The 72,089-nt window shown below is 37.1% G+C and overlaps 1 protein-coding gene across 1 annotated transcript; it reads left to right on the plus strand.

Moving 5' to 3' along the window:
* The first annotated feature begins 8,085 nt into the window (after nt 1-8,085).
* MFSD14B (major facilitator superfamily domain containing 14B) lies at nt 8,086-38,947 on the plus strand. Its single transcript, XM_066988120.1, has 12 exons — nt 8,086-8,601; nt 20,033-20,128; nt 23,468-23,530; nt 25,948-26,075; nt 26,851-26,965; nt 28,697-28,915; nt 30,207-30,320; nt 30,875-30,946; nt 32,979-33,091; nt 34,958-35,055; nt 36,891-37,048; nt 37,340-38,947. The coding sequence occupies exons 1-12, from the start codon at nt 8,464-8,466 to the stop codon at nt 37,541-37,543; spliced, it is 1,518 nt and encodes a 505-aa protein (XP_066844221.1). The 5' UTR covers nt 8,086-8,463; the 3' UTR covers nt 37,544-38,947.
* The last annotated feature ends 33,142 nt before the right edge of the window (nt 38,948-72,089 follow it).

Here is a 72,089-nt window from a genome sequence, read left to right on the forward strand (position 1 = left end):
TATCAGTGTATAACTCAGGGAGCTGCACAGAGACACAGGTGGGCAGAAGGCACCAGGGCTGGGTGCTACAGCTGCACAGACCAGCAGAGAAGCCATCTATTTTATGTTGGCCCAACTGTTATTTTCTCTGTTAGCAGGATTTGTACTTCACAGTGATGGTGAAATAGCAGAATATAAAAATAATGTAATTTAAAAATGCTTTTTAAACGGTCTGAATCTTGGTCTCAGCAACATTTCACCATTTCTGTGGTGATAACAGTCTATCTACATCCTGAACATCTGTCAAATTATTGTGAAACATGCAAAAATCCAAAGCAAGAAACAAATCTATGAATACTTTGCCAGCTAGAAAAGATTAATAATATCTCCCTTGTTGACATGTAGAAATCACTGAAATATGCTGGCTGAACGTCCCAGGAGAGAAAGACAGAGAGAGAAATTGAATTTAATATTTTTATTTACAAGAAATTAATAATGCCACTTTTTTTTAGTTAAAGAGGTATTTAAGATATCACAAGTGACTAGGATAAGAAATAACACATAAATTGTTACTGAAGAAGCAGTCCATGAAGAATAGAAATATACAGCAGCATGCGATGCATGGAATGATTCTACAATGACTAAGTAAATATTTCTGTACTCAGATAAGAGAAATAATACCCATTAGTACTGGAAAACTGAAAAAAAGGCTCTAAACAACATCAATGAACACAGCATTATAACAAATTTAATTCAAATAATAATAAAACAAATCTAATCCAGCTATATCTACAAAGATGTTATAAATGGAACAGATCCAAACATTAATGTTATGTTATTTGCTACTGCAAAGTCACATCCATCACTTTCCATGAAATGGAAAGACAAATAATCACATGGATTGCTGAAATTATTTATATTTTTTTGTCCTTAATTTGGTTGCACAACTTAACATGCCTACATAGCAGAAGAAATGGATTTGAATCTGCATAGGCTGAGTACAGAAATGATCTCAAACTGGTCACTTCTTGCTAAGGTCTCTGGCAGGTGTTGGATAAAATGGGGATGTCTTGCAACCACCACTACGTTAAAGAAGGGGAGTCCCGGGAAGTTAGATGCCTACCCCTAGTAAGGATTTGCCTCTCTATGTTTTCAGTGAATGCCTGAATTGCATTTACACACCTTTGTTCAGAACATGAGAAGGTTTGAATTGTCATTTGGCTGTGTAACTTTCCCTCCTGACAGTACATAAAACCTCCTTGTAGAAATCACTTGGAATCGCTTCTATGGGAATAGATTCCTAATATTTAAGTTCTCAGCCTAAATTCTTTTGGATTTCTAGCACATGCATTTTTGAAAGCTCACAGCCTGATCCAGTGAATATATATGAACATACATTTCATTTCTGCTCTGAGGTGTCCCCTTAATTTCAGTTTGGCTGTAAGCATCCTCTGGTGGAATATGGACCTCTGTGTACTCATACAACAAAGGATTTAGGCATAAGCCTAGTTAAAGTGAATACAGTTGGACTATCCAGAGACCTCATCTAAGCATGTGCATAAATTCTTTATTCAAGGAATAAAACTTCAGATAGTAAATTTTTGATCAGTCATTAGCTTTTTATTTGTACTATAGTCAATAGAATAATTTTAAACCAATAAAACCTATACACTCAAAATGGCTAGGCTAAAAAGAATGGTGAAAATTCCTACTGAGAAAGGTATTCCTGGATATTTTTATTACTAAAATGTACTGATCTTCACTTATCCTAAGCATCTCCCAGGTACTCTATTTATTTTAAGAAAAACGGATATAAAAACAGATAAAAAAAACTCTAGAATTTTCAAGGCTAGTAAAGCTATTCTGTTACAACCAATAAAGTAAAATAATATGCACTTACTGGATTCTTAAACCATAAGGGCCCCAAACCACTCTGCAAACTGTTTATATACTCAAGACTATTATAGGTGCATGCATATACATTATTTCACTATGTATGTACTGCTGAGTACTGTTAAAAGTATGAACATTTTTGGAAACAAAACCAAAATCACAGTCTGATCAAGCCGTGATGTTACACACCTTAGTTGTGCAATAAAAAAAAAAAAAAACTATAAGTGTTCAAAATCTCAACTTATTAAAGTATTTGAGGGCCAGATGATTTTTAACTAATGTTTAAACAGAGAAGAAATAAAACTATTAAGTATAAGCAAAAGCTGAATTTATTATTTGCAGGTCAAACAAGTGTAGCAACACAAAAATCTCATCAAAGCTGGATTATATATACATTGCATACATTATATACATATATACATTATATACATATAAGTATATACATATATACATAATATAATAGATAAGTACATATATGTATATGTAAATATGTAGATACAATATATATACATATATATAATTATATACATATATACATTATATACATATAGTTATACATTATATATACATTGCATATATTATATACAATCAGAAATGCAATTGGAAGACACCTGACAAGTAATAGGTAAATTAATATAACATATATGGCGTTCAGATGGTCTCCAACAACCTCTTTTTAGTCCCATGTCCACTTGCTAATGTTTCAACTACATGGAAGAAAAATATTGTAAAAAGTTTAGCAAGAATATTTGGAAATGCATTAATGAACTGAATAATTTTATCAAAAGAATTTAGGACAAAACAAACACCAACTGATTGTTATGACTATTATTGTTTCAGGTACTAAAGGACAGGATTTCTGACAGCTTCCAAGCCACAAAAATCTTCTGTTGAGGGAAAAACAAAAAACAAACAAAAAAACAGCTTAAATATCAGGAATCAGCGAGTTGGAAGTGAGGTCAAAAATAACCCCTATGTTATTATTCTCTTTTCCTTTATCCCAAATTCTACTCACTTGCTGTATCTGTTGTTTTCATTCATAGTGTAGTGACCAGCTACTGGTTCTATTGTCAAAGATTCCATTCTTAGAATCTGAATTATTCTCATACTGCAGGTGGGGAAGGGAGATGTTAAAGGATGTTTCAAAAACTAGGTTTTGATACATTTTAGGTAATTTTTAAAAAGTTGATTAATTTTCTAGTACCTCTTACTGGAACTCACTACATTTGGTATTATCACTAGATTGCTTTTAATTTCCCTGTGTTCCCTTTCTTGTCCATACAATTTTATTTTTTTTTTTCCCCAGTGATTTTAAAAGCTAAATGTCATGTGGTATCATTTGTATTAAAAATCAAATACAAATGGTTTAGCAGTACATTCAATTAACTTCATTAGAGTACGGAAGACCCTTGAGACTTCTATTATCAGTCTTAATGGGTAGGCATTACTATATAGGCATTCAGTTATAGGCATCATTATAATAATTAAATTGATGTAGGAATGAAACTCTGCAAGTATAAAAACATCAAATACAGTACCATAACATTAGTATGGAATTTAAAATAATCACAAACTAGGCAATGTCAAAAATTAACTTTGCTTAATGACCTCAGTTTGTCTTCTCTGAATTTGTGGATATGCATTCTTCCTTTCAGTATTACTACGTTTGACTCAATCTGTTCTGAGAACCATCTTTTAAAACTATAAAAAAACAAGGACCTAAGAATGCAGTTATTATTCACATTCAATATTATTTTTCTGTATTTGCCTTCAGAAGCCTTTGCAATCAGCTATAGGGCACCCCTGTCTACGCAGTCCTCCCTTATAAAAATGAATAAATAAATAAACCTCTCTTCCAAACTATTTCTAGATTATGACACCACCTACGCCACTAATTACAAATGAAGTTGATTTGTGCCAGATATTATTTTCTGTAAATTCTATGTGGGTAGCGTATAAAACAGTATTACAGCAATGCTACACGTGGAAAAGAAAAATCATGCTAAGCAAAAATGTAACCGACATTCAGCCACTGAAATCTATGAATGGGGACAACAGTGTCCCAAACACACCAATAATTTACTCAAATAAACCCATAATAGCTGGTGCAGAAAGGGTATGAAATAAGTAAGAATGCTCAAAAAATTCTAAAGAGGACTTATTCTAACTGCACAGAATTATGTAAGTTAAAATAACATGTAAAAAAAAAATGTCCTCAGGACAAAATGCTTTTCATTTGAAACTATATCCCCATCTAGTGGGATTCCTTTTTAACAGCTGTTAGGGTTTTATCTCTTTCTTAGTCTGATTTTGAGAACAGTGTAAAGACCAACAAATAAAAGCTGTTGATTTCCAGGTTTTGCCTACAGCACATTTCTGCTTAAAGTATTCTATCTTTGCTACCCTTATGATTACTTTATCAGTAAGAAAGGGCTGATGAATGCAGGCATACTATCTACTGCTTTATCTGAATAAGGTTTGAAAAAGTTTAGAGTAACACTAAAAAATATAAGCATCCAATTTATGAGGAGTGGCTTTAAGTAGAAAAGTACAATGCAGACATAGTGCTGGTCAATGGTCCCTAGAGTTCTCAGACTGCATGGATTTCCCTCCAAGCTGTCTGTGGTCATAAGACATTAATAAATTATAAGGAGATCCAAGAGTGCAAAATAAAGTAATCTTACTGTAGTGAATGTTGGGGATTAGATTATAATGAATTTGAGTAGTCCAGTAATGAATTTTGGCTCTGTATACAACTGAACTGCACTTTAAGCACATTCCACTGGCTTGGTTCCTCTTTCCTTTAATAACATGAAGAAACTGAAAACGAAAGTTGGCTTGCCAATTCAAGACACTTCTCACTAGGAACTGCGATGTATGGAGCAAGCAGAGGCTGGAGGGTGCTGCAGGTCTGTAATACACAGTAAAACAGCTCATGATGAATGCAGAAACTATGCTAAGAGTCTACTCTGCAGAAAAACCTGGCCCAATTCTTGCACACACCACTGTTTCACTGATGAGTTTTTACGTTGTTTTTGTTGACGACTCACTGAGCATTTACATCAGCATCATGCCAAGACAGCTGTGCAGAGCGCTCTCTTAGTTTACAGAAAATATATTCTCAAGCTTAGCCTCACTGGGCCCAGCCACGAATGTCAGTTTCTGAGTAACGCTCAAATGATTGTAAAATCTCTTATATTTATTTGATCAGTGGCAATGGTTACCAGCATTGTCATACAAATTATCATCAATTATCTCCAGTATGCACCCAGTGACACAAATAGGGCAATCATACCTCTGCCAGACCTGCTACTGAATACTTGCAAATTTATTTAGATGGTGCTACTGTGGCTTCTGTTTCAAAGACTGAGTGTGTAACACTGCGAAGATTCATACCTTAAAATACAAGAACAAATTTGCAAAGCTACACTAAATTTCCTCCTATCCTGGTTCTGAGACATTAGTTTATGTTTACAGAATGAAAGAGTAGAAAAAGTGAGCAAAAGACGACTGATATTTCCTCTAACAGATTTGCCTACCTTCTTGCAGTCAGCAGCTTAGGAAATTTCTAATGCTTAAAAGCCCTTAATGGAGGTGTCTTCAACACAATATTGTAATTGTCTTTTAGACCACCTACACTTTTGAACCAAAATATTATTTAGAAATGTGTTCCACAATCTAATGACAATTTAGAATCATAGAATATTAGAATGGTTTGGGTTGGAAGGGAGCTGAAAGTTCCAACCATCCCTGCCATGGGCTGGGACACCTCCCACTAGAGCAGGTTGCTCAAAGCCCCACCCAGCCTGGCCTTCAACACTTTTGGGAATGGGGCATTTTACCTGGAAAATACTTGCTTCTGTTTGTTTTAAACTTGTTACCTGATCATTCCACTTAGTCGCTCATCTGCCTTTGTTATACAAAAATATCTAGTAATACTAACAGTTACTTTCTACATACCAGTCAGGATTTTATAATTGCTATCCTATTAATCTCTTCCCTCAATTATCTCCCAAATACTGAAGCCTTTCCATGACTCTGATCATCCTTATTGCCACAGTGTACCTAGAAAAAAAAAATTTTAAAAATTTCTTTTTGAGATTGGGACGAGAACAGCATAAAGATGTAATGGATTCATGATATGTTGGTGTAATATTCTCCACTTTTTCTCATATAGTTATTTCCTAATATCAAAACCTTTTTTTTTTTTTTTTGGGGGACCCATTCTGAGCTTTCAGAAAACTATCTACAAGGTTTCTAGTGCCTTTCCTAAGAAGAAATAGCTAATTCAGAGATTTATAAACCCAATAACTAATTAGAATTCTTTTCCCCTAGATAACTGAACTCCATTCATCAGGTTACTTTCAGTTGACATTTTACCATTCACTCAAGCTTATGATATTCTTTTACAACTCTTTACGGTTTTGATCATGCTGAATTGGATTCTGTAATAAACTTTATATCTTTGTTATTGTTTCTTCCACATAATTTAAAAATATTGCTTAAGAATATTCTAAACATCATACAGCACATAGTCAATGGGGACTATACTAATTATCTCTCTTAATAAACAATTTATTCCTTCTTTTTGTATCCAATTACTTGTTTAACCAATTCTTAATAAATATATATAGCTCAAGATGTGAACAAAGCCCTTTCAACATCAAATTCTGTATTGGACCAGAATGAAATTGGACCATCATGGCAAAATCACAAATAGATGCCTTTATTGAGTCATAAAAGTTGATGGAAGATGTTCTTCTGATTTGTATCTGAACTGGATTAAGCCACCTAAATGAAATGTATTTTAAAAACTTTCAAAATACAAATGTAATGGTAACTTCAAGCAATACTTTTCACATGAATCTGATTAGGTAGACAGAAACCTATGATCAATTTACAAAAGCTGATATACTAAGCTTATAAATTCATAGCTTTGAATTCAAAAAATTCTGAGTATTTTGGAGTCTGTTAATTAAAAAAAAAAAAAAATCTGTAAGGGATGAAGCCCCTTAGTTTTCATGCCAAATACAAAAATTGTCAGGTTTTCAAAGCAGCAAAAAAACCTCACAACTTATGTATATTTTGTAGTGGTGACCACTCTTGAAGAAATGAAAGGTTTTATAAGAGCTTCTCAGCTAACAACATAAGAAAGTGGAAAGAAAGCATGAAAACCTACACAGGGAAAAGTCATTTTGAAGAATATGTGTTGACTTACTAATTGCTATACAATAAAAAGAAATAATTTTGCATAGGTACTTTGTTCAGGGTATCCAGTGTTATTAAAATGCTGATATTTAAACAAAACAAAGCTTCAAGAAAGGTCACATAAAAACTGAGGAATGTTTTCAAGTCAACACATGCTACTGTGTTGAAAGAGAATGCTTGTTGAATTGTGCAACACACTGAAGGCAAATTTTGAAATGTGCTATATTTAGCAAATACGTTGCTTTATAAAAACTGAGAAAAGAGAGATATATAACAAACACAAATGTCCTTTTAAATCAACATTTACTATTCCAGCAAACAGAACAGTTGTAGTCTTGGAAAAAAAATCCTTCGTATTCAGCTGTGAACACCTGAAGTACTTCGGAAAATAATGACTTGGCTACAGCAGTATATGGAGGTGCAAGGAATGCAGGATGAAAGTCTCCCAGTCTTTTTGAACTCCCAGGACAACACTTCATCCTGGACTGACAATTCACTTCCTGCGCTGATTTTTGATGGCCTACTTCTAGTAACAAACTTTACTTCCAGTACTACATTATCTCAAAATCTCCATTTGTGCATACATTGTGAGCTATGAGGTAAGATGAGTCAAAATAATTCTTGATCAGCTGGCCACATGATACCTAAATGAGAGGAAGCTCAATTCCTCATGAAAAAGTGGTGTGCCGATGACACTGCTTGGAGTCCAACACAGCGCAAGAATCATAGAATTATTAAGGTTGGAAAAGACCTTCAAGATCACCTGGTCCAACCATCACTCTACTACAATGTCACCCACTAAACCATGTCCCTAAGCACCACGTCCAACCTTTCTTTGAACACCCCCAGGGACGGTGACTCCACCACCTCCCTGGGCAATCCATTCCAGTGCCTGACTGCTCTTTCTGAGAAGAAATGTCTCCAAATTTCCAACATAAACCTACCCTGGCGCAACTTGAGGCCATCCCCTCTAGTCCTATCACTGGTTATCTCTGAGGAGAGACCGACCCCCAGCTCCCCACACCTTCCTTTCAGGCAGTTGTAGAGAGCAATAAGGTCTCCCCTGAGCCTCCTCTTCTCCAGACTAAACAAGGAAGCAGCCTGGACGCCACCCGCTTTCGGAACAGGCTGCCCAGCGAGGTGGTCGAGCCATCACTCCGAGCCTCCCCGCCTCCGTTACCGGTCCCACCACCCTTGCAGCCCCGCCCGGGCGGTTGGGCCGGCCAGCCCCGGGACCCGGCGTCACGCGAGGCCCGCGGCAGCGCCCCGCCCAGGCGGCGCGGAGGAGGCGGCCGGGGGGGCGCCCTCCACCCCCCCCCCCCATCCGCCGTCCTGTCCCGGCCCGGCCCGGCCCGGCCCCTCCCGGAGGATGGTGCGAGCGAGATGAGCCCCGAGCCGCCGCCAGCCCCGGCCGGAGAGGACGGGGAGCCGGAGGAGGAGGCAGTGGCGGCGGTGAGGGAAGGCGGCGTCTGCGCCATGCTGCTGACGCGGGCCGGCCTGAAGGCGGGCGGCTGCGGCGCGGTGAGTGCGGGGCCGCGGCGGCCGAGGGGAGGCCGGCGGGGGGCGGTGGCAGCGGGCGGCCCCCTGCCCCCCCGGGGGCTCGGCCCCGGCCGCTCTGCGGGGCTGGGGGCGCGGCGCGGCGGGGTCGGGCGTCAGGCAGGGCCTCCCGGAGGTCCCTGCCCGTCCTGCGGCTCCTGCACCCAGCGGGCAGGTGGTGGTGCGGGTACGGAAAGTTGGCGTGTCGGAGAGCTGTGGTTTGGAGCTGGAGGAGGTGCTGGTGTCAGGAGCGTGCTGGCCGGCCGAAACCGGAGTTCTGCGGTTTTAGCAACTTCGGGCTCTTCTTGCACTGTCTCCTCCCATTGCGTTGAGGTGCCCTCGCGCAAAAACGTCTTTCAGGCGGCTTGATCCTCACCGCACATGCAAGCCTTAACGTGCCTTAAAAGCAGATTGCAGGTGACACCTCCAGAGCATTCTGCAACAAGTGGGGAGAGGTGACTCTTTTTCAGGCAGGGTGCTCCAAGGCCAGCAGATCTAACCCCTTCTCTGCTGTTGACTGTGTGCCTGTAGCAGAGGATGGGAGTAGGGGAGCCTGGGGGGATGCAGACAGTAAGAAAACAGGTGGACGTGGTGTTGTTTTTGAAATACAAAACTAGGCAAAGACCTGTGATAGATCTGTTTTGATAAGTTGGAATCACTGAAATTTCATTTGCAGCCTGGCTTGCTTGTTATTAGTGTTTTGAGACTAAATCCATGTTCATTTGTTCCTGAGTAGTGTATTTAATATTTGTTTACTCATAAAATATTATCTGAAAGCATTGTTGATGCCTAGAGTTTATATACAATATTAAGTTCATGTTGGGGAGCCAGTGTCTGCTACATGTGTCACATGTCCTGCCCTCCTCTCCCCCACAAATAAGAATCTCTAGCAACGGAGAGAGGGTAGCTTTCTGTTTTATGTTAATGCGAAGTGCATGCATTTGATAAAATCACAGAAACATAGAATGGCTCAGGTTGGAAGGGACCTTAAAGATCATCTAGCTCCAAACCCTCTGCCATGGGCAGGGATGCCACCCACTAGACCAGGTTGCCCAAAGCCCCATCCAGCCTGGCCTGAAACGCTTCCGGGGATGGGGCATCCACAGCTTCTCTGGGCAGCCTGTGCCAGTGCCTCACCACCCTCTGAGTGAAGAATTTCCTACTAATATCTAATCCAAATCTATCCTTTTTTAGTTTAAGACCATTCCCCCTTGTCCTGTTATTATCTACCTGAGTAAAGAGTCCTTCATCTTTTTTTTCATAAGACCTCTTTAAGTACTGAAAGGTTGCAATGAGGCATCCCCAGAGACTTCTCTTCTCCAGGCTGAACATGCCCAGCTCTCTCAGCCTTTCTGGATAGACCTCTCATCATCTTTGTAGCCCTCATCTGGACTCTTTCTAACAGTTCCACGTCTTTCTTTTGCTGGGGGCCCCAGACCTGGATGCCGTAATCCAAGTGGGACCTCACAAGTGCAGAGCAGAGGGGAACAATCACCTCCCTCGACCTGCTGGTCACACCTCTTTTCATGCAGTAATATTTGTAATATCTTTAGCTGTAATTTGTAATATCTTTAGCTGACCATTAATGTTATAGTATTGATGTGGTACCTTGGCTGGAGATTTTTTTTAATTCCTGAAGTCACCTGTTTTATATCAATATATTCTTTGTCTCTTACTCATCAAGGTTATCTGATGAAGATGTGGAAGTACTTTTAATGTTTAATTAAACCCAGTGAGGATGTTAAACAAAATATTCCTATTAAATGGAGTTCACTAGTCACGTAAATAAGTTGTTTTATGTAAGTTAATTCCAAAGTGACTGTTTCACATTTCTTGTAACAGATCACTTCTGTATTTGAGTTTTTGGTGTCACTTTTGGAAATAGTTACATTTTCCAAATGACAGTTTGGTGTCATTCAAGAAGTGCAACTGGTGTCTTGCATGATATATTTGCTGTTCTGGTTTTCTATTCAGGAGTCTAGATGTGTATATGATTCAATAACCCAGCCTAAAGCTGCAATGGGAGCAAAATGCTTGCAGAGGGCTATTAGATTCTTAGTTAAAAAATGTAGTCTTTGAGTACTGCTTTCGGTTTAGGTTTTATCAGCATGGATGATGTAGTGAAAGGAAACAAAGGATTATGTCAGTAAATAGAAGAAAAAAAAATGAATTTACTTAACTTTGAACAGAAGATAAAGGTATGGAAGGTAGAGATAGAAAAATGAAAAAAAAAAAAAAAAAAAAGCTTTGTTTTCTTACTCCAAATCTGAACGGGAGTAAAACAAATGGGAAGTAGATCTGTAGCTGACAAAGGTGCTACCCTGTATTCCATATTAAGGGATTGAATGTTTGTTAAAGCTAGAGGATTAAAATACCTCTGAGTACCAAAATATACTTTTTTTTTTTTTTCAGTTTGCAAATTTAGCTTCTTAATTCTTAACTTATAAAATGATCATAGGTTTTGATAGCTTGACTTCCCCTTGCCCCGTAGTACCTTTAAGGGAATTTGTGTTCCTGCAATGCATCTCCTACCAGACAGGAAGAAGTGGGGCTCTAGCTTTATCTTCTGTACTTCTGAATAGCAGTAACACAATTATACTTGTATCAGTGTAGAGTCTGCTTTGCAGTTTCTGACAAATAGTCTGTTTCCTTTTGTTACTGTGCTTCCTGCACCTCCCAGTGATTCTCATGTGGCTGTCATATTGCTAGAATATGAATTCTGCCGACACGTTAGTGAAAGGGCTTATTCAGACTTGTATATGAGGGTCCAAGTCATGGTTTTAGATGTAACTGCAGAGATATCTTTGATACCAGTTGGAGTGCAGCTCTGGCATTTGAAAGTGAAAGCTTGTCTTTCGGCTTGCTGATAAGTAATTACAGAAATGAAACTTTGAGTTGCTGCTTTGGTCTGTGAAGGATGTTTTTATTTTAATTTCCATTCTGATTCTTTTGTCCTACCAATTTGATGCAACAGACTTGAAAAATATGAGCAAGTCCATTGGGTGGCACAAGGCCCAAGCTCTACCCCTCCAGGCAGAATAACAAGATTCTGTTTTTTTTCTGTTATCTGTAGCCAACTTCTCACTGTTGAAAGCACTGGCTTTCTTCAGATGAAGAACTAAAATCTAAATACTGAGCAAATGACTTATTTCGAATCGAGTTACTGGCTTTAAATAATAAGAACAATAGTATGTTTGAGTAAATTCCATTGGAATTAAATCATTTTCCGCTGGCTGCACTACCTCGATTTTAGTGGGATTCAGAAGTTGAAGTAAATGATGCTGAGAACATTTTGTTACTGGTTAAGCTATCTTGTTCTATCTGCATTGTGGACAGTGATATTCTCCATCTCATACATTTCTGTATGAATAGTATGAGAATTAGTATTTCATTTTTATATAACCTGTTGTCATTAAAATAATGTCCCACTAAGGAAGCGTTTTAGCAAAATACAGTACGATGCTGTCTAAATAAAGTGATATTACGGAAGGAGTTTCAGGATGGGATGTCTCAGATATATGGGCTGGTATATACCCAAAGAGTTACAGGTTTTTAGCCTTAGTGATAGCATTTTTCTTTCTACTATTTTGTAAAAAGTGCAGTGTAATGAAACCGATGCAGCATGAAATGTTCTGAGACTTCACCAAAACAGCTCCCAGTCCACTAAGCTGGTTTCTTAAATTTCTTGCTTGTAGTAGACCTAATACTCAAATTGGCAGTTTGGATATCTAGTCCTTTATGGAACACTTCTTATCCCACAGAAGAAATTGTTTAAAAATGAATAATTAAAGTTACACTGCGTTGCTTTCTCAAGCAAGGTTATTAATGCTAAATTTTCACATCAAATTAAAGTAACAGTGATTCTGAACCATTATCAGGCATGACTAGCTGCTGTCTTAACAAAAACAAATCATTCTTGCTTATATTCCTGCTCAGAGGTCACTTTGCTGTTCTGAGTTTGCCATTATTAAGGCTCTAGGCTCTGGCAATTTGGAAGGTTTTGTGTCTGGAGGAAAGTTTGCTAGCCTGTAAGAATAAGCATGCTTACCAAACTCTGGTTTAGAGTTTCTATTACTCTAGAATAGAAACAGAATGATGGTAATTGTATACATGAGACTTGGTATTTTATTATTGAGGATCCAGACTTAACCAATGGGTAGTGAGCTTGGGTAACTGTCTATTCAATAGGGAAGCATGTGAATTAACTAACTGACAATATGTGCTTTTAAGAGAAATTTCTGTGTCTTACATCTTTCTTCACTTTAGGAAGAAAATTTCTCAACGATAGAAAAATCAGCTTGTGGTTTGGTATTTTGTAAAATCCTATCTATGTATTAATTCTATGAGAAATATTAAATTATGACAATGCATTGCTGTCTAAAGCCTAGCTTTTAAAACGGGGCAGGGCATATGACAGTCCTTCTCTTGGATGCTCTTTCTGCTTTCAATGTCGTAAGGCTCAAACGCTGAACCAGAAATGGTGTTTTCATGCTTTACGCTCCTCAGAAGACTCCTGTTTCATTAGTTTTTCCCGACTAAACTTAAACAAAAATGTTTTCCCAGCAGGGAAAATAGTGTGGTAAGGGATTTTACACTCTGACAGTAAATTGTGTGAAGTTCCACACAATTTAAACCCGATGTCTTGGGTCCTGCTTTACATAATTTCTTGTATTTTTTAAGGTATCAATTGTCACTGAAGGCAGTGATGATTGTTTTCTCTTCACACCCTTTGTGTCACTCTCAGTTTAATAAATTCCAGCTGTACCTTTCATCAGATGTTTCAGCTGCAATTTGGCAAAACATACTGCAGTATTCTCTTTGCCTACTGTGGGCCTCTTCCACCTGTGCACTGTTCAACAATATCTATTGCATAAAGCTTCTGAACAAAACAAGCAGTCATGGGATAAGGAGAATGATCTTCACATAGATATAATAAAAATGGTTAAAACACCAGAAGCAGAGGGTTAGTTAGTAAGAACAATCAGGCATGCACATCACATGCTTATGTAGTAGTATGATGATAATCTTTTTCCTAACAGTGTGTCTTTGAATACATTTTTTTAAACCACGGCTGAACACTAAATTGGTGCCTTTCATGGAACTGTCGTATCCAGGATCACATTCCTAAGTAGTCATTCTGGATGTGGAATTACATTTTTTTTCATGTTTGTGGTAGATAAATTAATCTGCCATTTAATTTGTTTTCCTGACTACATCAATTTCTACTCTTCACAATTGACATCTAGCTTTTTTAACCTGAATTGCATTGTGTTATCAGTAAACTTTGTCACTTTGCTTTCACCCTTTTTACAGCTCACTTATGAATATGTTGAACTACATAGGTCATGGGACAGTGCTGGGACTCTACTGGTAACTTCTTTTTACTGTGGAAACTGTTTTTCTTTTTCTATTTAATTTTAAAATTTTTACCTTCTTAACATTCTTACTAAGAATTTGCTTGACATTCTTTTTATTTTGAGAGCTTTTGGTGAGGGCCTTTCAGTGTTTACTTAAACTTTCAGAAGGCTTGTTAATATAAATGTCCTTATCCATACATACTGCTTCTGAGAACTCCTGAAAGTCAAGGCATGATTTCCCTTTACAAAATCTGAATGAGTTCTTTTATTTTGACAGAGTTGTGTTTCTGATGCTCTAAAGCTGTGGAATATGATTGTTTCTAGCTTTTGTCTGAGAGACTAAATCATGATCTTGCTGTCCAGAACAGATCTGCTTAAGGTATTTCTCTTAGTTTGCAATTGAAATACAAGTTTGGGCAAGGTATAAGCCAAATTAGTTGTGATTTGTATTCCACCTCACATGGCATATCTAAAATGCCAAAGGCTGTACTGGATTGAAAAGTGCTTTCTCTGGTATATTGTGCACTGTTGTACACTTTACATATCATAGACGGGTATGTGTGCACATAGTCACTTGGTGATTGCTTCAGTGACAGGGGCAGCTAAGGTCTTCAGGGTGTTTTTTCTGAACTTAAGTGAATTTTTGCAAGTTCTAATGAAAGGGGCTTTTGTAGCGAACAGGTTGGAACTAAGATGGTTCCTAAATAATTCTGTCTGATCGCTAGACGATAAACACTAGGAAGATGAGGAGAGCAAGGTAAACATCTAATGTGCCTAGAGAGCTACCTAGGTAAAATGTACAGAGGAAAGAGCATCCATGTTTTAGTGGGACGGAGTGGTGACATAATATTTCTTACAGCCTTCTACTAGATAAGCTGGCAAGGTACAGGCTGGATGTGGTGGCCTGCAAGATGAGTATGACATTGTCTTAACAGGCTGCATTCACACTGTGGTGGTCAATAGTTTTTACTCATGCTGGTAGCCTGTCACTGTTCCTTAGGGATCAGTATTGGGCCACATGCTGTTCAATGTCTTCATAAATCCTCTGGATGATGGGATCAAAAGCACCCTCACAAACTGTGTGGTGAGTTGCATACCTCATAAGGAAGAGTCATTTATGGGCTCTGGACAGGCTGGAAGTGTGGGCGAGCAAGAACTGTATGATGTTTAACAGAGACAAGCGCAAGGCCCTGCACCTGGGACACCACCACCAAAGTGCCCAGTACAGATCTATGAGGTCTGTGTGGCTGGGGAGCAGCCTTGCCAAAAGGGACCCGGGGTCCTGGCGGACAACCAGCTGAACAAGAGCCGGCGGTGGGACGCTGCAGCAATGAAGGCAAATTCAATCCTGCGCTGCATCTGCAGGGGATGCTGCAAATGGAGACCATCCCAGTCTGCTCAGCACTTGTCAGGTCGCACTTGGAGCACTGTGTCCAGTTCTGGTCCCCATAATTCAAAAAGGCCAACTGGAGAGGGTTCAAAGGAGGGCCATGGAGACGATCAAAGGGCTGGAGAGCCTGCCCCATGATGTGAGACTGAAGGAGGTAGGTCTTTTCACCCTGGGGAAGAGAGTCATAGAATGGTTTGGATTGGAAAGGACCTTAAAGATCATATGAAGTTCCTGGGGAAATGGAATAAATAGCAGTGAAGGTAAGTGTAGAAAGGGAGTGTGCTTTATACTTTAGCATGAATGTCAGGGTTCGAATGATTCAAACAGGAAAGCATGTTTCTGAAAATGGCTTACTGATTTTGTTAGTTCACTTCTTTGGCATCTTGCAAACATGACAGTTGACATCTTAGAGTTCAGTGAGGGTGGTTGTGTTAAAAATTTACTTGTAGCAGTTAATTTTTGTAGGGGAAGAATGCTGCTATAGATAAAAAAAAAAATAACAAAACTCTTCATACTAATGCACTTGAATGTTGGTTTAAATACTGTGGAATGACAGAGAATACTGCTGCCAAGTCTCCTTCCTGGGTGTAGAACAACCTACTAACATAGTCTCCTGAGATACCTTACTGTCTGGTGGTGAAGAGTTTTTGGGAGAAGGGGGAGAGGAGAGTGGAGGAAAGTTCCTTTAATTGTAAGTTCATAAGTTCAACCTGAATTTGGTTGTTTTCTTCCTGAGAGGTAAAAAGAAAATTCAGTCAGGAAAAGGACTTCAGGTCTATAGGCCAAATTCTTCCTCATGGCAGTTGCTGTGAAGCCAGAACAGGTTGCCTAGGGCTCTTCCAGGTGTGTATTGAAACCATCTGATGACTGAGAATGCAGAAGTCAAGCCTGGCTCAGTGGGCAATGGGTTCTGATGCTTGACTGCCCCTGTGAGGGGAAAAAGTACGCTGTATTCATTGGACCTATACTTTTTCTTAATCCAGATAGCAGGGTATTGTGTCCGTCATCGTTGTACAAATTTGAAAAGCTTGAAAAAGAGCTGTGGAAGACTTGAGCACTTGAGGAGTTAGAAGTGGTTTTATTCTGAAACAAATTACATACAAGAAGTGAAATAGTGAACAATGTTTGAGATTCCATGCTGAAGTGCTTTTTCAGCCATTCAAGCAATGTTCGTTGTTTAATTACTGTTTAGAATTAATAGACAAATATTTATGTAAAAATAGTGTGAATAAATAAATGCTACAAACTCTGCCTGTGCTCTTGAAGATCTGGATCTGGCTATAAGAATTCATATGGTGGACTATTTTAGGGTGAACTGTACTAGCTATCCTTAAAAATGACTAAGATAAAGTATTCTTGCTGGTGCTGTATTGCATTTTTTCCCTACTTTCCATGACCAGACCCTCACCGTCTGGATTTATGATCTTGATAGCTTCTCATGGCTTTATTTGTGTTCAACAGCTGTGGTCTGCTTTTTTTTTTTTTTTTTTAAAAAAAAAGGTATTGTTTCCTAATAGTTCTCCCTCTTGGCTTCAAATTAATGTTTGGGATTCTTCTGCCACTAGTAGACGAAGAAGAAATAAAATGTTTTTCAAAATTTGTTATAAGGTAAAGAATTATAGAAAAAGCAAAGTGTAAAATCAGAAACAGTAGATGTTTTGTCTGTCACTCCTGATTTTTATAATGACTTTGAATGTAACTTTAACAAACTTTTGTAGTTAAAAGCATTTGAGATTATGTAATATTTTGCTCATTATTGATTATGCAAGTGCAATAGCTTGACCAGCAGCTGCATTTCAAAACAATGATAGTGTTCATACATAGTTCTTCAGCCCACACACTGGGCTGTCATATGAAAATTTGTGTGGGGAGAAAATAATCTCATAACAGATTTTAAAACTTGCTTGGGGGCACTTAATTTTTATCATTAGAGCTTTAACATTTGGCAGAGAGGGGGTGAGAGGAGTTGGTAGTGGTAGTGACAAAAAAAATTTGTAGATAGACCATGCACTATTTCTGAAACTATTTAAATCTTTTCATATGTGAAGAATTCAGTATGTTATCTATGCATCCCCTAGTTCAAGAATCCTACAGCTGTTTGTACTTCAAGTTTATAACCACTTTTTGTGTGTGTATGTCTCAAGTTCTTTCTTTATGTAAATTGCATGCAGTTGCATCCTGTAACAAAATATTTGCTGGTACAGAAATCAACCACACCTATTACTTTAGCAGTAGCTTCATCTTGAATTGAAGAATGAAGTGATTTTAGGGAGCTCTTTGTTTTTGAAACCAGTAAAGAGTTTGTGGTGTTTTTTTTTTTTTTTTTTTCCAATGGTCCAGGCTTATCAATCAAACTCTTCTATTGTAAATAACTTGATGTGTGCTTTTTAACCAAAAGCTTTTTAATGAGAATTTTTAGGACCTACAGAAAAGATGGGCTTCAGAATTGGTATCTGCATTGGTCCATTTGACACTGTCAGTGAATTTTCCTGTTTGCATGATCAATTGCAGTTAGCTGCAGTCATTTGCACTAGTGCTTTTGAATTAGTCTAGACATTCAAGGTTTTGTAAAGAAAACTAAAAATCATAAATTACAGTCTGTGTGGCTCACAAATTGGTAACAGTGTATCTGATTTAGAATACTTGACTTCATTTTGGCAGGGCGTGTTCCTTTCAGGATTTAAATTCTACTTTTCCAGGCTATGCCTTGAATCCAAAAGGCTATGGAATTTTTTTTAGTAGTTCAGTGCAACTAACTGTAAGCTGCATGGTACTGCCAAAAATGATTTGCTGATTATTTTAATATCCAAGAAATACTCCTTTAGTATCAATAGAATAAAAATACATTTTCACAGAAGTTTTTAAAAGATTTCTGAGGGGAAAAAAAAGGCATGTTTTTTATATATGTATGTAAAACATCTTTTGGTCAACCATGTAAATCTCAGATCAAAATTGTGTGTAATAAAAGCATTCTAAGCATTAGTAAAAAAATCAAAACAAACAAAACCTTTATTGAAAGTATTGGAACAGTTGCATTGGAACAGTTTGCTGAATGCAAACCACAGCTTTTTGGTGCAATGTCATCTTTAGTGTTGTAGCAGTGAGAGGGAGTAAAATAAAGTCAAGGGAACAGCTGGGGAGTCCCTTACCTACTCTAGAAGAAAAGTGCTTGTCTTTTGCAGAGGAAACTGCTGTTGGAAGGGTTCTTCAGACTTCAGTATGATCTGTTCTAAACAAGCCCTAGTCTTACTGATACACATCTTGGCCAAAAAAAAAAAAAAAACCAAAAAAACCATATTAAGCATATTCATTATCCGATTAAGTTATATAGAAGTACTCACAGACTTCTTACATGAGATTTTTTTTTCATCATAATCCACTAAATCTTTGCAATTTAGAAATTGAAAACTGCATGTTAATCTACAGAGAAATGTTAATAATACTTGAAAGTTATAAGCTTCCTGAAGATAATCTTTCTAATAGGAAATAATACGATCATATCATAGATGAAAGACAACGGTTTACTTCAAAACTTCAAGCTGTGAAACATGCTGTAGTGTAGAAATATACTTTGAATCTTACCAGGTAGAAAGAATACTATCTGTTTTACTTTGTGACTACAGATCTTGATAAAATCTGATAGATTTAAAAATTATTAGGGATACAAACAATTAGCCTGTCCTGGCAGTAGGGATTTCTTTAGTAACTTTAGTATTAGATGAGAGCGCTGTACTGCTCTGTTCTAAGAAATACCAGTCCCAAGGGAGTTTTGTGGCTTTGGACTGGCTAGAAGCACTGAAAAACAATCTATTACAGGACAAGTGTTAGGGTAAAAGGAAGAAGTAATTTTAGAACCCAGAAACTTAGTGAAACATTTATTATGACAAGGGACATAGAAATGAAAGACAGGAACAATTCTCGATAATTCTGCTTTACCCAAGGGTTCTGTCCAGTTTGTCCAAAGAAAAAGCTTCTGGATCTCTTGTGTGGGGATCCAGTCCTGGGGTCTTCACAGTTTGCTGTTTAAACTGCCATGGCAGGTGCTCATGATGGTTCAGCCCGGGCTACGTATTAACCAGCTCCTGGATGTCTAGTCTGCAGGCACTCCAAAGCATGAAATTAATCGATCATTTGCCATCAAAAGGTAGTTTTATAGACTACAAGAGCTATCTGTTCTTTCTCTGATACTATTACAGTTTAGAGTGCAAAAACAGGTGCTCTTCTGGTTATGCATGTTGTCATAGTTTAGGTCTAACAGTGATGCAATCTTCGTAAAACTTCTTTGCTTGCTTGCTGCTCGTGTAGATATAGGAGGAGTTAGTTTGTTGCACTGTTGTGGAAGGGTTGGGAATATTGATGTGGAGGAAGGAGTCCTAAAGGCACACTGGAAGTGAGAGTGGCTCAAGACAATGTCAGAATGGGAAAATAATTTTCTTTTGTCAGCAACAGTTTGACGGAGCAAACTTTCTGAACTTCCTTGGACATCTGTAGACATTTCATAATAATTTTTCTCCACCCTTCTTCAGCTTACTGTTGTTCCCAAGGGTTTGGTAGTAGGTCATCCTGAAAGCTGGTTATACTCAAAATATGTTTGCAAGATAATTTTGCACATGTAATGAACCAGATGTATACAAACTCTGTATTTTTTTCTTTTTTTTTTTTTTTTTAGCAACAAGGTATTGGTCGGCCAAGTGTATACCATGCTGTGGTAGTCATATTTCTAGAATTCTTTGCCTGGGGCCTCTTGACAACTCCTATGTTAACAGTAAGTATCACAAAAGTTAATTTGTTAATTCCTAGGGGTCATGGTTTTAATTTGTTTTACACTTCCAGCTTACCTTGTTAACTGAATTTCAGGAGTCTGAACATTCTTCACCATAGAACAGTGTTATACTACAGTTGAGATGTAGCAAGATTAAAAGACAGTCAAAATATATTAGTAAAATACAATACTACACTCTTTGTGTAAATCTTAGTAACTCTAGTTACTACTAAGTAGCTTTTGTTTGCCTTTTGGAGTAACTCAGTGTACTGATGAAGGCTCTCTGTGAAGATTTTGGCTTTTTTAATGACTTCATAGTTCAATTAATCTGCCGGTAATAACAATTGAATAAACTATACATCTCATAGTTATCTCTGTATTCTATTGTGGTTGGTTGTTGTACCAGTATGTAACTTGGAGTAAAACGTAAATGCTTTTATGTAATAAGTAGATTTAAAAAATATTTAATCTGTTCTGGAATGCAGCTGAATAGATAAATTTTCTAGATTGAGTGGATAATTTGAGTGTTTTACCAAAGCAGTCATAGGATATGAAGCCTTTTATCTGAAGATGTGGATCTTATTTATTCATTGAAATCAGGCCTGCCTAAGAGAAATCATCAAAAGTCTCTTAGTCCATTTTTTTTTTTATCAGATAATATCAGAGAACAATTTGAATACATGACCATGAGGGTTTTGTTGGATTTGAAGACCTCGTTATTAACTGTTTTCTACTTCCCCAATCTCCAAACGGTGTTGATTATATCACTTTTAAAAGGTGTTTATGTAACCTTCCTAAAATAATGCACTGATTTTTAAAATATAGTTTACTGATAAAAATGTCCATATAAACAGATTTTCATAAAGCAGGTGTCTCACTAAATTGCTGTCCTGTCTTGCCAGTATGAAAATATGGAGGAAATTTAGTTGGTGGTCCTTCTTTTCTTTTTTTCCTCTGCTTTTAACCAAAAGTGCTTAACTTCAAGTTGCTCTAGCATGGCACTTCTTGTTTAAAGGGATAATGTGCAAATAGTAACTTTTCCTCTGTGTTCAGAACCACAGTTCTATATTCTTGCTGATCTTTTCATTTTTTAATCAGCATACCACTCACTGATAGGCTGCTGTTTGATTAAAACAATTTCAAATCTCATTTGATATTTTATGCACGTATGATACAGAGGAGTGTAACTTACCTTAGCCTGCTGATCAGTAGTACTCTGAACAGTACTGGAGGCCATGTAGAACCTTCTTGTAAGCAAGATCCAACTTTTGAATGGGCAGCTTGCTGGTTTTGCTCAAGCAGGTTTGTCTAGAATGAAGAAAAGGGCAGAAATGGAAATGTCTGGCTTGGTGATCAATGATCACTCTTGATCACTCATGATCACTCTTTTTTTTTTTTTTTTGACCTGGAGAATCAGGATGCAACCACATTCTCATCGTTTAGTCAGATTAAAATGACGTCTTATACTTTATTAAAATAAACTGCTGCACATTAGCTGAGATTACTTAAACTTTGTGTTTCAGATTGCATTTTCACTTTGACATCTGTTTTTTCAGTGAAGCTGTAGTGTTTATTACATGATACTATACTTAAACACTTTAGATCTTTTGTTATTTATAAAACACGCAAAGAATATTCTGCTCACAGAATGCCCAAAGCTTATGCTCAGTACTATTGTATTTGGACTTGTAGTCTTATGTTAGTAAATCACCATAATCACATTAATCTCTTAATGCCATACACTATCTTCAGTATAATCTTTTATTTTGTATACTGGTATTAGTAGCAGTAGAACTTGAGTAAGGAACTCCTCCCTTCCAGTTTGTAGGATTGTATTTCTCTTTTCTATAAAATAACAGAAATTAATTTCAAAAGCTAGAAGCAATAACACCAGTGGTTACCCCCTAGCAAAAATACTGGGAAGTACTTTACAGAAAAGTAGATTCGACTCAGTGAGTTTCCTGGCTTTTTCTCTTTTCCTCTCCCACTCTCTCCTTTTCCTCTCTCTTCTTTCCTCTCTTGTGGCCTCCCTCAGTTCTTTTTTTTTTAAAGAAGGCATCTGCTTTCTAGAGTGGCTTTCTAGATCTCTACCTTGAACCATGATTGTTTTTTCTCCATTTGCATCAACAGATCAACAGGAAAACAGGTTAAAAAATGTTTTGAATACCTAAACAGAAGATGATAACAGAAAGAAGAAAGGGTATATATGAACAGAATTATCTGACCACTGGTTAATGTGGTAACAACTGCCTTTGTTAAATCTGTGAAACCTATGGTTGAGAAAGTTGGTTATCTTTGAAAAATAATGTTGGTGTTTTTCAGTGACACTAAAGTATTGTGTTTTTTTCAGGCTAGTGATTTTCTGGATATACATATAAATCTTGTAGTTATTGGCGCTTTGGCCTATATATTAAAAAAAAAAATCATTTATAGATAAAAACAGCAAATGAATTTGAAATGTGCATGTGTCCATACACTGGTTATTGCAGTAACTTTTCAAATTCACACAGTAGCACATATGAGGCTTTTTAACTCTTTCATCATTATGGCAAATCTGTTTAGTGTAGATTAACATGCTTGCCCTTGAATTGAAGCTACTGTTAAAGCACTTCAAATGAATTCACAACCATAGTTAAAGAATGCATAAAGCACTCAGATCTGTTGCTAGTATTTGTATGCATCTATTTGTTCATCGTGTTTCTAGCTGTATGACTATTCAGTATCTGCATTTTGTGCTCTTGACAGTAAGTTGGGTTCTGTGCTTTCTTCCTTTCTATTTTTCTGTCACAAAATCACCCTCAGGGCTGTGGTAATTACTTTGCATGGACTGTGTAATATGTAATTGCAGGGTGACAGGGAGAGGTGGTGTCAAAGGGTACATGCAATTTGGAAACAATATTCACAATTGCCCCAAAAGGCACTATGCAAATAGCTCTATTTTTCTTGACAGAATGTGTTACCCAAAACTCATTTTTACTCCTAATTAGTAACAATGATAGAAATAACTTTTTGAAGAAGTTATCTGTCAGAATTCTATGATGGGTGCCACATGGAGATGTTTTTTCTCATATTAACCCCTCTTCTAAGCCGAGTTCCCCAAATCAAAACACTTATGCTGTACTATGCAGTCTGTTTCAAGAGAAAAATTGATGCCAGTGTATTCTTGGAAAAACTTGTCAATATTTCCTCATGAAGATAGGTAGGAGTATAGTTCCGGGTAAGCTACCTTTTTTTTAACAAGTCTCACTGTAGCTATTCTGTTTTACAAATCCAGATTAAACCTTGGAGCAATTGTCTCCTTTCTCTCATAATTCAAATAATGCTTTTTTTTTTCTCCTTTAGGTTTTACATGAAACATTTACCCATCATACGTTTTTAATGAATGGTCTTGTTCAAGGTGTTAAGGTAGGATTGTTTAAAAACTCATTTATATTTTTATGTTCCTCTATTGTAATGAGTCTTCCCTGCATTCTACATAAGAACATCTTGCAGACTGAGGATATAATTAGTTCTTAAACAGATTTTCCATTGTTGTAGTTGTTTTCTTATCTTGATTCAAGACTTACAGCTAAATGTTAATATCTTGAAACAAGTAGAATACATCTCAAAGTTTAGATGCCTTATTTGAATGTACCAGTTGTAGTATTGTAATCTTGTTAAGGATCCTTCTAAGAATGCAGTCAGGTTTTTAATGTCTGCTTCTTAATGTTGGATGACATATATCAAAAGCGGGTCAATGTAGCTCCGATGATGACATTGAGGTTAAAAAAAATGAAGTACTTAAACCACTGAGATTTTGTTTAAGATGTGGTATAAAAGCTATTTTTTTTTGTTTTGTTTTGTTTCTTTTACCCCCCCCCCCCCAGCTTGTCTTTCTTTTATGAGTTATATTTTGACTGTTCTGTGATGGTCAAAAGATACAGGGTAGGTCATTGCTTATGGCTGAGACCATTGCATTCCAGTGGTGGTTGTGCTAGATTGTTGCCACACACAAAAAAAAAAAAAAAAAAAAAGATGTAAAAAGTTCTCTAGCATAACTGAAACTCTAAAGGCTCTTCTTTGCTAACCATCTTAAAAAGAGACTTCAAAGCACTTATCATTAAGATGATTTATGATAGATAAAAACTATTTAGCTTTGTATTCTGTAACAAATTGTAACAACATGATATCTTTAGGAAGAACTTGCTATCTTGCTACCTCACATGGTGAATGGCAGAAAACCATGCACTAGGAATATAGGGATGTCTCAAACTGAAAAAAAGTAACTTTGTTAAAGTTACTTCTTAGCAAAACCAAGTTCTTGTTACTCCTAATGTTTTCTTTGCACTTTGTACAATGTAAGAGTTGAATGTAATGAGGAGCATCATTTAAAAGCAGCCAGCTGAGGATTCCTATTGTTTTCTACAGAGCATATCTGTAGAAAAGTGCATAAATCTCATGGTGTAAATGTATGTATTGCTGTAACAGGTATAATAAATGGGAAGATAGACTAGAGTGAACTTGGACTTCAGTGTCTGATAATTTTCTTCAAAAAGTTTGTGAAACATTAAAAGAGTTCTGGATGGTAGTTGGCAAAACATATTTGCATTTTACCAAAATCTGCAGGGAGCAAAAACATTAATTTTAACTGAGTAAGGCATCTAAATTTCCTAGGTTTTGGTGGTCTGGCTTTGTAACTTTTGTAGCAATTTACTTACTGAAATCATTGGAAACCGAGCAGTTTAGGAGGACTGGGCATAATGCTTTGTTGAAACAGTAGCCTACATGGATATGTTGAAATGGAACATCATTAGTTTAACTCTGGAATTTAAATATAAAATTAACTGGAATAGACTTTCAGAGTAATGAGGTGTTTACAAAACAGAGTAGTGAAGTGTTTACTAATGTTTGGATATACGGCAGAGTTGGATTGACCAATTAGGAGGAAGGTGTCACTTCTGGGGGTTCTGCAGAGTCAAATACATACAAAGCTTTGCTTATTATAATTCTTCTATGTAATACAGAACAGATCTGAGGCCTTGATTCTAGGATTTTATGAAATGTTTTGTTGTCCAAATGTGGTAACTCTTGATTAATGCAATAGAGAAAACGGGGTTATATACAAGTATTTTGTATATCCCATTTTGCTTATTGTCTGATCTCCAGTTGCATGTAGTTAGATATTCGAGATTTTAAAATACCCAGTATTTGATCCTTATTTTTTTCTATGACAACTGGTATTTGTAATCTGTCGTATGTCACTGGACCATCATTATGGTGTTCCATTGTCTCAAGTTGTCACTGTTGCTTAAATGAGCCTCCTAGTTGTTGCAAAGTACCAATATCCCATGCATGATAAATTGTATGAAGCCATAAACATCACTCCATTTTCACAGCTCAGTTTGGTTTGTTTCAGAGAATAGTTAAATTACCTGAAGGTCTCCCTTAGGATGTTCATGTCCAAGTTAGAGGGAAATTTGTGTTTGGCATCTAGCACTAAGAAGTCTTGTGATAGAAGCTAAGAAGGTCCCCTTTGTGAAACTTGACTGTAGGTTTTGGACATTTTTTAGAAGCTTTTGCAATCTGTGTTACCACTATATTGAATCAAATTGAGCATGAGAAATGTTATGCCTCTCTTTTTTCCAATCCATTTAAGTTCAATGAATTTGAAACATAAAACATCTAAATCACAGAAAAGTAGACTGCACAAGAAATTGTATAGAATTTCAATTACCTTTTTGCGTTTAATTTCAAATCATATTGCCAATTAGGCTCATTTTTTTATATATTTTGGTTAAAGTGAAATGTAAATGTAATCATCAAGTATTTTTCTTCTATCACAGGGTTTTTTGTCCTTTCTCAGTGCTCCACTAATAGGTGCTCTATCAGATGCATGGGGAAGAAAGTCGTTTCTTCTCCTTACTGTTTTCTTCACCTGTGCCCCAATTCCATTAATGAGAATAAGTCCATGGTAAGTGGTACATAAAGTAATAGTGATCTTATATAGTAATATAGTAGAAATTCAATCACAGGGGTAGTTTGGGGAAGTGGGACGAGGACAGTAAGGCAACAGTGAAGCCACTTCCCTTTCAAGACACAATTACATTATTGTGGAGCTTTTTTTATTTAAAGGGTGTTAAAACTGTGAATCTTAAATGTAGAAGTTATGGGAAGTGATTTAGGTTACTGTATTTGCATAACTAAAACAGTAATTGAAACAGTTTGATAACCATAATTCATTTTTAAATTCAACTGTAATTTTTTACCCTGAGGACGCTCAAAATGCTGTAATAAACATTTCTAAAGCTAAGTGAAACTTACACTTTTCTGTGGTCAGTAAATTCTAATTGCCACAAACCAGATCCCTTAACTCTGGTTAGGAAACTTGGAAGTCCTAACTGAGTAGAAATGACTTTGTTCTTTAACTGACTGAGAAACTGAGTTCTAAGACAATTCATTTTTCATAATTTAAGCTTTCTTCAATTTTGAGAATGTGAAAATGTATAGGTATCATGACTGGAAAAGGCTGTTTCTTTTATTTGCTGTAAAGTAAATATTAGGATATCAAAAATTAAAATGCTGTTTTCCAATATTTAAGTCAAACTTTGCAGTCCTGTTTTTATTCATCTCCTGTAAAGCGCCAGGTAGTTAGTTTTGGATGATTGCTTTTCATAGACTAGATACAATCTCACTTGAAAAGAAAAGCTAAAGCTTAAATTTTCTAATTGTTGCTTTTAAATCATTAGGTGGTACTTCGCTATGATTTCGGTATCTGGAATCTTTTCTGTTACCTTTTCTGTAATATTTGCCTATGTAGCTGATGTAACACAAGAACATGAAAGAATTACAGCTTATGGACTGGTAAGATGCACTAAACTTGGGGAAAAAAAAAAAAAGTCAGATTATAACCTTTGTATTGAACTTGTGTTTTGGTGCATAGAATGTCTTTTGACTTTAAGTAATAAAGTTGATACAGAAAGGAATGAACCGTGCATCAAGACGTATTGTTAGAATGTGGGGATTCTAATTTAGACTTTTTTTTACTGCTTCACAGGCTGTTCTGTGCTCATAAGAACAGAATAAGAATTTAACAACTTTACTTGCGTACAGGTCATGTGCAACAAAATATCTTTTAGGTTTTGCAGGCAGGATAAGAAATGCTGATGCCAGTGCAAGTCATTTTATGCTAGTTTTAAAATATCTCTCCCCCACTTGTATGTGATTTCTTTGTAATATATAAGGGCTTTTTTTAACAGTCGAAATAGTGAGGGAGGGTGAAAATGCATAATGAAGACTATTTAGTAACTTACTGATAAACTTTTTCAGTTAGCAAGGAAAGAGGAAAATAGTTCACTTCGTACAAACTAGCCTTTCCAGAAATAATATAATTCCTGGTTAGTTTGCTTTTCTGAATGTCTGTATTTGTTTAGGTTTTGTTCATCTGGAGGCCCACTAGTAGGTGGATATCCTTAGCCTTTCAAATTCACTTATCCCTTCATCCTGTGTGCATCTGTTTTCACCATACAGATGCTAGTACATTGATTCTTGGCAGTACTGTACATTGAGCTGTTTAAGGTTTCCCTTTATTTTTGTCCTTAGAAAGGTATAATTCTCAGAATATAAATGATTTAGTTCTCTTGAACTTGTGTATATTTTTTGTAGCAGAACCCAAAACAAAATTAGAAGTTCTGGAATCGATTATCACCTGTTTTTTTCGTATCTATAAGGGGCCATAAGTGTATTTGCCTGCCTGTAAAGAGAAAGAAAATCTAAAATTCTATTAAGTATTAGACTGAAGTGCAATCGTTTTCGTGAGGAAACGTCTCTTTCTAATCAGTTTGTTATAGCTTTTTCTTAGGACATTTTTTAGCTTGGCATAAACCTAAACTAGCTTCTGCTGTTACCTATTCTATAGAATAGACATGCAGTGTAGTTTTGGTTTGGAGGCTGGAAAACAGTGGTAATTAAATCTAGCTTTTAAATATACTTTTCTGATGATCTTTGTAGTGAAATTTAACTACAGTGCTTGTGATTTTTTATTGTGTTCCACTGTATATGAATGTAGAAAGATTTGTTAGTAGCTGCATGTCTTTACAATGTAATTTGAAGTAATACAGCTGTTGAAAGTGTTGTTAGAACTAATGATTTGCTAGTTTGCTGTGCTGTCCAGTGGTACAGTTGTAGCTATATACTTTTAACAAAAGCACTACATATTTCTCTGTCACCCAGATTAGTGAGGCTCAAATTCAGTTAGACAGGCGTTAAACATGCTGACAACTTTTTAGTGAAAGCTCATCAAATTTCTCATATTTAGAAAATAAAATCCGTTTATTTAAACTCAAAGTAAGAGTTCCTTTGCTTCAGTCAAAGTTGGACTTTGAATGCATATGTTTTGTTTGGTGGGCTCTGGAGGATGGATGGAGAATTTTTGGGCCTATATTCACTGTCATATATAATTTTTGACTTAAATTTTGACTTTTTTGTTTCTTACAGCTGCATTCTGGGGTGAGGGATGTTGGTTCAAATTTGGGTATTATTCTGCAGTGGCAGAATAACTACTTTAAAAACTTTGTAAACTGTTCTTGTGCATAGGTATCTGCCACGTTTGCAGCAAGTTTGGTAACTAGTCCTGCCATCGGAGCATACCTCTCTGCCAGCTATGGAGATAACCTTGTTGTAATAGTGGCCACACTGGTGGCTGTTACGGACATCTGTTTCATCCTGCTAGTTGTACCAGAATCCCTGCCAGAAAAAATGAGACCTGCTTCATGGGGAGCTGCTATATCATGGGAACAAGCAGACCCTTTTGCGGTAAGATGCATTTCAATAAATAATGAATTATTTTTTGTAAGCTTCAGGAATCTTTAATCTTACTGGTAACTTGACTGTTAGTCACGTATAGCCTCAACATGGTAGTCTCTGTTCTCTGCTTGTGCACGAAAAGATCTAGCTACATTAAAAAAAACAACAACAACAACCAAATAAACCAAACTTTGTGGATTAAATGCTTCTTGAATTGAAAATGTTTGGGATGAACTTCAAAGGGAAAATGCTTTACCTCTCTTACCAGCTTACTCTTTTCTATAGTAAGAGAAATGCTAAACTCTTATGCTGCTACAGATCATGAAACCTGATATTGTAAGATTTTTTCATATTCATTTTATGCTTTGTGCTTTATTTATTTTTTTTTTGTGCTTGTTTTTGCAATATCTCCTCACCATAGATTTGCAGTTTTGGTTATTTTGTAATTTTTTAGCATAGAATGAATTTATAAATATTTTTTTTTTCCTATAGCCATATACAAAAGGGTTAAAACACATAATGCAGTCTTCCTACTGACTTGTTCATCTGTTCACACTTACTGAGCTAATATGAGTTTGTGTTATGCCTTGATATCTAAGGGAGGAGAGAATGATCTTAATGAAATTATCTTGCTGGGAACTTGTGAATGTTGTAAGATGAGTGACTTGCTTGAAATAATGCAGTTAAAGAATAGTTTTTCTACTATGTATTTGTTACTCAATATGAATCATATGTGTAAATAGGTGTAAGAAATCCAGAAGGAAAAATATTCCCATAATTTGGCAAGAGAAACAGTTGTATTGAGGTTGTGATATTTGCTAACATCTTTCAGAACAGTTTATTATGGAGATGAATCATTGAATCATTTAGGTTGGAAAAGACTTCTTAGATCATTTAGTCCAACCTTTAACCTAGCACTGCCAAGTCCACCATTAAACTATGTCATGATATCACTTAGAGCCTGGGAGAAGAGACCAATAAGTTAGATGCAATGCATTTCCCGAAGTGTTATATCATGTTTTCAGTGAGTACTTGCAATTTGACATGGAACTGTAGCTTCAAAAATCAAATAGGAAACCTTGAAAAAAAAAAAAAACAAACAAACCTCTGGTGCAAAGCACCTTATATAAGAGGGGGCAATTTCAAACTCAAACTTCAGCTTAATTATTTCCTTGTATGATTTTTGGACTAGTATATGCGAGCAGAAATGGATTGCAGAAAATGAATCTGACATCTGCTTTGCTTATGCTTTCATTAGACTTAATGTTCTAATAATTGTTTTCTTTGCTTTTTCTTCCAGTCTCTGAAGAAGGTTAGAAAAGATTCTGCTGTTCTCCCGATCTGCATTACAGTGTTTCTCTCCTATCTGCCTGAGGCTGGCCAGTATTCTAGTTTTTTTCTGTATTTGCGACAGGTAAATGTTAGTCACTTCACATCTTACTAAGTATGTTTAAATAGGGTTTGCCTAAGACCTGTTTCTTATCAAAGGCTTTGCTTAGGAAACTGCTTTTTGTCAAAATACTGCTTTAAGGAGTAAAGGTGGGGTACTTTGCTAAATCAAGAATTGAATGATACTGGAAGCTTGACTCCTGATGCGTAATCCCAGCCATAGTTTAAGCATGTGTTAATACAGTCAAGCGGACCTTTGTTCCCACTGAATGTAGCACTTTGTATGTCTTGAGGTGGGGTTCTGCCTGTGGAAGAACTATTGTGTCTGTGGGAGGTCATAGAGAACTTCTTTCTCTAGATGTATGACTTTCTGACTTTCTCTGACTCCTTTTTCTAAGGCCCATTTTTTTTTTCCTGTTTGCATTTCTTTGCAAGCAGTTATTCTTTAACATGAACGCTTCCTGTATGAATTCACATTACAAGCAGGGATCAATATTTTCTTTTGAGAAGTTACGTTTTTACTACTGATAGCTCTGGATTGTTTGGCATTTCTTTTATGCATTTTCTGCTTCTCTTTAGATTATTGGTTTTGGATCTGCTAGCATTGCAGCATTTATAGCTGTGGTAGGCATCCTGTCAATAATAGCTCAGGTAAGCTTTATTCTTTTTAGTGTTTTGTTGAGTAGTACAAAACTTGATGCTGGGGAACACTCTTCTGACTATTAAGTTTGTCTATATACTTAAATACTCTAAAACATCAATATAACTTACAGTCAGTAAAGGTTACATTCATGTAGATTGTGTAAATATCTCTTTAAATATGCTTTCTTCAGAAATACTGGAAATGAAACTAAAAGTGAATCAGTAAATGTAATGAAACGCTGGCTTGAAATGATCAAAATGATGGAGGAAATTGCATTAACAATAATTAATGCAAGACCTGAAAGGAAAATAAGGTATTTGTTTTAAGCAAGTCATCCTACTTGTACCTGTTCAATTGGCTCATGCTATCAAACTCATACAAGAAAATGCATGTATTGAGATGTGTACATGGCTATTTAGGCTCAATGTGGAGGTTGAGGAATTATGAGACTTTGGTATATTTCTTTCATACCTCTTAACTGGCAACAGTGAGCTGTTTTTTGGAGGTCTTTTATACCTTATAGTAAGCAAACAAGTGTTTCAGTGAAATATGTTGTCTCTTTCCTTTATCCATGTAAATTTTGCTGCCAAAGGTGTATTTCTTCATTTGTGTCTTTATGGCTACAGTTTGCCTTCCTGTTGTGACAACAGAAAGGCGAATGGCACATGTAATATGCTGTAACCTTGTTGCCACCCTCTGCAGAGTGGACCTCTTATTTTGCTGTAAACAACACATTCCTCAGTGTTTATTGGTTCCACTGATGTCAGTTGTCCTTGATTATAAGTACAAGTCATTATTTTAATCCTTGCTTTGTTCTGATGCTTTTATGTGCACTCATATTTGCTAATCATACTTTATTTAGACCAGCATTTTTACTAAAACTTTACTAATACTTTAGTATACTTTAGTATTTTGCTAAAAATAGCTGCTGTTTGGCTTCATAATTTTCAATATTAGAAGGAGGAAACTCCACTCTTCTTTTTTTTTTTTAAACTCTTCGAAGAATGCAAATTATTGAAATAAGCTTTGCTCCATAAATACCGATTTGCACTGGCATGCTGGTTGTCCTCAGAAAGAACTGATAACGTAGCTATAGAACTATTGTATTCTTCTGTTATTTAACTTTCAAAGTATTTGTGTCTAAGAATGGGAACAATTAAGAAAACTAGTGTCAGTAAGATGTATATGAAAGAGGAAGCATGCTGTGCTCTGCAATCCTTCTGGTTCCTGTTTTGTGGCTTTTTACTGATGCATTGCTGAATGTCTCTTGTTAAAGAAAAGTGCACTTTTAACTGAGTGAGGCAGTCCATATGGATTTTGCCTTTCTGAGAACTTCATCTTCTTGCCATGAGTCTATTGCTGTTGTATATGAATTTGGCTTTCCTTCACCCTTAGCAGTAATGCCTCTTAAAACAGATGAAAACCTGCGGTCCACTTTTAGTATTAGTTTCTATGTGCAAATAAAAAGGCTGTAACAGTGGTGTAAAGAGTAAGCAGAATATGAAATTAAACGTGTAGTAAAAGGGCTTGGCCAAATTTTAGTGCATGTAGTGAACTTAGAAGGTCAACAGGATTTACATAATGGTTTTGACTGTAAAGCCAGGTAGTAATTCACCTGGCCTAAAGACTTTTTTTTTTTTTTCCCCTAAGCCAACAATCTTTTATTCTTGAGTATAAGTTGATCCTGGTACATTCATCCTGTATCTTAACTTGGTACCAGTATTTTTTGTGGAACTCTCTAGCCTGTAAGGAAATAGTATTTTAGGAGTAGAAACAGAAGCCTGTTTATAGTAGCATTTCAGTGTCTGTTTCTATGTACATAGACGAGGCAAAACATACACTTCTGGATGTTCTGAAGTAGAAACACAGTAATAGTTAAGAATAGTAGCATCAACTTTTGATATTAAGGTAGTCTGCATTTTAGACTTGCATAAACGGAAAGTACGTGCATGAATAGTGTGAATGAACTCAGCAGTTGGAAGGTCATTTTAGCAATCAGATGTTTTTTTTAAACTTTCGGATGAACAATTTCTCTTGCAGACTGTGTTTCTCAGTATCTCGATGAGGTCAATAGGGAACAAAAATACAGTTCTCCTGGGTCTTGCCTTTCAAATTCTTCAGTTGGCTTGGTATGGTTTTGGATCTCAGTCTTGGTAAGTGTGTGTTTTCATATATGCATTTCTGATACAGAACTAAGAGTATCTCTCCAAGAAATCCTTCCAGTTAGTTCTGTCATAATGGATATTTAAATGTTTTCTGAATTAAACATGATTATTTGCATTACACTGCCAAAGTTCAGTTTGTATTTTGCATGTGTAGTAATGATAGTTTTCCATGTATGTATTGTAAATTGGAGAGTAACAGCCCTTTTGAAAAATTAATCTTTGTAATATTTTACTATGTTGAGTTTTATATCTACAAATGGATGAAACTTCTTAAACTCACAAACTAATAAGTAGCATGTTCTTTCCACTAGTTCCTATAGATTGATTCTGTCAAACAGTTTCTGGGCCTCTACCTTTTTCTACCCTTTTGTTCTTCTGCTGTAACTGTTTTTGGTCATAGAAACTATCTAGAGCTGCTTTTATTAGAAAAACTAATAAGTAAGTAAGTAATGTGAATTGAAATGATGAGCTGCAACAGCTCTTTCTTTACGAAGTTTGTCCTACTAACAGAGCTATGAATGTATCAGAGCACTTCCTAGAGAGTTATTATACAAGTGTTGTATACTGTGTAACAACAGTAGGTAGTTAAACACCACCAGGGTGCCCTGTCATTTCTCCTCTTCAGTAGAACAGGGGGAAAAATGCAATGAAAAAGCTCCTGGGTGAGATAAAGAGAGGGAGATCACTTACCAGTTACTCTCATGGACAAAACATACTCAGCACAGGGAAGATTAATGTAATTTATTGTCAATAACAGATTAGGACATTGAGAACTAAAAGCAAACTGAAAACACATTTTCCCCATCTCTCCCCCCTTCCCGCCTTCCCCCCTCCCAACCCATGCACCTTCTTCTATTTCCTCCCCACTAAGCAACACAGGGAAATGGGTGTTGCAGTCTGTCCATAATGCTTCATCTCTGCCACTCATGCTCTTCCCCCAGCTCCAGCATGGTGTCCCTCCCATGAGATGCAGTCCTGGCTAGGAATCAGCTCTTGCACGGGCTGTCAATGGGCTGCAGCTTCTGGCAGGTCAGATCTACCTACTCTGTTGTAGGCTTCTCTGTGGTCTGCAGTGTGGAGATTAGAGATTGGCTCTGCTGTGGGACCCATGGATTGCAGGGGTACAGTCTACTCTAGCATGGGCCTTGCCACAGAGGAACTTCTGCTCTGGTGCCTGGAGCACCTCCTGCAAGGAGACCTTGGGGTCTGCAGTGCTGTTTCTCTCACATTTTCTCACTGCTTTTTCACAGCTGCTGCAACACAACTTTTTTTTTTTTTTTCCCTCTTTCTTAAATATGCTGTTATAGAGGCACAACCAGGTTTGATTATGGGCTCAGCTTTGGCCAGCAGCAGGTCCCTTTTGGAGCTGGCTGGAACTGGCGCTTATCTAATGTGGCTCAGCTCTTAGTCTCTTCTCACAAGGGCACACCTGCAGCCCCCCTGCTATCAAAACCTTGCCATGTAAACCCAATGCCACAAGTTACACTGTTTCACTGGAAAACTCAATGAAAATCATCTTTTTACAGTCTATGGAGACAACAAGCCAGTATAGCACTTCATTTTCACTCCCTTTATCATCTCCATTTTAATAGCTAGCAGAGATTTAAATACACTTTTATTTCAGCAAGCTCAGGGTAATTTATGGGAGGGGGAACAAGCAGAAGGCCCTGACCAGATAATTACTACTCTTTAGGTATTATAAAAAGAGCATTTTTGAAAATGCATTAAGCCTTAAATGTGCATGCCCTTGTGGCCCTTCTTGCAGGGTGGATATAGCGGGGAGGAAAGAAAAGTGACAGGGAAGTAATTAGATGGGTATTCTCACTTTTAATTCAGATTGTGTGCTTAACACAGGATGATGTGGACAGCCGGAGCTGTAGCAGCCATGTCAAGCATTACATTCCCAGCAATCAGTGCTCTGGTTTCACGAAATTCAGAGTCAGATCAACAAGGTGAGCATTGAATGAATTTGTTTGAGCATTTTGAATGACTCTCCTGTCCAGAAAGCAGAATATTCACCTAGGTGTACTTTTTAAATATGTTGGTGAGTAATGAGTTTTGCTGGTAGTAGCTGTAGAAGACTACCAACCCGTGTAGAGAGGAAGCAGGTACACGCATTTATCAAATTTGCAGTGCAAAATGCGTAGTTTGCATCTAACCAGTTAGTTCTCTTCTAGCTTCCTCTAAAATTACCGCAAAAGCAACAACAACGAAAAAAACTTCATGTTTTTCCCTTCCTTTTTTTTTGTTAAAAGTAACCTTCAGATAGTGATAGTGAGTACTAATTTAATAGTACTACCTTTTTAACAGAAACTAAAAACATATATTAAAACCAAATTAGAATAAACCTATACAAGAAAATGTTCTATTTTGTGTGGGAAAGTTTGTCTTTTTTCCTGTAATACTTCAGATTTTCAGGAAATAGAAAAGGGCACTTGATTAAATAGGTGGTCTGAGAAAACAGAAACATGAGAAAGATATGTGATTGTGATTGATGGGAAGGAGAATAAAAAACAGAAAGAATCCTCTTAAGTGAGTTGTCACACAGAATAATGCTGCCACATAGTAATTGAATTTAGTGTTCTCTTTTAAAAAATCCCATACATATAAATCATAAGTATCATTCTTGCTTTAACACTGTACAACTTGAAATTAGGTAAGTGCAGTTAATATAGGAAGCACTAAGGAGGTACAGTTCTAGGAGGTAGATTTCTACAGTTAGAAGGGTGTATAAGGCAGTATTTTACATGGCTTTTTGATCATTCTGCCCCCTCCTCTGCTCCAATTTTTGTTTCTAATAAAAACATTTAAAAGATTTAGAAGACCAGTTTTCTACTGAAGTCGTGAAATTAATAGTTTAATTAAAAGATGTTGATCTTTCATTTTACACTGAGAAAGCTACTGCTAATAGCTTGATCATATTATGCTGTCCAGAGTGAAGTTTTGCCACCTAGTGGCAACAAAGATTTTTCAACTTACATGTCAACGTATGGTGAAAGAGCTCAGACAACTTTCTTTTTGACCTATTTGCTTTCCTGTGGTCCTGCAAGTTACTGCCGCAAGAAGGAAAGCGTTATGCAGACAACTAACATCATCAAAATACTGCCATGTAGCATATTAGTCTTTAGGACTGTCAAAATACTGCACCTTTTACACTGTCATCTCTTGTCACTTTTTGAGCTTGGAACAAAAATATAACCATAGAAGTTTGAATAATGAAGCTTTCTAATCAACATTTCAAAATACTTCAGGCTAAAATTGCAGGCAATGTAGTATTATGAATTTATTGTAGTACTGTTGAATTTAGCACCACAAGTAATTTCAGTACCACACGGGGTACTGAAATCCTGGTTTTAGACTGAAGAAGGGAAGCCATTTATTACAGTTTGTTCATATTTTGCTAATAACGTTCCTTAATATGTAGATAAATTACTCTAAATTTCACTTGAAAATAAGCTGGGCAAGTACCATGCTTAACCTTTGCCACCTTCATTGGTTGAGGGTAGGATAACTGCAGTGCAGAAAATTAGACTTGCACATAAATTAAGAACTCAAATGGATTCCAGTGGAATTAAAGTACAATAACATAGCTATGGTCGTACAGATGATACTTTGATCCAGAAAGTTATTTTCAAAGTATTTAAGAAGTTAGCATGTAGAAATAATTGTAGGGTGTGCTATTTTGAAACAGTCATAAGAATACACTTTGAGCTGTTTGCTTTGAGTATTACATTCTTGATTGTAAAAACAACAATGACAACAAAACACTTTTTTTTTTCTTCATTAGGTGTTGTCCAAGGAATAATAACTGGAATAAGAGGTCTGTGCAATGGCCTGGGACCAGCACTGTATGGCTTTATTTTCTTTCTCTTTCACGTGGAGCTCAGTGAATTACCACCAGATCAGACTTCTGAAAAAAACACAATGCTAGATCCCAGGGATGAGGTAAGTTTAACATTATATAAAGTTTGCGGTATAAAATTTTGTGGGGTAAAGGTCTGCCACGTGTCAATTGTTTTGTGCATGTGTCTGGTTTTCTGATCAGTGTGCAGATCAGGTGAGGAGTTGTAGATGCACAAAAGTCATGTTGCAGATCACATATGAACTGGTTTGCATACAGTTTATAGTCGGTGTAAATGTCTCTCAGTATCTCTAGTCTTAATGGTATAGTTCTTAAGACAGAAGTCAGTGTACTTTAAACTTCATGAATTCTGTGTTGTGCTTATTTCCCTGCAGAGAGCAATCATTCCTGGTCCACCGTTCCTGGTAGGAGCATGTATTGTTCTTCTGGCTTTTCTAGTCGCCTTATTTATTCCTGAGCACAGCAAAGCCAGCAGCACCAGAAAACACAGCAACAGCATCAGCAGTACTCTAAGCAACAACCTAGACCGAAGTAGTGAAGAGGACATTGAACCATTGCTGCAAGATAGCAGTGTATGAAGGCTGACTTCTGAGGAGACTATGGAACAAATTAATGCACTGAATTGCAGATTGGCAAGCTTGGTAGGATGTGTGTGGACCTCCAAAAGGAATATAGCCATGTGCAAGGGAAGACCACATTATTATGATACTTCAGGTTGATACCACACTTGCCGGAGGGCTTGTTTAGTTTATGAGGTCACAGCTATGTGTGATTCTATTCAATGTGACTGCAAATGCTACGTCAAATCCTTACAATGGGCAGAAATGTGAATATTTTTCAAAGATTGAATGTTCAATTCCCAAAGTTGTATGCAAAATGATCAGACTTGAGGCAGAACAGTTTCTGCCATCACTTCTGAGGTCGTTTTGCATTTTTTATGCCTTTTGTCTGCACATATGGCCCATGTAGTCCTCATGGTATGAGAAGGACTGATCTATATATTTCTGATATCTGAAATACTGTCTATCAGAAAAAGTCTTTATTTCTCAAAGACATTCTCAAACATTTTATAGTAACAAGAAGTCCAGTAGTTACCAGAAGGCACTGATAGAACTGAGATGGCTTCTGAGGGTGCATGATCACATGTGGCAGTCACTACCCATGAATGAAGGTTATATTGAAGTCTTAAACCCACTTTCCAGAGAAATCAGTTCTGCACAGTTCAAGCAAATCCAGGTGGCATCTGAAAGCACTGGTTGCATTAATGTTTTGCCGATTTTAAAATAAATAAATAGAATTTTGCTTATAAAATGAGCAGCATCAGAAATATGTACAATCCTGACTTCATAAGCAGGAAAAGCAGTGGGTGTGAGAGTAGTTTACAACAATAAGTACGTATATTTATTGCATTTTGTCACTTTATCTGCCGTATGAAATAATCTTTACTATTAATTCTTTTCACGCCTGCCTTAACTGCTACTTAGTGTTTAGTTATTAATCATATTTAGCCTTTTTATCAGTGTCTTACCTGCTGAATCTCATGGATATATTCATATCAAATTTTCCTTTCTAAAAGATGCTTTAAAGGAGATATGGCTACAAATATACTAATTTTTAGAGACATTTTATGAAAAATATACAGATTTATATATGTATTTTGCTGCAGTGTAAATGGACCATTAAACCCAACTTTATTGAAGTACTCCTATGAATGTTTTATATGTATGCAATATATGTAGATATTTGTAAGGAGTTCTAATTTTTCCAGATGGGTGCTGTGTAAATCATGTATTATAAATGTAATGACGATACTGACAGATATACAGTTTTTTAAAAGGATTGTGTTTTGACTGAACAAATTTTAAAAATATATATTTTGAAACTTGTTCCACGTTAAGCAATGATATCAAACCTTTTGTACTGTATGGTTTGGTTTTTAAGTTAATAAGCTTCCTAATGCATAATAAATCTTGGGCTTTCTAGATTTTGTCTGTGTATGTTCTTCTAGTTTCACTATTGTGTCTTCCTTGGTTCAGAATGGAAAAGGTTTGATCCCAGTGCTGTGGCACTGAATCTGTCATCAAGCATGGTGCAATGCATACTTTGAGCAAAAGTCCATATGGTGTCTGATGTGGTGTCTACTGGGGTAGAGAAGTGGGAAGAGTGGAAAGGAAGTAAGCTTAGAAAAAAAAAAAAGGTAAAAATGGCACTTCTGATCTGAACAGTACTACAGCCTTCAGATGCTTTTTCTGATGAGGCTTAGGTATTTTTTGTTTTGAATTATTTGGAATTCAAATCTAAGCTTTTATGATGGGTATTTCAGTTTTGCTGCATGCCAGACTGCAGTCAAGTAAGTTTTGCTGTGTCCCAGTGTAGAATGTCTTAAACCTGACAAGAAACTGAAGAGATAATATGGTATGTTAATATTAAAAGTGGTCAAATTTATTACTAACAGTAATAAATAGGAATGGATCACATTTGAATTTTTAAAGAACAACTTACTGTTAATAAAGAACATCTTTGGATAGATTGACTAGCTAATGCAAGTGCATCTTCCACATGCTGTGGTCTTCTAGAACAGTGATCTTGGCTTTTGATTATGCATCTATATCAGTCAACGTTTTTTTTTCTGAGTATGCACACTTACAGCATATATTTGTTTAATATTACATTACAAATGTTTTATAAACCCGGGGAAAGGAATTTTCAGGATGTTTAAAAAAAAAAAAAAACATTCCTTTTTTAATAACAAGAAAATTCTTGTTACTTCTTAATTTCTTTCATAATAACAAACGATATACCTGTACTGTTGTACTAATATACATTGTAAAACCTAAAAATGGAAATGAAAGAAGGATGAGATACAGATGAAGTAAAAAATTTTAAAGTGTTTTAATAGTTCAAAAACCTCTTTGGTCTCACTAGAGACCACTACTCACTAGTGAGTAATGTGATGGAATATGGTTCATAAGTTTTGAAAATCTTGTTTTAGTGTTGATACAGCAATGCAGAGGTGCTGTTCTATGGTCGGTTTATTTCAATACTTGGTTTTAATGGTTGTCATTGCTGAAAAAGATACCTCAAAAAAGTATGTAGAGACAAATGGAAAAAATTACATTGTTGGTTGCTCTTACTAAATTAATACTGTTTTTTAAATCCCATCTACCAATTATGTTGAAATTTTTGTTAAAATTCTGCTAGCAAGTTTGTCTTTCCAGGTGTCAGTCGTTTGTTCTTGCAAGCCAACTAAGGTGTTAGACTTGTGTTTTTAACAAATGGGTTCAAAACCCACTTCAGATTCTTCATTTGGAAAACTTTTTAAACAGGTTAGAAAAATTCTCTTTCAAAGCTCAATTGTACAGATATGAGAGTTCTTATAGGTGGTACTTGCACAGGTTTTGGCAGCAAAGTCAAGTGATGCTCTAAGCATTTCCAAATGTTTTCTAAATGCTCTTGCCATAAAACAGTTTTATTTTATTAAAAAAAAAATAGTTATTGTTAAAAGTTAATCTTGAAGGAACAGGGTTTTTTGGTTTGTATGTTTTGTTTATGTTTTAAGGTATCTGCTAGGTGCCGTAGTCCTGACAAGCACTTGTCATCACTGAAAAGGTCAGCAAATTTGGAATGCTTGCTTGTCGTCTTGTGAAGATGTGTACTCATCCTTAAGTCTGACAGCTGTTTTAAGTACTGTGCCCCTCTTGTTCCAACGTATTGTAACTATTCTAATATTTGAAGGCTTTGTTTTTATAAAATTAACCACATTGACAATATCTGGTAGCAATTTGTGTACTTCCAGTTCAGACTTATTTGCTGCACTTGCTTGTCTGTGAATGATGCAGTGAAAGGACTTCACTGTAAACTTTCTGAAAAAAAGAACAAAAACAAAACTTTAAGTGCAGTTGAAACAGCCCCTTCACTGATGGAGGGGCTTGCACAGTTTTTCTATAAAACATTATTTTTATTAATGAAGCTGTTGAGAATGCATCTTTTCCAGTACATCTTTCCTTTACTGGCTCACTAAAAAGTAGTAGCTCATGCATTGCATCATTTAAGCAATCTAGCAAATACCATAAGCTGAGACCTGTTCTTTCATAGCAAACCTCTCACACTGTGTGATTTGTTCTAATACATATTTCTTCAAATATTCAGCAGTATTTTCTGTGTATTTTCCAGCAATATTTTCTATGTATTTTCCAACAGTATTTTCTGAAAAGAAATGTATTTTATCTTGTCCCATATTGTTTTATGGGCAATGTTTCAGCCATTTTTACTCAAGCATGAAGAACAAATGTGTTCCCAGTGGTATGTGGCTTTTTGTATTCACATTAGAAGCCTCTTTTGAAGTTTCTTAAAATTTATCATTATGTTTAATGAAATTTTGTAAAGTACTGAATTGAATATTGCATGATTTCCAGCATCACTGGGGGGGGCGGGGAGGGGGGGGAGTAGGTTTGTCTTCATGCTCTGGATTTTTTGTTTTAATTGTATTGCTAATCCTGATGGTTTCATACTGCCATTAGCTAACATCTCAAGGCACAACATAAACTTAAACAGGTTCATTGTTAACAGGAGTGGATGTAAATCAGTATTTCAAGTAGTCTTGTTGATGATTTGAGTTCTTTTTGTCCAATATTTGTTGAATCTGATTAGGTTGTCATTGTCAGCCACATTACAAGGTAATAACAAAGAGGTTTTACTAGGAGTAGAAGAATCAGCCTTGCAATTTTGTTTACACCTGCTCGTATTATTAGTACATTCTAGACTCTTCAATCAATAGTTCCTTTGAAGGAATCATTTTAAGCTACTTGTAAGAGTTACTTTAAAGTGAGAAAATACAATCCATACAGCTACTTAATTAGGCATATGTGAACTGCAATACTTCTCAATATCCTGAAAGTGAGTGAATGAGTGAGGGTGCCCCTGTAAGCCACTCCAAACTGTGAAGCACCCACTCTTCCCATGGGATACTTTATAATGTGTGACTGACATACAGACCAAGCAGTGGAGCCAATGTCAATATATGTATTAAATGTTAGTAAAGCTTCATTTCCTTTTTATTTTTATTTATTTATTTTTTATTTATTTTAGATGAAAAGAAATTTAAACAGAAGTTCTAATATTTTCTTCCTGCATCACAGTGGGTTCTCTTGCACACCCTGTGGAGTGTGCACCCCACTTTGGAGGTCACTGTTCCAGAGCATGCAGTTTTGTTGTGTAACAGTGTGCAATAACAGCAAATGCCTCACTTTGTCAGGGAGGGAGTAGGTGTGCTTTAGGGCAGCTGCTCTTTTCTGCTTGTACTGAGTTAGGCTTCACTGATACAGAGAAAAGACATATTAATTGTTCTGCTTCTGTGCATCTTCCCCTCCCCACCACCCCCATCATCTTCAGTAGAATGTATTGTGTCTTGGGAGCTCCATGGTGAGAAGATTGGTGAGTATAGACAAAGGCTTAAATCCCACGTGTTTAAAGAAATACATGAAACCAGGTTTCTGTGTTCTGGACAACGTCTCTTGAAAAAGTGTAGCAGAAAAAAAGACAGTATGTCTTCTCTCATGGTACAAAGGAGTAGTCTTGCTCTGCTCTCCAAAATAATATACTTTGCAATACAGGGAAGGAGGATGTTGGGCTGGGTTCAAAATACAATTTTAGGCCTAAGATTCTTACTCCCTGGCCCTTATAGACTGTCATATATATTGTGTTGGTGTAAAGGTAACTTTACCTTATGTATTGTATATGCAGCATTAGTTCCTAAAAGCAGGAACATTAAAATCCTTCCTTGAATTGAAAAAAGTTGCAGGATCACTTGCTGAATCCCTGGGGAGTATAGAACCAGGTAATGTAAATTCAATCAACTAAATTAAGTCCTAACTATTTTAATTCCAGGATATTTTTTATAATACTTGGTTCTGTTGGCAGCAAACAACGGACACTTATGATTGCATATACAAATGAGAATTTAGGCTTATAAATTTCAGAAAGTTGTTTGTATCTCAAGTGTCCCTTGCTGTAATAAATTGTAATTACAGTAGGTTGTAATGCTTAAGTATCAATATAATTGTGTAAGAAACAAACGTCAATGGAAAGTGTGCTGCTAGCTCTACTCTGAAAGCAAAAATTTGATCAGAAGGACATTGTTTAGACAGGGTGCAACAAAAACTGACAGTGAGCAATGGGCAAGAAACATCAGCAATGTCAGATGATTTTCCTACATGTATGGAAAATGTTGATACTTTTGAGACCTAGCTGTAATAGTATTATTTTCTCCAGAATATCTTTTTAAGGGTAAGTATTTTTCTTTCCCTTCTCTATCCAGTTTTGATCTTAAGTTAAGCTTAAAATATATAAGCACATTTTTAAGCTTTGAAGAAACATATTGCATTTTTTGGAAGTGATGAGTTCTTTGTCACTAAAGAAACTTAATCATATGTGGAGGTGTCTGCTCTAGGGTATGCAGCTGCAACTTTTTTCAACCCGACGCCTTTTCTCAGAGCAATGACTCAAACATCTCTGTGAAAAAATAGTGAAGGAAAACAAACATGACTGAATCTTCTAGCAATGGAGTGAAGTGTTAAATGCCAGGACGAAACATACAAATGAAACATACAGTTATAAGCATCCTTGCATGTTTCTTAACACTCCAATTTTTTAAGACTGTCTTTTTTATGCTTACATAAGCACTGAAGTGTATTTTGTAATCATGGGATGCATCTGTAACTGGTTTATACATAACTGCAACATTAAGATTCTGTAGGCTTGCCCAGCTGGGCTTCCAACCTGTGCTGTTTGCTCATGCTTAAATGCACTGGGAGGTTTTAATCCTAGCAAGTTTTAAACTTTTGAGTGCTAATAGAACACTTTGTACATCCATTTACATATTGTTTTTTTCTAACACAGAGAGAAATAAAACCAAAAAAGAGCATGAGGAATATAAATATTCACTAGACTATGCTGTATAAAGTCAATTGTGTTCTGCAGATCCTTGTCAGGAACACATTTTGACCTCTGAAAGAGGTTGCTAGCCTCTGGGTGGTCCTTAAGAGGCAAAAGCTGTTTTCAGGGCTGCTAATTTAAGATCTGAGCTTGAGTGGTTAAGGATTTAATGTGTTTAGAAAATGTTTCCCTTTCTCAACAATAAGCAAGTTTTCCCTACCAATGAGTTAGCTTTCATTTTTCAGATGTGAAGGTGTGTTATAGAAAATATCTTGGAAAATATGGAATACTGAATACTTCTAATAATTATGGAACTAGATAATCAAAACCAAACTATTTTCTTTAATCATTTTACTACAAATCATATAAAAACAGAAGATGTGGCAAGATAAATAGAAGACTGATTTTTAGGGTTTCAGAATAATTCTGAAAATTATTCATCCATACATGAAATTTAGTAGCAGCAACACTCCTACCTTTCCTGGAGGTGAAAGAAAAGAAAGAAAAGAAAAATGTGATAAAGGGCAGACTGTCAGGCAGCATATTATGAACAAAATATTTTCCTAGGGTACTGTCTGAACAAGAGTGGGCTGGTGCCACTTTGTCATCACAGCATCTGTCAAAAGGAAAAACAACTCTAGGCAATAAGCAAACGTAGTAAAAACAACTCATTTGCCCTATTTCTTCCACCTCTATTGGGTAAAAAACATCAAGCTACAATGTAGCAATAATATTAAAAAGTACTGTACAGGCAACTCAAGAAGGTGGTTAAGACCAGGGTCTTTTATTTTATTAGGAAATACACAAAGGTAAAAGCTTATCTCTACCTTGGTGGAAGAAGCCCAGGGCAAAGATCTCAGAATTTCTTTGCTTTTATTCAGTGTTGAATGAGGTTATGTTTTTAAAAGAGACTACAAAATCAGTATTTTTATTTTTTAAATGTGTTTCTTTTTCATTTATTACAAAGACTGCAAACTCAAGATTTTCCACTTGTGTTGTTATATTTCTAACACAATTAACAGAAATTCTGACCCACCTAAAGTATAGGGTGAGTGTAGTAAAAGTGCCTTTGAAATAGAATGGGGGCTACTGAAGAGAGAGAAGGAAAGAAAACAGCTTGATTTTCAACTAGTTGTCTTTTGTAAGCATATGAATTTTCATATCTGATAAAGATCTCATGAAGTGAGCAAGCTTTGTCTGGAAAATGAGACCATGAAGATTAGTACAGGTTGCAAGAAAGCTTTCTTAAAATTGTTTAATTAAAAAGTGTTTTCCTTCTAGTAAGAGCTAACTATGAAATGGAATATTTTGACAACCCTCTGAAAAACCACTTTAGCCAAGGTTATATCTGAAACCTCTCTCTCTTTTTTTTTTTTTTTTTAATAAATCATATGAATTAAAAGCTTATAGGAAAACCTGTACACCAAGCTTGGTCTCTGAAAACAAACAAATAAAAAATTTTGCTTGCAAAGAAAAACACTCAACCTAATCTCACAGATTAATTTTCCTTTGATAGCCCACGTGCTGCAACTTTTCTAATATTCATTCATCCTCTTAGAGGAACATGCATGGCTTCAGGTACTTTTTACTTTAAAGCTGTGAGAGTCCATCTGCTGCAGTCAAGTCATTCTGTGGCTGATGCCAGTAGCATATATTTCTGCTTAACACACACCTGTCTTTTTTTTCCTTCATTTATTTTTTCATACTCCAGTATGTTTTTTTCCATTGACATGGCAATTCTTGCCTTATTTCTCTCCATGTGACTTTTGAGAATATTTCTAGTAGTTATATACATAAATGTATATAGCAGCAAATAACCATACATGAATCAGAGAGTTCAGATGCTTGTTATCAGGGAAATGTAAGTTTAATGTTTTCTTATGTCTTTTTTTTTTTTCTCCTGGATTAAAAAAAAATAAAAATAATAATTTAAGGAAAGGTCATGCAGCAGTGCTATTTAGAGTACTGTATGTGCTGGTCACTTAAGCCTTGACTGCATTATTTTCTTCTTAGCCATGATTTAGATGATTAGTCCCCTTGACAGCAGGGACTTGAAGTGTCTGACACTGCTCGTTGTAGCTGTCTAGAAAATCTAGTAGTAAAAATATCAGAAAATCTTGACTTGTTTTTTTACCATGGTGTTAGCCTTTATGTCATGGTCTCAGGAAATCTTTAAGGTGTAGGTGTCTTTGTAAGGAGATTACAGCTTTTTTACTGAGTGGAATTAGTCATAGAAGAAAATCTTAGCTGGAGGAGTGATATATTCATGTTGTTTGATTTAAAGTGAGGCATTGACCTTCATACGTTAGAGTAAAAAACATCACACATACTTTTTTGGATGTTAGTCTGATACCTTCTTTTTACCTCTTTCAGAACATAAGATACCTGCAAAAAAGCTACTGAACTGTTTAAGAAATTATACTGGGTATCACCCTTCAACCCAAAGGACCGTAAACAGCTTTACCAACTAACTGGTTGGAAGCATATTTTCTAATCTTATGTAAGACAGTTCCCAATAACATATAGAGTGAGAGGATGAAGAATTCTTATATTGATCTCTTTGAAAGTTTCGGTTGTGAAAATTGAGATCAGTTTCACTAACACATTCTGAGGCTGGAATAAAAGTCCTCACTGATGCACAATGCAGTATAGTCACTGTTGTTCATACCTCTTATCAGACAGGAGTGTATTTAATTTTAATTTGCTGTAATATATTAACCATAAGTAAACTACAAAGGAATTTGTTGATGGACATGTTCCCATCTTCTGATGTACGCTGCAAATACACTCACATCTGTAAGTAAAAGGTACATCACCCTGAAAACCAAAATGCATGAAACAAATGAGCCTTTGCAATATTCGCTTCACTGTCAACCATGCAAATTTTGGTATGAAGTTTTAGTAAGTTGGAGTCATTTATCTGCTGCCCATTTGCATATATACTAGTCTGGATTTCACCAAACTGGAGGGGAAAAAAAAAAAACTCTTGAAAATTATCAATGTCTCTGTGGTAAGAATACATTTGCCAGAGCAGACGATGAAAAATAGAAAGCATAAACATAGGAAACAATAGGATACCTTTGACAAGAGTCAGCTGTTGTGTTCAATGAACTTGTGATTGAAAACAGTCAGACAAAGAAGGAGCTGCACCTCTCTGGCTAAATATGGTTACTGAGAGAAAACTGTTACTGAGCAACAATTGGAACCAACCAAGAATTCATCTGAAAGAATGTTCAGATATTTGTACGCAAACCATCAAGTTTTATATTTTTGAAATGTCATTAGAACGGTGTGCTAAAGACTTAAAAACAGTTAGACAAGGGTATGGTATGCGTTAACTGCTGCAGAACATTGCAGATATTTTCAATCTGATGACATGATAGCAAAAATTAAAAATAATAATAAAAATTGAAATCTTTGTGATAAGATGTCAAAGGCTGCAGCCATAAAGTATCCACATAGGAAAACCAAAGAACCATGACTCAGGCATTTTGTATAAGATTTACAAGGGGTTAGACAAGTCACAGTTGTGAAGGATCCCAAGCACTGCACACACTGAAGGATTATAAAAAGAATATCCCCTAGCCAGTGTGTTACATTCACCAAAACCAAATCAGGGTGGGTGGGAGCTGGGTAGACAGTGCTGTTTTTCCTTCACGTTCTGCCCAAGTGATGCTGGCTAGACTGCTCAGTTGCAGTGATGTACTTGTTAGCATGCAACTGCATACACATTGTATCTGAGATAATTTTAATAAATAAAATCGCCTTCATCTTCTGTAATATCTTGCATTGAATATTGCTACTCTTAACTTCCCACAAGTTGAGGAATGAGTTCAAAGCTCTCCTGTGTCTGACAACATTTTAGTAAAGTGGGTGGTGACTGGAGAGTGCTTTGCTGCATGTCCATAAATGTAAGTGGTGCCACCAAGTAGGTAGACTGTCAGAAGATAATTTCTATGGTGGTTTCTATGGTTTCTATTCGGTTTTAGTGCCTTTCCATTATCTCAGACAAATGAGCTAACTGTGCAACTGATCTATAGAAAATTTAGGAATCCTGCTCTCTGTGCTGAAGCAAAGCCTGCATCAAGGAAAGCTTTAATTGCACAAAGAGAAGGTAAACAAACATTTGTATATTGATTATCCTTACTGATGGAAGGAGAGAAGCAAGTCTCTGACCAGGTTTTAAAGCACTTGGGACAGAGAAAACTGGAAGTTGAAATCAATGTGCATCTGTCACACAAGTTTTTATGCTGTAGAGAATGAGGACTGGAGGGGATTACAGAAAACATTAACAAATTGACGAGTGCTGGTACAGCACAGTGTGATTCAAGATGTGACAGATGTGCAGCTATTTGCAAAGTCGTGGACTGCATTGCATCTGGCAAGGTGTGACTGTCAGCCTGTAAGCACTGTTCCTAAAGTTGCTTGTAGCTACATAAATTAGTCACTTGAGACCTACAGTGCCTCTCAGTGGACAGATTAGGCATGGGAGTAAAAGGCATACATCAGTCATGCCAGGGTAAAAAGTACCAAAAGCATTCTAAACTTTCGTACTAATTCCGAAGCTGGAAAAGCAAAGGACTAAAGCAGTATAGGAAGTTCAAGACAAAATAAATCTTGAAGAGATCAATTTTGATATCATAAACTTGTCTTTAGATTTTTGGGTTATGGAAATACAAACAAACAAAAGAAATAGTAGCATCTTGTAACAAGCAAAGAAAAGCATCAAGTTTGTATAAGTCAAAGTGGGTAAAGAATTTAACATGAGGCATACAGATAGGTCACAGGAAAACTGAGACCAACACGTATGACCCAAGAGGGAGCTAGAGCTACAAAGTGTCCTCGGGCTAGAAGAGAATGTAAGCGGGCTGCTGATGTAACTGCTGAAAACATAACTTCAAAACGCACAAGTGCCAGCAGTTGGATGCCTCTCTTAATATTTAAGGAGAATCTGAGTAAGCTTAAATGAGACAAGCTCCATGGAGTACTGTGAGAGTTAGCAAAAACCTAAGTCATCCCTGGGCACGTCCTGGAATGGCAATGGCCTGTCTAGAATTAACTTCACTGCTTGAATGAGTTGTCTTGAGCCTTGGGAGGCTTACAGACACGCTTCAAGGTACCTGGCACTGCTGAGACTAATTAAATGGTCTGCTAATGAACAATGTTATTTTGTGTGTTTGAAAATCTACTTTCTGTTAGTGATGACTAACAATGTAACAGCACAAATAGTTAACACTGAATAAAGAAAATCAAAGTCAGAGACCTTGGCTTTGAGTTGTTTGCTCAACAGCTTTTGTTATATCTACATTTGGAGATAATTTGGCACAATAGAAAGGGATCAGTAGTTGGAGGCTTCCCCTGAACATTTGTTTCTGTTTGCAGCAGTGGCTCAGGGGGTTTATTCTGAATCACTCTTAGCCTGGTCTCTGGGGCTGAAAGTCTCCATCACATATGTGGTTTGGAGATATCTAAAGGTAAAAGGTTTAAGGGATAACTGGACAGTCTTGTGATGGACCTGCTACAAGACCCAGTGAGTCTGTTTGGTTCACAGGATAAACCACTCTGAGAAAAGAGACTGTGTATTAGAAATACTTAAGGGAACTGCTTCAAAACCCACTATTGCTCTAAACCAATTTGCTAGTGCAGATGCAGGCTGAAGGGGAATGCTTTTTTTTTTTTTTTTTTCCTTTTAAAATCTCTACTGCAGGGTAAAAGGTGAAATCTCTATTCTCTCCCCTTTTTAAAGAAATTTAAATTAAGACTTCCATCACAGGTAGTGGATAATAATTTAAAAGGATTCTGAATTTAGACCACATATGCTGTCCTTTTTGGTAAATCTGTACCTTTACTGACAGATCTTTTCTTCTACGGATATTCTTCAAGTGAATTTTAATGGCAGTATAAGTTTCAAGACAACTGAGGATGTCTTCCTCAGTATCTCAGTGCCCACCTTCTATTTATCCTGGTTATCAAAAACATTTGCAAATGCTTGTATTTATTCATGTTGAGTAGTACCACTGAAGTCAGAATAAAATTAAGTAAGCATGTAAATCTCTGTAGGACAAGGTCCTTAGACTAGAGTGATTTTAAGGTTGTGTCTGTCCAGACATTTACAGACAAAGCCAGTTTGACCCCGCTGGTGCTCCCTACCAATAAGAGCTTGATTTGTTCCCAGTCTAAGATGGCCAGGCCCCATAGCCACAGCTAGATAAGAAACGAGTGCAGTGCAGTAAATCTTGGCAGCAAGACTTGATGCATTAACACAGACTTATTGGAATCTGGTGGAATCCCAATCCTAGTTGATTCAAATGTGAACAGAGAAACTTTAAAACTGCTTGCAAATGGTGGTGTAGATATACCCTTAAGCATACTGAGATTGTATTAATCCCAGTGGAGTTTTAATGCAAACTATTTGGTGATAACGATAGCACCACGAGCTTTCCTTTATATTTTTTATTAGTTGTAATTTCTTATATAAATTCTTAGAAGTTCCATTTGTATTATGGTAATCTTGAGGAAACATCTACTTCTAAAATGCATATTTTGGCCCTACAGCCTGTACATCTTGACAAGCAAATAAATGCTGACTGATTAAGTTTTTACAAAGGTAAACCACTGAAGCTATCTACAGAAGCAGGGTTAAGTGTGTGTGTTTCTACAGGACATGACATTTACTTTAGGATCCATTCTTTCCATTCCTTTACTATTTTCTTACCATATATTTTTCTTTACTTAATGTTTGTGTTCTCCTATACCTTACTTCACAAAGCAATGTGTTTAGGATAAACTTGAGATTATGGAGAGAGTTCAGTAAGTTGTTTCATTAATGTTGTAGGTGTACATATCAAAAATGCATACCTTATTATAAATGTGCTCATCTGCATATTCCTTGCCCTTTTAGTATCTGTTTTATGTTTGTTTTGCTGATGTCTGTGCCTTTATAAGAGTCCACTTATAATTGACACATAGTATTTTTCAACAGCAATCTTAATAAAAATATTGTATTATTGTCCACGTGTCAGAATGTTTAGTTCAGAGATGACACAGACGATAAAATTAAACAATGTTAATTAAGCTATAGTATTGTTTCCTGCACTGTGAGAATCAGTGCTGTTATGATTTTAAAACAACTATGTGTTCTTGAATTAGAAAACTGTACATAAATGTTAACAAACTCATGAAGTAAAATGTTACCTTCATGCAGATTTTTGGTTTCTGATAGCTAAGCTACTGAAATATGTTTGCAATTTATTTGTCATCTTCTTAAACTACAACTATAAAAGGTTTTATTACCTTTTGAAAATATTAAAACTGTGCTAGAACTGAGTTATTGTGCTCTGAAGTCAAGTTACCACTAGCTGGCAATGTTATACAGCTCTTCCTTTTGCAGATTCATTGCATTATATATCATGGTTTGACTCAAGACCTTTAATTTTAAAAATAGAAAAAGAAATTGGATTTCAGCAGGACTGGACGCTTCTGAATATTTCACCACTAAGGCTCCAGTGTAGATTAGCAAGAAAATAGGAAGGACAATGAACAGAAATAGTTTCTGAAGTAATAACCTCTGCTTATAGGATTTCTTTTGTTTATTCAGTTCAGTGTGTTTAGCATTAACTTTGATTTTAAATACCCTGTACTTAATTCAAACTATCTGGTGTGTTGAAAATGAAGGTTGTATAATAATTTGATTTGCCAACAGTCTCGACTATACTAGCAACACTTTAAAATCCTAGTATAAGGGTCCTTCTTTGCCTTCATTTCAAGTATCTTTTCTTCACCTCCAAATGTCTTAAAACTTTACCCATTCCTGCCTATCCCCTCTTGTTTATTGTTTTCTGTTACATCATTTCATGTTGTCTTTGACATCTAATCAAAGGAGACAAACAATGAGAGCTACTCTGAAGTTCAGGGTAATGAGGATAGGTACCACTGGCAGCACTATCTGGCTGTATTTCTATCCTCATGTACCAGATACTCCAAATCCCGTTATTCACTATACTCTTTTATTACTATCAGGTCTCTTATGTGCAACTAGGTGGAGATTCATGCTTGTGTGAAGCTCAGTGGTCAGATTCTGTTGTTTCTTGGTATGAAGATGAAGGTAAGAAAATGAAACTGAGAGAAATGAGTACAAAAAATTGTTTGCAGTATTTTGTACTATGAAGTCATATGTTTTATCCCAGAAAAGGTCCATGTGGAGAATAAAAAAAGTGGGATAAAACTCTACTTTTAATTCTAAAGGAATTCTAAAAAAAAGAAATTGTGTTAATGACTGAAATATTTTATCTATAGTAATTACATGAAATATTTTGGAGATTCTTATATCTGGAAGATTTTTGGAAACTTGCTGGTTCCCATTTGTTCACTTAACAATATACTTGTACACTTTTTATTCTCGCTGCTCACTTTTCTTTCTCTAGTCATGCTCTTGTGTGGTCCCTGCAGCAACAAGTAGGAGAAAAACATAGACCTGGTGGAGAGGAAACACTTATAAGGAAAATAAGAAAATACAGCTGTAAATGATTTTACATCATTTCATAATGGGGGATATTCTGAAGTCACCAGGAGCATAAAGTACACTTACCAGAGTGAGCTGATCATATTATTTTCTGGTCCAAGTTACAGGTGCTGGCATTTAAGCCCTGTAAATGCCAATAAGAAATCTGGGTTGCAGTGGCTGAAGTCAGCTATTAAAGTGCTTCCTCTACACATGAAGAATCTACTGCTTTGAAAAAATTGTTATCTTTGGAGTGAGTGGATATGTGAACAGCACAACTGTAGCTTAGATGTAAAATGCTTTTATCTAAAAATAAAAATATAGCTTCCAGCCAGCTGTTTGCCTACTGGAGCTTGGCTCTGATTGGAATGCTAGCAAAAAGGTGGAGTTCTTGGTATGTAATTACCTACTTCTATATCTCTTAGGTTTTCATGATATTGATATCTGTCTTCTAGTCTTTAATATGAAAGCTCTTTTGATCATGTACCCTGCTTTGCTGTTCTTTTATCTTTTATCTGAAACATACTTCCTCTCTTGGGAGAAACTGTTCTCTTTAGAAAGGTTAATGAAATGTTTACTTCAGAAAACTGTTTAGACTAGGTGTCTTTCTATGCTGGATAAAGTTTCAGATTTTGGAAACCATTTTTTTGAGTGTGGTTTACAACTAAATTAAATTTAAGGTCCATTATGACTCAGACCATTCTATGATTCAGGTGGTACTCACTGTGGATAAGGTGGGGCTCAAATTATATAAAAACTAACCAATTTTCCTTAATAAGTACTAATTATTATCGACATTTGGAAGTTTTTAGTGTGGTGATAAAAAAAACTTCTCACTAATAGAAAATAATTCTATTTATAATATAAAAAATAGTAATTTATATTAATTACAAAGATTATTCTGACACCAAGATACCTGAGGGAAAGAAAAATCCTCTCCATTTCTCAGTTGCTGGGATTTGTCTTAAAATGTTTCTGGGTGTATCCAAGAATATTGATACTAATTGTCTCAAACTGCAATAACAGTATACAAAACAGAAACACCACTTAAAATTGAACAACGTCTTCCAGCTTTTTTTGACACTAGAAAAAGTCTGTCCTCATAGAACAAAGCCACATGCAGATCAGCTTTCTAACTTAGATCCTTGAAGTGACAAACTAGGTAAAAAAATGATATTACAGGCTAGAGCAGATGTATATAATCAGAAAAGGGTAAATCTATTAACCCATTGATACCTACAATCTAACTCATGCCTTCTAATTGGATTCTCTTCAGACCATTGTAGCTGCAAATAAAGGAACCAGCTGTAGGCTAGTATGTCTAATTGTCTATTACTGTTACTGTTTTGACACCAAATGTACTGCTCCACATTTCTGTGGATGTCCATCAGCACTTCTTAAAAAAATAAAAGGACAGAACTGTAACAATGGGTATCTTCTTCATTTGTTCAAGAATCTGTGGAGAATTTTTAATCTGATCATAATCAAAATCACAGAGAGAATTCTTCTATAGCTGCCATTTTCAAAGGAATACACCCTATCAGCCTGGTTCTATGTCCACAATATTTTTGTATTCAGTCAGTCCTCTTTATTAACTACATTGTTGTTATTATTATTTTTATTAATTATTATTAATACTATTACTTATCACCGTCATCATTATTATTAAATTCATGGCAGAGGTTGTTTTAGAAAAGCCAGAAAATGGTAGAATAAAAATAGAAAACAAAAGTTCGTGTTGGTGTTTACCTCTAGCCCCTGTCATCTTGCTTGCTGAAACAAGAATTAAAAAAAGATGCAAAAATCACTTTAACACTAGCTTGCTGGATTTTAATGTGCTGTGCAGCTCTATAACTAGCTGGAAGACTGCTTTCCAGCAGAAACCATGCCATTTGCACATTTGCTTTATTGAGATACAGACTTCACCAATAGTCAGAGTTTATGTAAGCAAACTGGTTCTAATGTAGAAAATTATGTGGTGGTTGTCATTTCTGTGAAATATAATTTGTTCAAATGGTCTTGTCATTTCCATACTCTGCTTGACTGCACCCGATCACTTTCTCAGTAGTAAAGATTTTAGTAATATAAAATCTTACTTTGAATTTTTCCATGCAGTTAAAGTTTCTGTGCGGTTAAACAATTTGCTGTACCTGGGAAGGAGAAAAGATTATTTTTCTGGTTTGTTTGAGGAAAAAATGTAAAAACAGGAAAGTGTAATTTTCTTGGCTTGAGGTAGAAAACTTATCAGCTAATAAGCTACTGGATTTTTAAATGGTATTTTCAGATACGATTACCTAGTTTATATTTTGTTTGGTTTTGATCCATTCAGCATCTGCAATTAAAAAGTATTTCTTTCATGCTTGTGCATTCCCATCCTTATATTTTGCTTCTCACTTGCAGCTAAGCATTCTGTGCAGTATGTGAATTTTTTCATTACTCAATACAATGAGTCAGATTGTTTTGTAAAGGTCAAGAGTTGTATCATGATGACAGTGTTGTTTTGAGAATAGCTGATTCATTCTTTTCTTAACAAGCCTAATTCCACAAAAAACAAGTCTGCAAAGTACTGGGTCTATCTCTTTTTTTTTTTTTTTTTCCCCCATTATCTTTCCACTGTTATCTGTGAGATTTGAACAAGATATTAAATAATTAGAATGTAAACCATCATTTTAATATCACCTGTGAAGTACATCATGACACTGCATCAGATTAGTACTGACACCTTTGATTGTGTTCCCCTAGTTATTTAAAATAAAGTATAGAATAATCAGAGATTTATATGTAGAAAAGCAGAAGATAGGCTACTTTTTTATTTGGCTCTAGAGAATCTTTTTTTCTTGGAATATTGGATTATTTTTACTGTCAAAAATTCAAGTTAGAAGTTGATATGTCTAAGAAGGTTCAGACAGGAGCCGTGAAAGTGAAGAGTTTCCTCTCTTCACTGGAAGGTAAGAGACTACAGGGAAGACTCAGCTCATCAAACAGAAAGGGAAGGAATTATAATTTACAAGCATCTGCAGAGGGACAGAAATCTGCTAATAAATATGTGAGAAGTATAGACTGAATTATACAAGATGAACCAAAGTTTGGAAATTGAAACTAGACAAATTCAGATTTGAAATAAAGACTTTTACTATAGGCTGGGAACTAATGTAACAGCACAGTAGGTGTTACGGTGGATTTTCAGTTCAATTTATCTGAGATTGTTTTTTCATGGTCTTTAATTTAAGCGAGTATTTAGGCTTATGGTCCGCAGTAAGATGTAGAAGGTCAGAACACTGTAGTAGGTTTATGGTTCTTCCCTCTGCCCTTCTAGTCCATAAAATTTCAGATGAATAAAACCACTGTTCTCCTCAGAGAGAAGATTTAATATGCCATTACCTTCTGAATTTTTGCTAAAATATCACTTACTTGGTGTTAAATTTAAAAGAGCTGATATTTTTGCACTTTCACAAATACATTTCCACATAGCGTGATATACAGAATAAAGAAAAGAGCCTACAATCTGTTTTGTGTGGGGACAGGATGTATTTTACTGGGTCATGTTATCTTTTTTTTTGCAGCTTAATTAGAAAGTCTGTGTCAGCAGATTGAGAGTGTAGAGGGCAAACCATATGAACCCAGGAGAACTTTTTTCATTATTAAAAGTAAGGGTCTGGTTTTTTTCAGCACCTTTGCTATTGTCAACTCTGAATTATGATGAAAGAATGAGCAACGACCTGCCCCCTGGGGCTCTGCAGCACACACGAAAAAGCTCTCTTGAAACTGTTCCCATCTGGTGCAGTGGAAGCAAAGAGCAACATATTTTCTCTTAGGCAATGTTTTGGCTAAACTGATGTGTCCTGCATGAAGGGCTGTGGCAGCTTCTATGTGGAGTTTTCCTTCCATGAAATCCCCAAAGGCTACAAAATTGCTGACTACATAAACTCCTCCAAAATGATCTAAATCTGGTCACTGGGCTGGATTCTGTGGTAAAGCCATCCTATTTTAGGAAATGATTTCCTTGTATAACATAAAGAAACTGTTAATGAAGCATCAGTTTAATTGTAGCTTTTCTGTTGTGACAAGCAAAATTGGAGGATCTGTGCTTCTTGAGAGCCCTGAGGTAAAATTCTGAAAACACAAGGTGGGAGAGTTCTCAAAGGTTTTTCACAAAGGTAGGGTAAAGATGTATTTCTATGTTGTAATGATGAGGAGGGTAAAAATCTCGATTTCCTTCAGTGCATGTTGACTTTGTTGACAACCTTTTTTTGAAGGTATGGAAGGATTAGAGACATTTCCTGCAGTTATTTCAGGGTTATTACTTGTGGAAATTGAATTTCCAAACAACCATTCTGTGGAAGTCAATGATGAAGACAGGATTAGTTTATCTGGGAACAACTGGGGAGGTATTCTATACTTTTGATGATGACAGTTAACTTTGTAATTGGGAAACACTGGAAGAAATGAATTTGATGCTTACAAAATACCTGGTACTCTTCATGGCCTGTTTTCAAAAGCAGATTCTGTACTGGGCTTGGAAAAATGCAGGCATATATTCACAATTGAGATTACATGCAAGAGATCACATCTGCCTAATTATTTGCTTAAGTTTAAAGTTTGCACAAACAATATTTCTATTGAACTCATGCTCTCAGAGTCAGTAACTTGGGTGAAAGTATGAATATGTTAGGACTCTTGTCTGTCAGTGTACATCTTTAACTGTTCTAAATGAAAGCTTTATATTGTTCCTTCCAGTGCAAGAGATGTACTAAAAGAAAAGCAAGGTGAAATTCATCTTGAGATGGACGAAAGAGTAAACAACTTAAATTTTGTGCATATTGATGCATTATTATTATTATTGTTATTATTATTATTATTATTTTTAATGTTGGTAGAGGGAAAGTTAATTCCATATCTATAACACACTATAATTTGACATTTTATATGGGGGTTATGTGGCCAGATTTTGGAGGGAGGGCGCTGCAGGGGTGGCTTCTGTGAGAAGAACCCAGCAGCTGCCCCATGTTAGATTAGGGCTAGTTCCAGATGACTCCAAAGGGACCCTGCCACTGGTCAGACACGTGCCAATAAGTGATGTTGTTTGTACCTCTGTGAGAGCAGATTTAAGAAAGGGGAAAAAACTGCTGTGCAAAAGCAGCTGGGAGAGCGAGGAGTGAGAAGCAGCCCTGCAGACCCTCAGGTCAGTGCAGAAGGAGGGCAGGAGGTGCACCAGGCACACAGCAGCAGTTCCCCTACAGGCTGTGGAGATGTCTCTGGTGGAGCAGGCTGTCCCCCTGCAGCCCATGGGTCCCACACGGAGCAGATCTCCACGCTGCAGCCCCCCCGTGGAGGAGCCCCCGCTGGAGCAGGTGGATGTGGCCTGGAGGAGGCTGCGGCCCATGGAGAGCCCCCGCAGGAGCAGGCCCCGGGCCGGAGCTGCAGCCCGTGGAGAGGAGCCCACGCAGGAGCAGGGGGGCTGGGGGGAGCTGCCGCCCACCCGTGGGGGACCCGTGCTGGAGCAGTTTGCTCCTGGGGGATGGATGGACCCTGTGGTACGGAGCCGTGTGGGAGCAGGTCTTGAAGAGCTGCTGCCTGTGGGCAGCCCCCGCAGGCTCAGTTCGGGAAGGACGGCATCCCGTGGGAGGGACCCCACGGGGAGCAGGGGCAGGGAGGGACCGTGAGGGAGCGGCGGAGACGGAGCATCAGGGACTGACCTCAGCCCCCATTCCCCGTTCCCCTGTGCAGCTCAGAGGGAGGAGGTAGAAGTAGGTGGATGGGGGGAGGGTGCTTTTAATTTTGTTTATTTTGTTTGTTTGTTTCTTGCTGTTCTAGCTTGTTAGTAATAGGTAATAAATTTCTCTAATCATGCAATGCTGAGTCTGTTTTGCCCATGACGATAATTGTTGAGTCATCTCTATGTCCTTATCTCAGCTCTTGAGCCCTTTTCATCATATTTTCTTCCACTTTCCCTTTGAAGAGGGGGAGTAAGAGAATGGTTTTGGTGGAGCTCAGCTTCCAAGCTGGGTAAAACCACCATACATGTCTATGGGAAAATAGCTTTAGAAAATGCCGGTTAGTGCATTCATCCTGTAGTCCCAAAGTGGACAACAGTCCCTTATGTAATTTCACTGAAATCATCAATAATTTGGTCATTGTAGTCAATTATTTTAAAGGCATTTTACACAGAATTATATTATCCCTTGGTTCCTAGTCATTTCCTCTTTTAGACAGAGGAAAATATCCTTTTCTTCCTTCAAGCTGTGTTCAGACAAGAAAGAATTTCTGTCAAATTTAAAATTGCACTTCTAGAAAATTGTGAGCAATAATCTATAGGGTAGATTTCCTCGTAGTATATCCCACTGTTTGTGAGAGATTGTTGCCAGTCCTTAGGAACAGCTGCAAGGTAACTCTTTTTGCCTACATTAAAGCCTGGTTCGTTCAACCTGAGCATTATCAAGTATCAGGAAAAATTAATTATTCTTGGAATCTCTGAAAGTATATGAGGCAAGGTGGCTGAAAACACAATAAAATGGAAGGAAATTCTCTCTGCTCTCTAAGAATAAATATTCAATCTATTGTGCTTATTGTTGTGGGGAGAATGTTCTCATAAGACCATAAAATTGCTAGCCACTGAAATGGGTATGTACTATTTTCTACATCTGGTTTCCAAATTAAAATTTCCTGTAAGACATTTTTTGTATAGTCTTTACACGACTGCATAAAGATACACAGAAAAGCAAAAATCATGTTTGTTTCCTATGTGTATTGAAAAAAATGTAACTGAGCTGACACTAAGAATGAGTTGGAGATTTCTGAGATTTTTCCAGGTCTAAATACACTGTCTTCCAAAGTGACCAATGAACCATACATGCTCATTTGCAAGAGTATAAGCTATGATTCTTTATTGTCTGTTTTATTCTTGAACAAGAGAGAATATACCTGTGAATAAATCTCACACCAAACCATCAATCTGCAGTGTTTCCCAGACTGCATTTTTTTTTTTTGTTGATTATTTTGTGTCTGATTTCTAGAGGAATAAGGTGTTACAGTAGCTGTGAGAAACATCAAAACTAGTGTGTTGATGTGTCAAATTCACTGCTTTGAGTGAATTTGATGGTGTGTGTGTGTGCATATATAAATATATATATATTCTGAGAACACATACAAATCTAGAGGAATATTTTCTTATTTTTCTAGAGAACAATCATCCAAGCTTCTCAAAAATTTAAGACAAAAGTGAATTTTGATTAGCCTGCTCTTTCTATGGTCATGGCTTTGGAGGGGAACTGGATCTGCTTTTGGAAGTAAGAGAAACCTTGCATTTTAGGCTTATTGTTGCTATTGTTTTGGAGCTATTGGAGAGTGGGAGTCCAAATGGTTTCTTCACTGGCTGCAAGTGGCCAGCCTCCACAGCTGCATCCCAACTTTGCCCTCCAGCACCCCAGTGGCATCCAGACTGGCTTCCCGAAACAGGGAGGCCACAACTGTTTAGCTGTCTGGAGAGACCTGCTGCTAGCAGCTCTTAACTTTGTCTACGGCCAGAGCCTTCTCTGTTATCTGTAATGTGTGGGTGGATCCTTCCTGTAAATTCCAATTCTGGTAGGTAAGGAAGAGTTTGAGGAAAGCACTCAGCATTTTTCCATCATCAGAAAGAGAAGTATGAGGTAAGGTTTAATTATTAACACCCTTATTTATTACTAGTTAGAAAATCTAAGTGATTTCTAATTATCATTTTAATTTTAAGCATAAGGAAATATGCATTTATTTTTTATTTTTATTTATTTTTATTTTCTATTTTTATTTTTTTTTCTCTCTCTTGGGAATATTTTTGTAGCATATTTCTCTTTACTTGGAAATTTCATTGTTTCTCATGGGTCTCACATCAGCTTTATGGGAGGCAGTACTTTAAAGAGCTAAAACTTCACAATAAATAAAGCAGAGCTACTTTTCCACAAGAAGTAAGACTGAAAATTGAAAACAAAATAGAAATATTCTCATTTATGCTGCATAATAAATGCCCATTTGTGGTGGTTTTACCCTTCTACACAGCTGAACTCCACCAGAACTGCTCTCTCACTCCCCCTTCCCAAAGGAAAAGGGAAAAAGAATATGAAGAAAAGGACTCAAGGGCTGAGATAAGGACAGAAGGTCACTCAGCTATTATCATCAGGGGTAAAAGAGACAGCATACGGAGATTAACATAATTTGTTGTCTATTCCTACCAGACTAGAACAGTGAGAAACTAAAAGCAAACTAAAAACACCTTCTGCCAACCCACCCTCTTCATTTTTTTTTCTTTTTTTTTTTTTTTTTTTTTTTTTTCGAGTGGTGCAGGGGAATGGGGAATGGGGGCTCTAGTCAGTCCCTGATGCTTTGTATCCGCCGCTCCCTCACGGTCCCTCCCTGCCCCTGCTCCCCGTGGGGTCCCTCCCACGGGATGCCGTCCTTCCCGAACTGAGCCTGCGGGGGCTGCCCACAGGCAGCAGCTCTTCAGGACCTGCTCCCACACGGCTCCGTACCACGGCGTCCATCCATCCCCCAGGAGCAAACTGCTCCAGCACGGGTCCCCCACGGGTGGGCGGCAGCTCCCCCCAGACCCCCTGCTCCTGCGTGGGCTCCTCTCCACGGGCTGCAGCTCCGGCCCGGGGCCTGCTCCTGCGGGGGCTCTCCATGGGCCGCAGCCTCCTCCAGGCCACATCCACCTGCTCCACCGGGGGCTCCTCCACGGGGGGGCTGCAGCGTGGAGATCTGCTCCGTGTGGGACCCATGGGCTGCAGGGGGACAGCCTGCTCCACCAGGGGCCTCTCCCTGCACAGGCCGCAGGGGAACTGCTGCTGCCTGCCTGGAGCACCTCCTGCCCTCCTTCTGCACTGACCTGAGGGTCTGCAGGGCTGCTTCTCACTCCTCACTCTCCCAGCTGCTATTGTGCAGCAGTTTTTTCCCCTTTCTTCAATCTGCTCTCCCAGAGGCCCAACCAGTGTTTCTCACTGACTTGGCTCTGGCCAGCGGAATGTCCCTTTTGGAGCCAACTGGAGCTGGCTCTGATCTGACATGGGGCAGCTGCTGGGCTCTGCTCACAGAAGCCACCCCTGTAGCTCTCCTGCTACCAAACCCTTGCATATAAACCTAATACACCATTCAACTTCATATCTTAGAACTGCGCATTGAAGAGACTATTGAATAAGCCATTCAATCAAAAGTAAAATGATACTGTCTTGCTCCAGTTTCTTTTCTTTTTGTGGCCAGAATTGCCCATAAGATTTGGAAACTGATGCCTTTCAGCTGGTATTAACTTTCTAGAAACTGTCTTGAAATAGCCTACTTAAAAGACACTGAAACCTGAAAAGTTAAATCATAGATTGATAGAATAATGGTTTATTTTGGAAGAGATCCTTAAGGACCATCTAATCCGCCCCCCCCCCCCCCCCCCCCCGCCACAGCTCAAGGTACTCAAAGTCACATCCCGTTCAGCTTTGAATGTTTTCAATGATGGAGCAATTACATTTTTTCTGGGCTAATACTTGTATTGATAGTGTCAATTCCAGCATAATGACATGTTTCCTCCTCATGTCTGTTTTGAGTTGTTTGAACCCTGCTAAATCTCCTTCTCTTGGCTTTCAAATTTCTTTTTAATGTTTTTATTTATTTATTTATTTTTATTTTTTTTCAAATGTGGTTTTATACTTGGAAAAGATACTAAATAAAGAGCCTGAAGAACACTTGAGGGAATGGGCATGGACCATTTGTAAGGAAGTCATTTGCACTTCACCAGTGTGTGTAAGAAGTTTAGATAATTAACTTGTTTCTATGGTTTTGCCCCTAATCAGGAAAAGAATTGCAAGAATACCTTTTTGGTTCTGCTCTTTGGCTGTGGGGGTCTAATATCACAGGGGCTGTTATTTCTTAGCATGACTTTCCAAAATCAGTGTGAAATACCAAATATAAGTTTCTCTCTAAATTGAAAGCTTCACACAGTTATATTTAGTAAGGGAATACAGGGACTCATTCCCAGAGGTCTCTTCCATATTTCTTTAGCTCTCTAAGAAGAAGCAATCAGCAATGCCCAAGTATGTCTGCAAGGCATTTAAGAGAGAAGAATCTCTGCATTTTTGACCCCGCCTTTTAAGTGGAAAATAGACAAGATAGAATTGCTTTAAGGGAATCAGAGAAGACTATGCTGGATCTCTGTCTGTCTGTCTCTGTCTCTGTCTTTCTTTCTATTTTCACTTCAAGTCAACTCCTTTTCTCATCCTGCATCAGTTAGGGGTATTTTTTTGATGAAGTGCATTTTCACAAGACTATAGCAGGTGTGACTAAACTTTCAGAAAGTTAGTTCAGTTTGCAGGGTGTAGTTCTTTTTTTTTTTTTTTTTTTTTTTTTTTTTTTAACAAAATCATTAAAAAAGCAATACTCAGGGAAGCTTACTTCAAATACAGGGCTCAAATTCAAATCCCAACTGAACCGAATACCTATATATAGAAAGTGAAATGACTCTACTGAGAAGATATTAAAAGAAACTCACTCCAGGATAGAAAAATGTGAGGGAGTGATAATGCTAGGCTTCAGTGAGAGTGTCCTAAAAGCCACATGATTGCTCTGACTGACGGCATGTGGGATATTGTTTATTTTTCAGGAATGTATTCGAAAAGTCTCTTTATTTCACTGCTGGACAAAGCAGCGTCTAGCTTTTGAAATCACACCATTTGGGGTGGGTGGGTGGATGGATGGCTGCCTGAGAAATCATTTCCCAGAAATCTTCTTGATATTTTTGGAATTTGGAAAGAAGAATCTTTTTCCCAGCGTAAGAAATGATCAACTCTCTATCACACTGTACAACACAAACAGCTCTGTACTTGGAAGGACTGAAACATTTGAACAGTTCTTTTTCTCTCTCTCTCTAAATTGAGAAGGACTTTCAGAAATCTGCAGAACAATTGCAGGTATAGTCTTCCATTCCTTGGTGATTTGTAAATTAAGCTGTGATTTTCAGTCTTTGGGCAAATTGAGTTTCAAACCATTTCTTTGTTTCCATTGTGGGGGATGGAAAGGATGGGGCCTTGGCCAACCTGATCTAGTGGATGGCATTGCTGCCTATGTCAGGGGGGCTGGACTTGGATGATCTTCCAATCAAACCATTCTATGATGTTATAATCATTTTATACATGAATGTTAATGATCTTATGTCTCTTTTTGGGGTTTGGCTCCTTCTGGCCATTAGACTACTAAGATAACTGAATACCCAGCCAAGTCTTTGTTATGCACTACATTCACTTATTTTGCTGGAATATTGTTTTCTCCATCTTCATATTGTGCATGAAACAACACCATTAATCAGCTGACAGTTGAATCTCTTCACTCTCTTCTCTCTGTGTCCAGCTATCACCCATGATTTTAACTATCACTTTTTATTTTTATTTTTTTTTGGTGTGTGCGTTTGTGTGTGTGTGTGTATTTTGCTGAAGCTTAGCAGAAATGCAAAAACGTATACTGCAGAATATGTTGCTATAGTCCAGTATAAAAACAATTTTATTTTACCCACTATCCACAGATTGAGAAACCAGCTTACCAATGCTTCAGCAGTAGTGACTGCAGCTCACAATACTTATTACTGATAGGTGGGGTCAGAAATCCTTCTGGCATTATTCCCACACTTATTCTTAATCTGGAACTGTGATAGTGCACAGAAGACGAATACAGATTTAATACAACCTTAAAAGCTTATAAATTCAATTATTTACTATAGCCTGAATACTTGGAGTTACATACTATCAGCGGGGTTTATACAGTCAGCCAAAGTTATGCACATACAAATAATGTATTTACCTTCTGCACATGAAAACATGCATAAGCACAAGTTTGGAAATCTAAAGTGGTCCAAATTGAGCAGGATTGTCTTGAATAATTCAGGTTATTTTATTTGCAGTGAATTTACTACTGTCTCTCTGCTTGGGAGATTTGCCAGCTGCAAAGGAAAAAAGAAATACTCTATAAACTCCAGTTTGGGGATGGAGCATCGAGAGGGCTAACTCATCAGTATGTAAGCAATTCAAACTAATAAATACTGCAGGCTCTCTAGGCAATATGAAACAATAAAGACAAATGCTATAAACTGACCCTAGAAACCATACCAAACATTTTTTTGCTTTAAGACTGAAACACTTTGCTATTGTCCCATAGAATGTTTATCATCTTTTATGGAACCTAGAAAGTGAACATTATTTCTCTCCTAGTCCATAAAAGTCTTGAAATCTGTGATGTTAGCCATTTTACACTGAGATAAAACCTTAAAATCTTTTTTTTTTTTTTTTTCTTTTCCCTGCAGAAAAACACAAGGAAATATCTCTGCAAGAGAGTGCTTATGTAACATATGAGAAACCCACCTTTTATTCTTCTCTGCCTGAGTCAGGCCAGGAATTCATACTTTGTACTGCCAACCCCACGTAAATGGTCAGACCACCAATCTGTTCTGGATTCTCATGGTCCAGCTATGACTATTTAATCCATCTTAGATCTGGGACATACTTCCCAGTCACTTCTGATTTACAGCCTGCAAAATTTGAGTCTTCCTATGAAAAGGCAGTTAAAAAAATCCCCACCAGCTCCATCTTCGACTGTGATGATATTTCAACAAAGAACTTACATGTGTGCAAAATTTAAACCTGAGCAGCTCTGAAGTTTTACAATTCATGAGGAATATTCTACTGTCATGTATAATTCAGGTACTGCAGAATGTATTATATACACTTCACAAACAATATAGGTTATTATATATACTTGTGTCTGTGTGCTAAAAATGAGAAACTGGGATCACCTGTGCTGGTGGAGTTCTGTCAGAAACTCTGCCAGGGAAATATATGGAGGGAAGAAAGGGTGAGCACTGTCAGGGGACTGCTCATGAGAGGTGGCTCTAAGGTGATCTTTCGTCCTATTATCAGAACAAATGTTACAATCAAAACCAATGCTGAACATTAAATTACTTTTCTGTAAAACACAATTTTTGCTTATCCATGAAAAATGTGGTAATTATTCTTTGGGTTTGGAGATTTTGGATTTGGAGCTACCGAAGTTTAATTTTGTAATTTGTTAGCTGGCACGTTAAGGGAGTAATGACCGGTTTGTCATTACGATAGCAACTGGGTTTAGTAGTGTCATGGGAAAACTGGTTGCCAGGGGGTGGGCAGAGGAGTGCAAAGCTGTCCAGTTAGTGGCCTGCAATTACCACCTGAGGACTGGGCAGGTGCTGGATTGCTGGCTTCATCCTGGCGATGTTGCTGTGGCTGGAGGCATGTATATACGTATACACATATATACATATGTATATAATATATTATTTTTAAAGGCTTGGTGTTTGAAACAGGATAAAAGGTCAGATTAACTCACTTGTTGGTTTGTTCTCTTCCTGATTCCCCTAATGAAATGTTCTGAGAAAGGAAAGCAAAATGTTTGGTGATCTATAAGACTATTCTGTAATAACCTCACAGAAGGACAATGTATTGGGACAGGTTTCTCACATCAGCAGCAGATGACATAGAATATATCTGTGGAGGAGTACTAGCTTTTCTTAATATTATGGAAACCAAGAGTAGGTTTATTAGTTACTGCAACAAGCTGTCTTGACAAGGTGGCAATTCTGCCTTTTCTTGGCATGGTTTGTCAAAACAGGTCTTGGAGACAAGCATTTGCCTACTCAAGTTAAGTGTTGGTGTCAACACTGACAAGTGTGCTGATGCAGTGGCTGTTTATGCCAGGGATGACTTTGGCCTTTAAGCTCTGTCATACCTGCCTGTTGACTTGAAGAAAAAAATTGGACAGGGCTGGAAAATGTGTTGTGGGAGGAGTATATATTCTGACTTATCATGGAAGTGGAAAAAATCTATGCAGAATCTCTCTGTTAGGTAAAATAAGACAGAAAACTGAAATCCAGTCCTGAGAAATAGTCAAAACCTTTCAATTTTGGATGCTAAATAAATGTAGAAACTTTTACTGTTCTCATTTTTTTTTTTCCTTGCCAAAATGATGTTCTTCTAAGGGGGATTTGACCATTGCAGACACAAGAAAAAATAATCAGGTGCAAACTGTCTGATGCTGAGATCCTTTTTATGCAGATATTTTTTTTGTGCATTTAAAGCAGGCCATATATGTAGAAGATATCGAAGTAAATAAAAGCAAAGAACAATTCTATTCTGAAAAGTGACAGTACCCAGCATTTCTTGTTTCTCCCTGATTTCCATATCTAACACTTTCAATTTACAAGTAAAAAGATGTGGATTTATTTTCCTCCAGGACAGCAGTACATGTTTGTCCTGGATACTGAGTTACTTTCTTTGTAACCTACCTATCACTGCTACTTATATCCTGCCAGCAATATAAGTAACAGCAATGGCATTAGAACTCAATTATTCCACTGTAGCTGGGATCTTCATTATACTCTTAATGTACATATGTTCAGCCCTTTACTGAGCATGCAAGTGTCATTCACTGGATTTAGTAATGCTCAGAGAGAAATATTTGCCAATCCATATATCTAGGCTGACTCTGTGGGGCCTGATGAAATGAAATGTTGGTTGCCAAAGTCAGTACATGCAATCAGCTACAATAATATGTAATGTAGCTGTTTTTTTCAACCTATTCCCCAATACTTGAAATGTAAATTAGATCTGTTCTGGAGGATTGAAACACCTCCCCCCCCCCCCCCCCCCCCCCCCCCCCCAATTATTTTAGTTTTCCTGGCAAGCTGCTGAAGTCTCACATCCTAAATTATCAGTTTTTAAGGGTTTGGTTGTCTTTGTGCAGCTTTGCTGCGAGGTAGTGGTAGAGGCCTGGTGGATGTGATCACACATTTACTTCCTGCCTTTTATGCCCAGCTGGCGCTGGCAGTGTGTGTTGCACGGCTGTCTGAACTCTTTCCGTTATGTAAAGGAGAGGCATTTAACAGCTGAACTTCTGTTGCACTATCTCATGTTTGAGTGCCTTGCATTCGTTGCAGGGAGAAATTGGACAGAGGCATTTAAACTGTTTGCATGTTTCTTCGTGTTCTCATTTTCTGCCTCAAATATTTTTTTCTTGCCAAATGCCCTTCTCAGTAATTGCTTCCAAACCCTGGAGTACAGCTCTTTAGACCTGGTTTACTATCCCCATAGCTATCTGACAAATTGTCCTACTGTACAGTTCCTGTTCTTTCTCCCACAGTCAATCTGCATTTACACCCAAGAAAAATGTCTCTGGTCAGAAAATTCACAATACCTCACATTCTCATAATGGGATGTAGATCCTTTTTTCCTGGAAGTTTTTATTTATTTATTTATTTATTTTTAACATGGTGTATGGAATAGGGTCACTGCTATGTAATCTTTGATTTGTTTCTCATATAGAATGAAATTTGTCATTGAAGGTTTTGCATATTCTTCTTCACTGTTTTTCTAGGCATGCTAAATCTAAACTATTGTTCTCTGGACAAAAATGGGAAAGTCACTGAGTGTTTACTGTTGTGAAATTCCTGCTCTGATGTGTGAGCAGGTGTATGCCTGAATCCCCAATCTGCAGTTTTAACTAAGTAATTTGGACAATAACCTCACATAGAATTTGCTCATTTCTACCTTGAACTCATTATGATATAAACTGAAATGTACTTCTCCACAGGATGTTCCTAAAAAGCCTGATTCTAAATCTGTACCTCATCATAGAGGATCTGTAAACACCAGTGTTGCTCAATATTTTGCATATGAACAACTATATAAATCAAGTTATCACCTTTATTAAATTTGGATTAAAGGTTAATTACAGCTATTTTAGAAAAGCTGAATGTAGCTGTTCGAATTGGGCAGAAGTACACAAAATTACTGTCTGCTCTGGTATTTACCCTTCCTTGCTTGAATTTGAGATCAAATTCTTAAATATTATGCTGAAATGTATTTGATATACAAATATTTTCTAATTAAAAATGTTCAGATATTAAATGAATTATTGAAGTATTATGACACTGATGTGAAGATCATTCAATCTTTACATGTTATTCAGGCACAGTTCACAATTGCTGGGCAAGTCTTCTTATGGTAGACTGTTCCAGCAGCTTGTGTATGTATTTGGGACTGTCAGGCTTAGTTTGTATAGTAACAGAATTCTCTAGCAAAACCTGGAGAGTTTGATGCCAAAGCAGAGAATTCATTGCATCCAGCAATCTGAGCAAAGAGCTGTCTTATCTAAGCAGTAGAGAATGACAAAGAAAAGAAGAATAAAACTGTGACTCCTGTTCTCCACAGATAATTAGATGGTTAAACCTAAAATAGAAGGAAACATCTAACATTATTCAGTTGTAAACCCTCTCCTAATGCTGGGGTTGACCCTAAAAATGAGAAAAAATAAATACGAAGACCCTCTCAATTAATTAGTGATTCCTCACAATGAAAGTGACCCTCTCAATGGGGTCATATGTTAAAATTTCTTTATTGTTTGATTTGGAGTAGAGAACTAATCCAATGCACTGCTACTAGGTACTCTGGATTTTGTGTTTTTCTCCTGAGAAGTTACTCCATTTCTTATAAATATATTAGGGAGCTGGATTCTTATGGCTAGCTCGGTGAGTGCACTAAAAATGGATTCTCTCTTCTATTTCTGCCTACAACTTATCCAGGGAGGGATTATCTCATTATCTATTAAAAGTGCAATGGTCTCAGTTGGAGAAATAGAAAAACACTACTTCCATGAAACTGTAATTCAGGCACTGTCCAAGAATGTGAAGATTTATACAAGATCCTGACTCAAATCAGGCTGACTGAAGCATCAGATTCATGATCTGATCTATTGGAGAGTATTTCTTTCCAAAAGTCTTGCCAATTACTGCCTTTTGCACAAGACAATTTTAATAAGTAAAGTTATTAAAAATGTATAGCAGGTGATTCTTCTTGATTTTAGAGACATAATATGATATTTTTTCTTTTTTTTTTTCTTTTTTTTCCTTCTCCCTTCTTCTCCCTTCTTTCTCCCTTCTTCTTTCTCCCTTCTTCTTTCTCCCTTCTTCTTTCTCCCTTCTTCTTTCTCCCTTCTTCTTTCTCCCTTCTTCTTTCTCCCTTTCCTTTTCCCTTCTTCTCCCTTTCCCTTCTTCTCCCTTTCCCTTTCCCTTCTTCTCCCTTTCCCTTTCCCTTCTTCTCCCTTTCCCTTTCCCTTCTTCTCCCTTTCCCTTTCCCTTCTTCTCCCTTTCCCTTTCCCTTCTTCTCCCTTTCCCTTTCCCTTCTTCTCCCTTTCCCTTTCCCTTTCCCTTTCCCTTCTTCTCCCTTTCCCTTTCCCTTTCCCTTTCCCTTTCCCTTTCCCTTCTTCTCCCTTTCCCTTTCCCTTTCCCTTTCCCTTTCCCTTCTTCTCCCTTTCCCTTTCCCTTTCCCTTTCCCTTTCCCTTTCCCTTTCCCTTTCCCTTCTTCTCCCTTTCCCTTTCCCTTTCCCTTTCCCTTTCCCTTTCCCTTTCCCTTTCCCTTTCCCTTTCCCTTTCCCTTTCCCTTTCCCTTTCCCTTTCCCTTTCCCTTTCCCTTTCCCTTTCCCTTTCCCTTTCCCTTTCCCTTTCCCTTTCCCTTTCCCTTTCCCTTCTTCTCCCTTTCCCTTTCCCTTCTTCTCCCTTTCCCTTTCCCTTCTTCTCCCTTTCCCTTTCCCTTCTTCTCCCTTTCCCTTTCCCTTCTTCTCCCTTTCCCTTTCCCTTCTTCTCCCTTTCCCTTTCCCTTCTTCTCCCTTTCCCTTTCCCTTCTTCTCCCTTTCCCTTTCCCTTCTTCTCCCTTTCCCTTTCCCTTCTTCTCCCTTTCCCTTTCCCTTCTTCTCCCTTTCCCTTTCCCTTCTTCTCCCTTTCCCTTTCCCTTCTTCTCCCTTTCCCTTTCCCTTCTTCTCCCTTTCCCTTTCCCTTCTTCTCCCTTTCCCTTTCCCTTTCCCTTTCCCTTTCCCTTCTTCTCCCTTTCCCTTTCCCTTTCCCTTTCCCTTTCCCTTCTTCTCCCTTTCCCTTTCCCTTTCCCTTTCCCTTTCCCTTTCCCTTTCCCTTTCCCTTCTTCTCCCTTTCCCTTTCCCTTTCCCTTTCCCTTCTTCTGCCTTTCCCTTTCCCTTTCCCTTCTTCTGCCTTTCCCTTTCCCTTTCCCTTTCCCTTTCCCTTTCCCTTTCCCTTTCCCTTTCCCTTTCCCTTTCCCTTTCCCTTTCCCTTTCCCTTTCCCTTTCCCTTTCCCTTTCCCTTTCCCTTTCCCTTTCCCTTTCCCTTTCCCTTTCCCTTTCCTTTTTTTTTTTTTCTTTTTTTCTTTTTCCTTTTTTTCCCCCAGTTTCCCTTAGGAGATCTACATCTCTAGATACCAGAATATCTTTAAAATAGATGAACTTCAACACATTGATGTAGTAGTGAAATATATGCCTCTAAGCTTTTCCTTATTTGATTAAAATTTGCTTCACTTTTCTCCTCACACAGACCTTGCATCACTGTAAATTATTTACATGAAAAATGCTAAGGCATGTTATTAAGGTTAATGAAAAAATGTGATCCATATTAAAAAGACAATAACTTCTGCTCTACTTCAAGTTGCCTGCAATATATATATACATATACATACATATATATATATTCAACACACTGTCTTCATTGAAATTTGAGTATCAGCAGATTGAGGGGTAACATCTAAATAGGTAAGTACATATGCTAGGTAGATTTCTATCTGTGTGTCTGTCTTGCCTGCAAGTAGCAGAATGATGAAATTCAATTTCAAGCACCAAGGAAGGACAGTAGATCTTGGCTAAGGCACCAGTTTGGCACTTATAGTGTATAGGTCATGGTTTTGCTACAAGTAACCTGGGATATTTCTGAATCTGTGGGTACTGATATAAATTTTACATCAAAATATGAACCCTGAACCCTCTGAATGATCAATTTGCCTCAAACTACATGGGTTTGCCCAGTCTTTAGCATCTTATGCCCTGACATTTTTTGGGAATCTTTTATCACTTATGTCAATAATGTATGATCATATAAATAAAACAGACAAGTATTTATAGTCTAGTCAGGCTTATGCTTTGTTTCTAAACTAGATGTACATACTGAAAAGACAGATAACCATTGCTTCTTTTTGCTTTTGCCATAATACTTGGTTTTCTTGTCCTCTATTACCTTGGCCCTATTGTTCTAATATCTTCTGTCTAACAGTCTTGCTACATTGCTCCAGAAATTGAAAGATCCTGATATGCTAAAGTCATTTGCTTTACATCAATATTTCCATTGTCAGCAGGTACCACAGATTAACTTCTTACTAAGATATAAAAATAACCTGTTTTATTCTAGGACTACTCTCAACACAACTCCTTATAACCACTTACAGTAATGAATTTCTTTCAGTAATGTAAAGGCTGAAGGAGGTTTGGAGTTACACAATTCTGGATTCTTAGTCATTTTGTCTTTTGTTGATCTGATTTTCTGCTTCCCAAGATTGCATGGCATCTGAGCAAAATGCTCAAAGAGACGTTTTCACAGGCTCTGGGTGGATCAAAATGGGCTGTGATTTCCTGTTACAGAGTGATGGCTGCTACACAGTCTTTCCTTTTGATTGCCATCACAGATAGCTCAAGCCACCCAGAAGTAATTTGGATAGCTGACAAACTCATCCTTTCCTCTGAAGCTGAAGTATAGAGAGCATTGAATTTTTTTGTGTCCCAGCCTCTGGAGATGTAACACAAAATGCTCACTGTCAGCAACTTCTCCTCTA

The sequence above is a fragment of the Anser cygnoides genome, chromosome Z, assembly GCF_040182565.1.
Source record: "Anser cygnoides isolate HZ-2024a breed goose chromosome Z, Taihu_goose_T2T_genome, whole genome shotgun sequence".
Lineage (NCBI taxonomy): Eukaryota > Metazoa > Chordata > Aves > Anseriformes > Anatidae > Anser > Anser cygnoides.

What these genes read in the sequence shown, in the direction of transcription:
- MFSD14B (XM_066988120.1), top strand. Translation starts at nt 8,464, where the DNA reads ATGAGCCCCGAGCCGCCGCCAGCCCCGGCCGGAGAGGACGGGGAGCCG. An exon ending in TTTTTCTGTATTTGCGACAG is followed by an intron (nt 30,321 to 30,874) that starts GTAAATGTTAGT and finishes GCTTCTCTTTAG; the next exon opens with ATTATTGGTTTTGGATCTGC. An exon ending in TCCTGTCAATAATAGCTCAG is followed by an intron (nt 30,947 to 32,978) that starts GTAAGCTTTATT and finishes TTTCTCTTGCAG; the next exon opens with ACTGTGTTTCTCAGTATCTC.